Source organism: Thalia democratica, chromosome 9 (genome assembly GCF_965202585.1).
Source record: "Thalia democratica chromosome 9, ktThaDemo2.hap1.1, whole genome shotgun sequence".
NCBI classification, from domain to species: domain Eukaryota; kingdom Metazoa; phylum Chordata; class Thaliacea; order Salpida; family Salpidae; genus Thalia; species Thalia democratica.
Window position 1 is genome coordinate 17,613,398 of NC_139173.1, and position 55,162 is coordinate 17,668,559.

Genomic DNA, 55,162 nt, shown 5'->3' on the forward strand with positions numbered 1-55,162 from the left:
GTTATTTAATATAAGTCATTTAAGATAAAGTCCCCAAGTTTACGACATGTTTTTAAAACTTGACCAGAGACATGTTGATTAACAAATATCACGAAATTGTGCAATTATTCATATAAGATTTTATATATAATTAAACTTTAATATTTTTCTTTTAAACAAATTATTAAAATCATATTGTAGTATTAAACATAGACTAATAGATTTCTAAGTTATATTAAAAAGGGTTGATCATGCCAATTCGATCATCAGACCACAAGTTTTGGTAAACTGAGACTTGTGGTCTGATGATAGAATTGGAATGATCAACCTCAACCCTTTTGTTAAATTTGAGGTTGTCTCACGGCAAACGAAAGTCCGGACTTCTGTTCTGCAGACTTTGACCGATGTTTTTTGTAAGTTAATACAAGGGTCAGTCATGATAAACATTTTTTTTTAATGCAAATTTTTTGATATTAAAACCAATTTATACTACTTTGTTAGAGATTTTTTTCAGATTTAAACATTCTGATGAAAATTTATACGTTTTTCTATAAAAAGTAATAAAAAAATATTTGAGAATCTAAAAACTAGTTATAATAGTTGTTATTTACCTTTTTGATAAGCTGCTTAATATTTAATCAAGTTAGTTTTATGAATATTTTGAGTTTAAATATGATTTAAATTGTTCTTTTTTTTTTGTTTTGATGTTTACCAACTAGATTAAGGAAAAACAACACATTTGAATTCTGCTAGCAAGAGCGAAGCAGAGGGTAAAGTGAAAATTCTTTTTCAAAGTAGGGAAGAAGAACAAGTGTAATTTAATACATCTTTCATATGCTCTTCCATTGTTTGTTGTTGAGTATTTGAATGCTGACTGTCACAAAACTAGTCAATAAAAACAAAAGTACCTCAGGCAATGTTATCATGGTTATTAGATAGAGTTATTGTATAAGACCTAGAGACTGAAATTTAGACATTTTTTATCTAGTAAAAACTGCATGCAAATTTATTAGTGTATTTTTATGGACAAGTATATGAAGGATCGTTATAACAATACTTATTTGTTTTTAAGTTCTTTAAACATTTCATAGTTCATATTACTTGAAGTTTTAAAGTATTTTCACTTAGAATAAAATTGTTATAAAGTTTTATTTAATTTTTTTATATTTTTAAAAGTATTTTATGTTTTTGAAATGGTGTTGTTAAGATAGTGTTTTATGGTTTTTCATATAAAAGATACGTTGTTGAAACTGTCTTGTCTGATTTATATTGAGTAGACTAAAATAGCATATAGTAATTATAAGGTAATAATTAAACAAGGTAGGATTTGATTATGATGAGTAGTACCAATAAATTAAGTATAACTATATCCATACCTTACATACTTTCTAATTTTTGCTAAAAAATATCTCTTAATAATTCTTTTCCACTCCTAGTTTAACTTATTTTATAGCATTTCACTACATATTCCATTATCATATTAAATTTGCTAAAAAGCAAACTCAAACTACTTTGTATCAGATGTCAATTAAAATTAACACTTTGCGTAAATTCTTTAAAACTATTTTACTCTACAAATGTTTAAACTTATGTCAAGCTACTTGTAGACTATAAATTTATTTGCAGAAAATTTTAGATGTTTTCAATTATATATTTGAAAAATTGGTTTATAATAAAGAATTTTTCTGCGCGCTTATGAGCAGTTTTTTTTCTTATAGTTCATATCATAGTTGATAAATCCGAAACGACATTACTAGAGTGATATTTTAGTGTAATTAAGCATCTAAATCTAAACAAAATCATTGTTGGTCTATTGTTTGAAAAACTTATTAACTACTAATTGTAAAACCACTAAACTTTTTCATAGTAACATTTCAACTTTTATGAAATAGTTTAAAACTTTAACCTAAAATTAAACAAATCAAACAACTATTTTCTATTAGTTAAAATGACGTGAAAAGTTTTTAGTCCCAATGATATTTTAAATTTGAAAATTAAAGCAATTTAACAACTTTAATCAATATTTTTTAATAGTTTACTTTATGTCTAAACTTTATGTCTTAATTGCCAATTAAAGGTTTTTGACAGCAATTTATTTTTACAGATAATATTTATATAGTTATGAATTACTTTACTTATAATAACAAAAAATGTTTGTTTTCCAAATTACGTGTGTCTGCATAACAGATTTGCACATAGTGTAATACTTGGTAATTTATAACTTAGTAAGTTATTAAAAAATATTGTTACTAGATACTAGTAGATCTATATTAAAATCTTCATGTAAGTATATTAAAAAAAGGTCTCTTAAAACTGTTTCAATTCTAAAGCTTTAAACATTCAAATTTATTTTTTCATTAGCTTAGTTTTTAAAACATAAAATTAATAAAATAAATTAAAACAGTTAAATAATATAATTTATTTTTTTTCAAAGATGATTATAAATGAAAAAAAAGTTGCTAGACTTTTTTTAAATGAATAACAAAGTTTTAAATAATGAAAAAGATTGTTTAAAAGTTGCTAAATACAAGCGTTTAAAAACAGGTATTTTTAAAACTATTTATATTATAAACAGAAAAAAGTTAACACAAAAATTTGTGTGATGAATTTTTATTTAGTACTTTAGTTTTAAAAATAGACTTCTAATAAATAAAAATAATTAAATATAAACTATTTTTTTATTATAATAAAAAAAAACAGAAGTTGCTTTTTATAAAGTACTTCAGCTCATATCTAATACGTTTTCTTTTAAAATTAATGGAATAACCTTTTTGTTTACAATGTAAAAAATAATAAGACTATCTTATAAAACTTGTTTAAGAAATAAGTTTCTAAAAATATCATACAGTTTTTCTTGAAATTTAGATAAAGTAAAAACAAAAGATTGATTTTAAAGTTATTCAAGCGCACAGATGGAATAACAATTTTATTTTTTTTAATATGCATAACTTGCTTATAACAAATCATTGAAGAATATATCAAAATAGAAGCTACTTGTTTTGATTAATTACAAATGCAATAATTTTTTGTTATTAAGCTTGAAATTTCTTTCTTTTAAATGAAAGCACTATAAAAGCTGAATAAAACTTTAACAATCGTTTTAATATTAATCAACAAAAAATCTACCGAATATTTCGTTAAAAAATTTCAAAATGATGTATAACTTTAAAAAAAAACAATATCATACTACGTTTTCTTAGACAAAATTTTGTTAAACTTACCCAGAAAATAAAACAACAAGGTTTTTGACTAAATTTTCATTTGTTAAACAAACACCTTTACTTTCTAAGTTGAAAAATAAATTCCAGTTTTTAAAACCTACAGAACACAGTGCTAAAGCTACTCCAAGAATATGTCAACAAAATTACGTCGCCGAATTGAAAAAAAATTTCCAACGTATAGAAAACACCAATGATCCAAACGGATGAAAAGGTGTATACAGAAAAAAAACCTTTAAGAGCGTCAACACTATCAAATGGTTTTACAAGCCAATTTTTGGCACAAAATACTCATTTAAAGACTTGTTAAAATTCTTCCGCCTTGACGCAGCTTTTAAGCAAGTAGAAAAAACCTACAAGGAGCTCAAACCGGTTCGGTTCAAAAGGCAATTGACGACAAGATACGATCAATATCAGGGCTGACAAGTGCCACAATGCAGAGATTTGAGCATTTCAAAGCGAGCTCGGAGGTCGAATGCGTAGTGTGTCTTGAAGATGTTGAGGAGGGGAGAAAAATGACCCGGCTCGACTGCAAAGGAAGACATTTGTTTTGTCAAGACTGCATTAAATGCTGGTTTTTCGATCACAAAACGTGCCCGAATTTCAATCATGTTCTAATTAAATAATCTGATAAAATAAACTCGTTATTTAGTTCTCATTGATGGAAACATTATTTTATGAAAGAACTTTTGTAACTATTTTTATTTAAATTTGTCATTTAAAATTTTGTAAAAACAGCCTTTTCTTGTTAAGATTAGGCGTATAAATACTTTCCTTTTACTAAACATAAAAAAAAATTCAATTGTAATTTAAAAATTTGTAGTTTTTATGTTTTCTAAGCTTATATCATAATGTAAAATAATTTTATTAAGATTTTTTTTTAACGTAAAATGTATTCTGATTTAGACAATTAACTCGTTAAAGATCAAAAGGTAACTATGTTTTTTTCTCAATATGAACTAAATGCAAAAATAAAACAAATAAATAACTTTTATTTTTTATTCAGTTCATCATACAAAAATAGAAATTAGTTAAAACTTATTTACTAAAACACAAAACTTAGTGTCGTTATGTTTTCAATAATTATTTGTTTTGAGCGGAAACAAGTAAAAGCGTTATAGAACCTGATGTTGAGTTTACAAGGTGATGAAAAATACATTAATAAATGAAACTTGTTCAAAAGAGTTTTCTATGAAATAAAAACAAAAATAATTGCTACAGATTTTTATAGGTTAATGGTTAATAATAGATAAAATATTTAATGTTAAATCCGAATGAACATTAAGTATTTTATCTATTTTTAAGTACTAACGTATAAAAATCTATAGTAATTATTTTTATTTTTAATGGACACACGTATATACCTACTTTAGCTTCTATTCTTTCCTTACAGTATTTATTTTTTTACAGAGCTCCGTTGAAGTGTGTTAATCCATTAACACACAGAAACATGTGTTATTTTAATAAAAGAAGGATACTATATAATTTGTTATTATTATATGTTCCAGTGAACTTGTTTCGCTAGGATCTTTTGTTAACAAACGCCTAAATTTATATTTTGAATAGTTATAAACAAAAAAATATATATATTATATAAAAAAAACAGTGTTGTATTACCTGCAGTATTGCTTAACCTGCAAAAATAAAATCTATATAAAGAATATTTATAAATATAGTTTTGAAATAAATATTTTGAACATGAATTAAAGTTAAGTAATATTTTAAATAAAAACTAAATCTCAACTTAAATATAAAGATTGTAAAGTATAAAAAAATAAAATAGCAGAGACTTAGTTTAATTGTTTTATTGTTGACTTAAGATTATCAAAGTTTATTAGCTAGTTGAACACAAGGTTTCAAGTAGATTTAAAAGATGACACTACGACAGGACAGGTAAAAAAATTTTACATGTTGTTTGTAAAAATGTGTCGTAAAAGTAAACGAAATGAAAACAACTACAACTTTATTTAAATAAAAATATTTTTGACAGGTATATAACAGGTCATAATTTTGTTAAGTAGTACTCTTTACTTCGTCTACTAACTCTGCTCTTTCAAAGTTGCATGTTTGCAGATTCTGTTCACATCACTGTTCTCAACAAATTAATTTTAGATAAAAATGTTTCGTTTTAGTTTTTACTTTAAATACTTAATTAAAGGAGTCAGCTTGGCACCTTTTATAAGTCACGGGCTAATTTTTCTACAAAAAGCTGCCTTTGAGCTCTATTTTATAGAAAAAATCTTTCGTATATCGCTGTTATTTAAAAACGATAACCAATGTAAAAATACTTTTTAAATCAAAAATGATATAAAATAAGTAATAAACAGAGCACGAGTAAACAGTAACTATTAATTCATTACCCTAGTTGTAAGAATATTTTTACATTTTTTTCAAAAAGTATGTTTTTAACTAAAAGGTAGCTCACAGGGCTGCAGATTTTTGCTTTGCGGGGTGCAGTTTGCCGACCCTTGACCTAGTTTATTAATATACATTAGACGTTTTCATGCTTTTTTTAGAGAATTGCAACATTTAAAAACTTCGTAGAGTTGTTAAAATTTTGTAGGTAGAAAAAGACTGTTTGTCGAACATAGTATTTGCGTAATAAGATAATCATTAAAAACTCTGTATATTGTTCAATTATCATAAACATTGATAGATGATAAAAAAATCAAATTCTTTTATAAGCAAAAAAAATATCAACTTATATAATCATCATTATCTGTAGATAACTTTAACTAAAAAAAAACCTACTAAGTGTAATTTAAGATCTATAAACTAGTAAATTTACAAATAAAAAACAAGTATAACAAATTTTTACAATTCTCAAGCTGTAAACTTTAACGTTTTTATAAATTCTATCATTAGTAGCTATAAGTTTTTAGATATTAATCAAAAACTTTTTTCTATCAAGTTAAGCAATATATCTTTTTGTATATTTTAATTTAAGTAGCCTTTGATAATAAATAAGCGTAACGTTTTTTATTACCATCTAGGCAGAATACTGTTATATTGTTTTCATTATAACTAATTTTTTTATATAATAGTCCTAGATAAGACGTTAAACTGTGTCCGTGGTTTATGACTCAATAGTCGAAAGGTTTTCGTACACCCGGTCCTTAAACTTTTATTTTTAAATTTTCCTTCGTCGCATAATAAACAATAACAGTAGGTTATCACGACAGTTTTTAAACTAGCGTAGATATAATAAAAGTTTTTTTTCAATCAATAAGTTACTAAAAACAATATATAAATGTTGTTGATAGATTATGTTAAGAAATAAGTCAAAAATAAAGTACTACTATAACGGTTACAAATATTTACTGTATTTGACAGTAGTTTGTTCATAAACTAGCAACAAATAATTGTAGGTTATAAATTCATAAATAAAGAGAATAGAGCATATAAATTTCGCAAAAGTCTACTTCAATGTTTGTTACATGCGTAGTTGACAGCTGCTAAAAATCGAAACAATACTTTCACTCTAATTTATTAGTAGGAATGATGTTGTCAGTTAAAATGTATTTAAACCTAGCAAAATTGTTTTAGTTTCTTAAAATGTCTGCGGATATATTTCAAAACATACTTTTTTCTCAAAAAAAAAAAAACAAGTACAACATTAGGAACAAAATACTAATAGATGCTAAGTTTGTTTTTTAATTCGTTTGTGTTTATCGTTTACAATGATTTATAGTAACTATTAGGTTAGTAAAAAAGAAGGGAGCTATTCAAATTGTTCGGAAGAAAGTTGTTGACTAATTTATAATGTACGCACGAAAAGCTATACTTATAAATGCAAGAGTTTTAGATAACATCGTTATATAGTATCTTTAGGTTCTAAAACGAACAATATAAGTGTTCAAGTTATAGAGGTATAAAGATAATGTAAATTACAACTTATTACAACAGAGCCTTTCTGGGCGAAACAACGTTTCATATTTAGAATTTTTTACGAAATGTCAATACTAATGTATATATAAAATTAATAGCAGGTTAGCCACTCTTAAAAAAAAGCCAGCCTGTGTAATCAAAATTTAGCCCGATTGCATAAGAATATTGAAAAAATGTAAGAAATAAAAACTAAAAAAAAAACACTAGTAATAAAGATTATATAGTTAAAAAGTCTAATAAAAAGCTTATTATATATGAAAGAAAAAACCAAAGTTTTATCAAAAAAAGTTTTATCAAAAAAAGTTTTTGTTATTATAAAAACTTACCTGCAACTCGAAATAAGATTTTAGTTGTTCAAATTTACAAAAAAAAGCTTGAGCTTTTAAAACAATATATAGAAATGTTTGATTTATTTTGAGTTTTTATTTATTTCATAACTTAAAAACTACTCTGAAATCACAATTAAAAACCTCCTACTAATTAAAGGTATATAACTAATTAGCGCCAAAAATTATAAATCCTTGTTTTATATCTATCTATGTCTATATTTTAGTGGACACTATCAACGTGTTTAATTAGCTGATAAACTCAATTCAATAAGCTTTGACAGACTTGCCTGGATAGCAAAACCCATAATATATTTATAACGGATGATATCTCTAATTTTTAGCCTGTGAGTAAGTAGGTTAGATGGCAATTTTGCAAACAAAAGGTTTGTAGGTACTTGTGAGACCCACAACTGCTTATTTTAAGTTTTTTAAATACATATTGTTTTTTCAGTTGTAGTCCTTTAATCTTTTTTGTAAGAGTTTTGATAGTCGTGCACAGCATTTTGACAAAGTTCAAAATAAATTTAAAAAAGTATGTAAGTTATAGTTGTGAGCTATGCAATAAAAAAATCTGCGTATAGTAAAACATAGAAATTAAACATTTATCAATAATTTATTGTTTTTTAAATAGTTACACTATTTTTTTAGAAACTGTACAAAACTTAAATAAAATAGCACAACAGAATAAAAAAATCTAAACTCAATCATAAAATAAGAGTTTTATATATTTTTAAAAGCACAATCTAAAAAGTAATAAGATTTTTTTTACATAATAGAAAAGTTTTAATTATAAAAAAAGATTTAAAAAAAGCAATGTATCAAAACGACATATATAGTAAACAAAGATATTTTACTCTTCTTTATTGTCGTTTTCAATGCTAGTAGGAATAGGATTCGGCTGCAACTTTATAATTTGGTTGGGAGAAGCGAATTGCGGATTTGGTAACATGTTGATGTTGTTCAACTAAAAAAAAAACTATAATCTACGAGACTAAAATTAAAAAAAAAAAATTAATAAACTTTACTTTTACTAGTAACCCATAAAAAATTAAAAAGTATATGTATATAACAACAAAATTGTACTAAAGTTATTAATCCATAGTGCTAATAATTAACTAAACAACAGTTTTTTAATTTATACAGACTTTATATTAAAAAAAGTTATCCTACCGGCGACTGAATTTGATAAGTTTTGGGTTGATGCTGGGTGACCTGAATGGATTGCTGCAAGTTCTTACTGCTCTGTTGTGAGTGGCTGCTTACTCGCTGTATCATTTGCTGCGGTGGCAAAACCACGTGACTCGGCTGGCTCATCTGGTGTCTCTGTATCATTATGATTTGAACATTGTGCTTTGGTCATTAAGTTTCAATTTTGATGTTAGTGTTCAGTGTGTGTAAACATATGCAAAAATATGTATGCAGAATACAGGTCATGCAGTTTTATAACTACAGCAATTTAAATACAATATAAAAAGGTAATCACAAAAAACTAGATAAAGTCTAACTAAAACATTCTAATCAAAACTTTAAGCCAGGAATAACTTACTATTTTATTTTGTTGGTTGATGTTAATATTGCTCGAAGTTGCCGGTCGACGCTGTCTGATGACCGCCTGATTTATCGAAGACGGAACGCCAGAAGTCTGAATTATTTGTGAAGCCGAACTTCCTATTATATGCGGGTTGTACTGCAAAGTTTTTCCTTTTGAAGATACCACCTGTTTTACAATATTATATTTTGTATGCTTTTAATTTATTTTGAGAGTAACAATCAAAGTTCTCAACTTGCAATATTACAGTTTATACAAAAAGAAACTATTAAAAAAGGAAAAAAGTAAAAAAAATATTTGGCTATAACAACTTGTTAAAAAAAACTCTTAAAATATATATTAACCTGCTGTCTGCCACCCTGCTGAGCGAAAACTCTTTGTTTGATGTTTTGTGGTTGTTGCAAAACCATTCCTCCGCTGTTCAACTGAATTTAAAAACACTATTGAAAGCAAATGAAATTTCTTTAACTTAAAATGTTATAGAATGAAATTAATTGTACCTTTAAATCATCGCTTAAGTATCAAAATTAATTTTGTTTAATCGATCATTTTTATGGATAACTTGAATAGCATTAAATTTGTTTACAAAAATGTTTACTACTAAAATAAGTTTTTATTGAGCAGGAAAACTAACAGAATTTTCAAATTTTGAAATACAACTTGAACTTACTTGTGCTAATAACACTTTTTGTTGATTTGCATTCGCTACATTTAGTGTCACAGCTGAAAAAAAATATATAATAACTTAGAAAACTATGTACAAAATATTAAAAATAAGACTAATATGTACTTGATACTGGATTATTTCCAAACTGTTTTCCAGTGGATATTTGGCTTAAACTTCGAACTTGCTTTTGCTGTTGTCCCTAAAACAAATAGTAATGTTTTAGTATTAAACTTTTAACTAAAATTTTAGTAAACTAGTTATTAATATTTCAAAACCTTACTTTGTTAACAGCAATAACAGGATTGCCACCCTTATAAAAATATTTATGTGTTTATATTACACAAGTCTGAAATAAACTCAAATATTGCTACTAAAAGATCAAAATCGATCATCTAAAAAAATTTGGAGCTATACAGACTAACTATTACTTCAAGAGCATTTAAACTAGCGTCATTCAGCCTGAGTTTTCAAAATAAAAGTTTCAAAACAGAATGAGTTTCACAAAAAATAGCCTAAGTGAGTGGCAACCCTGTAATAAAGCTTGACGTAGACAAAATAAGTTGGAATAACATAATCACCAACTTTTTCCATAACTTTTGAGTTTCTTCTGCTAGAACCGGGCTCGTTTTTTATTTTTATGCCGGCTTTTTGAACCATCATTGCTTTCTGAATTATAATAGTTCTTAAAAGTTGGTTAAACAAGAAAAATTTGTTACCAACTGTAATTCAAAGAACTCTTTTTTTTTAATATTTTTAGCGATAAAAGCAACGGATAATGTTCGACTTTAGTTACATACCTGTAACTTAAAAGTTATTTAAATTAACCTATATACTTGACTTTTTAAAGTATTTTTGCATAACAGCTTATATATAAAAAAGTTAAGCTTTAAGTTATTTAAAAGGCATCCGATAAGATTGTTTGATAGCTTTGTAACAGAAATAAAACAAATAATTTTATTACATTAGTTTATACATCAATTAGAATTTAAAAAAAAATTCAATAGTTAGACGTATCGAGAAAATCAATACAACTTTAGTTAAGATATTGTTGTAAGCTAAAAAAGTATTATCATATGTTTAACATCTTAATAAGTTTACTATATGTAAATCAAGGTTTTGTTTAGTTTTGTAGTAATGAAAGTTACAAAGTAAATTTTAACCTTTTTAAAGATTTGTTTTTAGTTAAAGTAATTATTAAAAAAATCACATGTTTTTTTTTTCTTAGAAAATTGCAGCTTTTCAACAAGTCAAAAACTAAATAAAAATTAAAACAAAATTCAAATAGCCTTAAAATAATAACTTTATTTAAAAAAAGTTATATCAAATTTAATAAAACTTTGTTTTATGACCACAAGAGAACATAGAACATTTTTCACAATAAAAGGTTTAAAACACATAAACAATAAACTTTTATATTTTAGAAACAGAACTAAATACTCAGCAAACTAAATATTTTGCCATTATATTTACTAAAAGTCCTACCTGTGGTTGATTTGGAAGTTGTTTCATGTTGGGCGTTCTACCAAACAAGGATGTAATTTGATATGTTTGCCCTTTGTTCAGCTGGAAATTTCAAAAAATTTTAATACTTGCTGGTCAAATTAAAAAAAAAAAGTTATAAGTATCAACGGTTGAAACTATTTATACAAGCTTTGCTGTTTTACCTATTTATAAAAAAAAACTATTTCAAAGGAACATAATATAAAAGGGATTTGTTATACTTATATATATATATATATATATATATACATAAGAAAATAAACAAAGTTATTTTCAATACTATTAAAACACATCATTTATAAGTAGCTCAATAAATAAAAAAGATTAAAAAACTAACTATTAAGCGTAAATATAATACGGATACTATCATTTTATCAATCTAAAATTTATTATTTAAAATACTTAGTAAGATTTTTGAATTTAAAAACAACAAGAAACATATAAAAGTATAAACTGTTATAAAAATTTGTTTTTAAATAAATTAAATCAATGATAAATTTTGAAACCAGATGATATCGACACTTTGTTTTAGAAACAATTAAATTAAAAAAGAGTATTTAACTATTGCATAAGCTTTTTGTAACATGTTGAAATACTAAACTTACAATTTTTGACTTTGCAAGCTGTTGTTGTCCTATTATATTTTTTGATTGAAATTGTTGAAGTCCCTGTGATGTCTGAATTCGCTTTACCTAAAATTATGTACAAAATTTACCAACAAATTTTATATATTTTACAGTACATGAGAAAAATCATATTAATAAAAAAAAGTACAAACATTTTAAGGATAGATAAAAAAAAATTATGTGTTTCTCAGTACGTTTCATTAATAAAATGTTAGTAAAGAGAAAACAAACTTGTTGTTGTTTTTGTAGACCAACTTGCTGTTTATTTCCCTGCCTGGCAATTTGCACATTAGCTGTGCTCAACCTTTGAAAGTTGGCCGCGCTCACTTAAAATAAAATTATTCATTTATTTCCAGTTAAAGTAGTATTTTTGCAAAAAAAAAAAAGTATCGAAGTAGAGCGCTTAAAGTAACAACAGAACTTGGTTGAACCTTAAGAATAATAAGCGGACAACTGATTGAAGCAAATCGTTAAAAATAAATAAAATATATAAAACAAGAAAAGTATAAGTAATAGAATCACAAATCTTAAAAGCCGCAAATGCCAATATTTTACACAAACTAACATCTGTGCGGGAACTTGTTGACACCGGTTTGAGTGACAGGCACAAGGTGGTGCTGAGGAGTGAGTATGGTTTGTATCTGCTGGTTGCTGCCTGATTGCACCTGCTGCAGTCCTCCTACTATCGTAGCACCTCCCTGCTGCTGTGAGTTGCCCGGCATTCTGATCAGAACCTGAAACAAATTAACAATTACTTAGTTTAACTATGAGCTTTTACTTATTTTAATCTTTTTAATATAAAAACAGTCTTTTCATATGTTGAGTATTTCATATTACCTTAATCGCTGTTTTATTTGTGTTAGAAAAAATTTAAAAATTTGTTTTGAACCTTGTTAGGTTGAATTTTTGACTGTGGGTGAATTTGAACCCTAGCTTGCGGTAGTTGAACCCGCCTGTTTCCATGGGCACCTACAAAGTTTTTGTAAAAGTTACAAACAGAAAATGTTAACTTTTCAGCAAAATTATTAAACAATGTCACAAAACCCACAAAGCAAAACTGATTCAGCTTAGCTTTGCCTGTTTCCTTTCAAAAAAAGCTCTTAGCAGTAATAAAGTATTGAAGTCTAATATCGATTAAAAAAACATGAATTAACACTTACCCATTCCAATGCTTCCGCTGGGCATCTGCGCCTGCTGCATGATGTGACTGCCGACCTGCTGGCCGCCTTGCATCACCTGCATGCTCCTCTGCTGGCCGCCTTGCTGCGCCGCGTCCGACATCTGACGCTTGGCGGCCAACGCGGACGACGGGGTCTGTTGCGGCAACTTCCTCTTGCTCTGTTGCAAATGATTCTGTTGAATACAAACATTCATTTATTTGCTGTAGTTTGTCGGTTTTTTATAATTTTAACAGACACTTTGTTAATAAATACGCACGATCGTGATTCGATTGTACTTATTTATATTGTTAGATGGAACACGATATAAATTTTATATAAACATATTTTTTTATATAATCACTTGGAGTTTTTAAAAGTTATACGATGATGAGTGAAAACCAATCTATAATTCTTTATTTCAAAAGTATCAAATAATAAAAGTATCTTAATTAATTTCACACATCTGCTAAAACAAATGGAAAAAACTTAATAACAATATAATTGAAACTAATTTTTCCTGAGTTTTAATGGTGTGTTTTTTAAAACAGTTAAAATATCTTATATCTTTGTTCGATATTTTGAAAAAAGAAAAAAAAAAACAGGTCATACAGCTTGATACACAACAACAAAATATAATTTATACAAATACCAATAAAAGTACTCACAACCATGTTTTGGAAGAGCGACAGGCTGCCGATGGGATTCTGATAATCGATTTCGCTTTCGTCCTTCAGTATTCTGATGTCGTTCGACTTCTTCTCCATGGGCGACTGCGCGGTCGAGTTGGGCTTCTGCATGGTCATCATCAACGCGGTGTCGGTCGAGTCGATCGTCGGAAACTGCTCTCTGGTTTGGTCCGCCGCGTTGAACCTGAAATAAGAAAGAGTTTGTCTGTTTTTATGTAAATAGTAGGTAAATTTAGCACGTTACAACTTATGTACTAGTAAGAGTTTATTAACAAAAATAACTTCAAAAGTTGTGTTTCTATAAAAAGTTTAATTTTTGTTAGTTATTATGAGTATATCAAAAAAGAGCGCGAAGACACTTCAAGTATTGATGTTTTCAGTTTAACTTAAACTCTAATTCAACTAGTTGATTCGACCCACCACTTGTTAATAGATTGAGTCAGATGGTGATTTTTATCGTCGTCCAGTTTCTTTCTGGTCATTGCCAATGCGGCATCGCCGCTGCCCGAGGACATCTTGTTCTTGTTTTGAAGTTTCGTTGAAACTGTAAAATATTCATTTTATTAATATATTTACTACAAGAAAGAAGTATACAATTAGACTATATTGAAATTAAGTTCAGTCATTTTTATAAAAGTTATGTTACTCTCGTTTCATTGAAATTTGGTTTTAAGAAAAAAAAAAAAACTGTAGACCATGATTAAAGCTTCAAATTATCAACTTTTTTCATATTTTAAATAATAATAAAAAGTATTATTGTATGATCAACTACTTAAAGTATCATAATCTGCAATCCGACTTATGATTTACATTGTATACACTATTTTGCAAAACAAATTTATCAACATGTTTATGAATTAAACAAACGAAACCACAAAAAATTTTGTAAACAAACTATCATCATAAAAAACACTTGCAACTGTTCACTACACTCACCCTTTGCTTTTTTCTTCAACGGCTCGCCGAGCAGCTTGGCGTCCGAGGGCTGAGCGTTGACGTCCCTGTCCTCCGGGAAGCTGGTGACCAAATTTTCCAGCTTGCTCCTGCAATCGTCCGCACTGCGGAACTTCATGTGGTGGGGCCGGGTGGCGTTGGAAACCACGTCCCAGTCCACGACGTGCCCCGGCAGGGTGACCGACCAGCTGTGGTCCAGCGTGTCTGACAAGCTCTGCAAAGACGTGGAAAGGTTAGCGCTTCGAAAAGTTGATAAAAATTTGCAATGATAAAGTGTGAAGTTTTTAGTTCATTTGCCAGTTCATCAACAACTTTGGAATAAGATATACACGAACTCACCTGAATAACTGAAAACTCTTCGTTGATGTTCCAATTTTCATTCCAAAAATGCTCGTGGCTGTTGGAGTCGGAGTTTGGCGAAGCTGCAAAAAAATAATCATAAATAAACTAAAAGTTCTATCAACTAAAAGTGTTAAATTTTAAACTTTTTTACGCTGAAATAACTACAAACTTAGAAAATTTAAAGCCTACCAGCAGTCGAGTCGTTTTTCATGTGGCTCATCAGTGCAGACGTGGATTGCGACGAAAACTTTTTTGTTTTTTCCTGCTGCCGCATTTTGTTGGCGGCCTTGTCTTTTTTCTTGAGGTAGGCGCCACTGTTCTTGAACAGACAAGTCGTTATGTTCAAGTCGTTTTTCATGACGCGTTTCACTATTTCCGAGTCCACTAAAATATTTAGAGATTGTAAAAGTTGAAAAATTAAAGTTTTGCATTGTTTAAACTATGAATTTCTTCTTTAGAGAATTTATTTTACAAACTAAGTATCGGTCAAAGACCTCGTCAGTGCTTAAATAAACCTTTTTCAAATAGAAATAATTAGGTTTTAAAAGTAGTTGAGATCTCTCTATTTGTTTTCTTAAAACCAAAACATATAATATTGTTTAAACTATAGTTTATTGTTCAAAATGAACTACAATACACAGTCAGTAAAGCTGTTTATCTGTTCCATGCAATGTTTTGTTAGTTGTGGTTTAAAAAATAGTTTTTTAAGTAAAAAACATGAAAAAATGTTTGCTATCAGATTTATTTTTGATTAAAGTAAATATGTAAAGTCGAAATACTTAAAAATAGACATCTATAACTGTAAAGACAGCAACAAAATTAAAAAAAAAACTATAAACTAAACCACTATTTATAAAAAAAAAGTTTTAGCATCACCTCTCTTAAGGTTTATGATGGGTGGCAGATCTTCCAGCTTCATATTTGTCGATTTGTAAAGTTTCAACAAACTCCTGTCTATGTAAACATCGTTGTCGTCTTTTGGCGGTGTAGGTGGGCCCCATATCTGTATTGGATAACATTTTAACAACAAGAAAATAATGAACTTTAAAAAAAAAATTATCAATAAGTTTGCTGGAAAAACATTTTTTTTAATGAATAAATTTTGTAAGGATATTTATAATTTTTAAAAAGTTTTACAACATAATGTTGGAGAACTTGTTATTTGAGTTTTATCACAAAATTTCAACTAACAGGCATGTATTCTCCGGTGTGAACTTCTCTGAAATCCTGTTAAAAACGATACATTAGATTATATTTAAACTAACTAACAATTAAAAAAAATCCGAACTGATAATAATTTTAAACTTTACGTGTTAATAGAAATATTATATTCTGTAAAATTGAACTATAAATCTTATTTTTATGTTGAACTAAGTAGAATTAAAAATACTAATTACATTAAAAAAAAATCTATTCTAAATCAATAATAATTAACGAATATCGAGTAATGTGAAAAAACACTGGTCAAGATTGCGGTAAAGCTTGTCAAAATAAAATATGTATTTAAAAACACAAGCCAACTTGAGAAAGTGATAGGTCTAAATCAAGCTTATTAAACTATTAAATTGCTGTATCTTAACAATTTATTTTTTTACCTAAAGTTTGTTTATTTATCAAGCCGGTTTGCACTGGTGACACTTTTACTGGACAACCCAGACCCCTAACTTTAACCTTCTTGTCTTATAAACCATTATACATACTCTTTCTCATTTATCTATTAAAAATTTAATATAAAACACTCTTACTTAAAAAAAAAGGGTTAAACCAGTGCAAGTTAAAAAATGACCGACACCCTGAGAAATTCTGATGCATTTAATTGTTTAGACATATACAAACATATGAAAGTAAAATAAAAATTTTAGAAAGCAAGTTTTTTAAAATTCGAATAGTTTTTTTTTATCCACCCACATTTAAGCAGTATTCTCACTTTTTACAACTACAAGTTAGTACTTTGAAACAATACCAAGTTATTTCAGAAACATTTGTTACAAATTGATTATATTTTTGAAACAAATTTTATATTGTTGTTGAACACATACTTGTCTTATCTGTGTAATTTATAAATATAAATAAATACTTGCAATTTTTTGTTTTACAAATCAATTGAAAACACTCGTATAACTTTAATTAATACTTATTAAAACAGAAATTTTGTTGCTAATTGCATCATTTAAGAAAATTTTTAAGCAAAACTATCTATAAAATAATCTTTATCTCGAAAGGTTTATTGTGAACTATGACAAGAGAATAGGTATTACGCATTTAAAACTAAATATAAGATAACCAAGCACCCTTCAGTACCGATGTCTTCTATTTTCAATTTCCGTTTAAATTATAAATATTTATTATTACTAGATAATAATTTGTTTATATAGATCTAAAGAAAGAAGTTCGTTGGAATAAACAATAATAGCAACAGTTTGCACAGTACTTTCTTAAACTGATATAGATTTCTCTGTATTAAATAAATAGTTCGACGGAGTTATGTAAAAAATAAGTACTTCAAAAAAGAATAGAAGACAAAGAATATGAATATGCTTATCAAATAAAGTAAAAGCCAATCTATTATAGATTAAGGGCATAAGGGTGTAGGCACTTTTTTTTACATGTTGATCTTATTTTAAACATCTTCAACTAAGCTAGCAGTTGCTTTTTACCGTTATGTAAAATCAAATTAGTATTAAGACATGAAGGTACAAAGCTGGAGAGCTCAATAGGTTCATTACGGAAGGACCAAAGTAAAAAGGCAAAAAAAGACTATCTCATTAAAAATCTATCTTTTCCTATAGTTTCTAAGCAATCTTTCTGAAACTTTATCAGTTTATTCACTACTAAATAATAAACGTTTCTATTGTAGTCATATTTTTAAATTTTGAGTAAAAAAACAATTATTAAAAAATTGATTATTTTTAATTTTGCTTCTAAATTCTTAAACTTAAATTTTCTTAACATTATTTTTTGTATTAATGCAAGGAACATTTCCTAAAAGTCTGAGATTGATTGATCAAAAAATGAAGGAGGAGATAGTGATGATGTTTTGAAAGAATTCGGCAATAACTTTTTTCCCTCAATAGGTTAGTGTCGGAAACTTTTTTCACAGCGCATGATATGTCAAAATATACAATTTTAGCTTTTATGTATAATGTTGGACCCCAACCCCTATGCCCTTAATAAATAATATTATATACAGTATATGTTAAATACTCAAATTGTAAAATGAAGTATTTCAATAAGCATAAATCAATAAATTTAAACTATAGTATGTACTTCTATTTTCAGTACTTATTTTATACAGAACTCGTGGAACTGTCTTAATTGTTTAACAAAGAGAAACGTATGTCAGTTAAATAAATAAAAGTACTGTACAATTTGTTGTTATTATTTTTTAAACTATACTTATTTGATTTTGCTTATCACTAAGAACAAAACCTGAATAAAAAAAATTGGAATGTCTAAACAATTTTCTTGATTATGTACACTCATTTTCAAACATTTTTTTATCAAAAAAATTTGGTGCCACTGAGCTAAAAATATTGTTTAGTACATTTGTATAAGTTGAATGAAATAAAAAAAAAAAACGAAAAATATTTTAAGTTAGCTAAAACTCACCATGCGGTCATAAGTAAGATATTAAGACCACAGGTCAAACATTTCTTACAAAAAACAATACTAGCTGTTGTATGAAAGTTTAAATTATAAAAAATAATAGATGTTTTATGTGATATAAAAATTAAGTTTGTAAATACAGTAAATTTTCAATTAAAAAAAACCTAAAGACCGCAATTTTTTTGTCATTTATTTTCTCAAATATTTAAAAATTAACTAAAATGTTATCTACTTTAGTTTTTTAAACTAGACACCTCAAACTTCGAGAAAAAAGATATTTAATAGTTGAAAAATTGACAAATTATTATTTTTTAAATTGAAAATTTTAAGACAAAAATAGTTACTTTTCAATTAATAAAATATATTTTTATTATAAAAAATCATTTGTAAAAAAAGGGTTGGTCATGCCATGGCAATAAACTTTGTTAAACTTGAGCTTGTCTCACGGCAAACGAAAGCCCAGGCTTCTGCTCTGCAGACTTTCGACGATGTTTTTTGTTGAAAACTCATTTGTGTGCATTATTTAAATACCAAAAACGTACTTACTATAAAAGTTTAAAGAAAATTGTTTAATTGGATAAAATATTTTTTTGCAATAGTATTTTTTTGGGGTTGAGTCTGACGTTTCGATAAGAAACTTATTTAGCTTACCAACTTTGATTCCTTACATCTCAAATTTTTTTTTGAATCTTGTAAAAAGTGTCTGATAGCAAGGATAAAACTCTACAAAATAAGACCAACATGTAAAAAACAAGGTGAACCCCTTTGGCCTTTATGAAACAATTAAGCTAAAATCAGTATCATTTAATAATGTAATATATTAAGTAGAAATAAAACACTTCTCAGCTCACTATGTATAAACAAGGAGGCGACTCTTGCTAATATCAGATTGTATCAACTAAATAGCTTGGATTTTTAAACAGACTAATTAACATATTTAACAGGGTTGACAAATGTTTTTGGCAAGTTTTCTCCAGGTTTTCAAAATTTCCTCCAGGTTTTAATAGTACACATTTTTGGTTCTATTTTTAGTTTAAAGTAAAAAACCGTGTTAAGGCCATAGGGGGGAAGAGGGAGGGGGGTAAAACACTTTTTTTACAAAAATTAACTTTGGCTTTTATATGAAAGCTTTAAATACAAATTACAAGCCAGTTTTTATAGAAGTCAAAAATATCATTTAAATTTTGATTTTAACTTTTTGAAATATATAATTTTTTGTAAAAATTTTCCAATAAAAATGTATGGACCGCAAATTTTTCGGACTCAATTTTCTCAGAAATTTTAAAATTTACTAAAAATCTATCTCCTCCTTCATTTTTCAAGCAAATTTTCAGGAAATGTTTCTTATATTAAAAGGAAAAAACTTTACCTATGAATTTCATTAATTAAAAAAAAAAAAAAATTTATCACAAAAAAAAGTGTTTTTTTTTTCAAAAAAAATATATTTTTACAAACATTTTTTTAAATTCCAAAGTAACGTTTTTTTTGTTATTGTATAAAGATTAGACTGTGAAAGTTTGAAGAAGATTGCTTGAAAAACGTAGGAGGAGATAGATTTCAAATAAAATAGTTTTTTTTAGCTGTTTTAATTTTCCCTTCCCATATGGAACCTATTATTCGGCCCGAATTTGCCTGGTCATATCTCAAAATATAATTTGAATTTTTTAAAACGTTAAAAAGCATCTTGAAGCTTAGAAAAAACTCTATAAAATAAGATCAACTTGTAAAAAACATGGCTTACCCCCCTCCCCCCCTGTGGCCTTAAATAGTATAAAAACTTTGAAATAAAACTATAATGCTACTTTAAATGTGTTTTTTAATAAAAATTTTTGATGATGACAAAATTTTTTATCTATATGAGAATTTTTGTGTCAAATAGAAATTTTACTACTGAACACATTAAAATTGTTCAAAATTCCAGGTTTTTTAGCCTAAATTGTCAAATTCTAGGTTTTCAGGCAACACTGATTAATACAATTCATATTATCAACATTAAAAAAGGTTTATAAAAAAGGATTAGAAAATATTTGCAAAAACGTTTGATACAAAAACGTTTGATATTTACAACTTGATATAATAGTTTTTAAACTTTTGCAAATGAAAGTAAAAGTGTTTATAAGCATCTTCTATGCAACCGTATATTTTCTTACTGCGGACATTATGATAAACTCATAATAAGTTTCTTATTGAACGGGAATTGACAAAACATTTTCTTAATTTGTACTGCTTACACGATGATAAACTTTATGACCCTTAAAATATATTAATTAGGGGTAGTAGTCAAATATGCACGAAGGGTCAATTTTGCACGAAGTTACTTTTGGATGAAGATACTTTCACACAGGTTGAAATTTTTTCATTAACTTTAATTATTTATTTTCACTACCACTGTTACCTCTAACTCTCAGTCGGTAACTTCATTTTTTAAACTAAATTTTTTTATTAATTTTTTTCAAATTCTATCACTGTTACCCCTAACCCTCTGTCGTAAATTATTTTTTCTTTTTTATTAATTTATCCTTTTGTATTTTTCATATAATTTTATTACTCTCGCGCAAAAGTGTCTTTGTGCCTATTTGACTGGTTCCCATTAATTAGAGCAAGTACAAATATAAGAAATTTCTCAAGCTTTGAGTTCTCTGGCTTAATAATCCTAAAAGATATAGTTTTTAAAATTAAAAAGAATTGAATTTAAAAAACTGTATTCTATAGGTTTCTGCATAAAAATTAATAGAAACTTATTAAATCTTAATCGTTAAATGTCTTTTTCATTATTATGAAAAGTAAAAACTAGTTTATGTTATACTAAGAGTTTTTGTATAAAAAGAACTTTTAATTTTATTTAAAAAAAAGTTAAGCAAAACAAAAAATAAATACTTTTTTTAAAATCTCTGGCTATTATTAAGATTATGTATTTAGTATATTAATTTTAGTAGCCAAAAAAAAAATTCAACACAAATGTCAATTCCTTTGAACTTGTTTTGGTTTTTTATTAGCAAATATTTTAAACAATACAATCAAGTTAAACCTTTAAATAATGTATGCTAATATTAATTAACTAAAATTAATAACCCAAAAAAAAAAGTTACTTACATAGATCCTGAATAATTATTTACAACACATTTATTGAACACCTTAACCAACCATTTTAATTTTTCACAAAGTTTGGGCTTACATAAACGCAGAGGTTTTTTTAAACCTTAATTTGTATTTTTTTAAACTCTACTAGTATTATGCATAACAACTTAGTTTCTATACATTTAGTAAATTTCTATTTTAGGGCACTAATTACTCATCTTTTTTAGCTTACTCGTTCTAAAACTACAAACTATTTTTTTAAATTGCAGTAAATGTAACTTTAGCAATAGTAGCTTTAATCCTTTTATTCTAAATAAAAAGAACCCTTAATCTCAAAAGCATCTAAAATATATCCTTACTTAACATTGAACTATTTTAATAATTCTGTACCATCTATAATTTTTTCAATATAACTTTTAATCAAAAATCTTTAATGTAAAGGCCATAGGGGAGATAAAACACTTTTTTTACAAAAATTAACTTTGGCTTTTATATGAAAGCTTTAAATACAAACTACAAGCAAGTTTTTATAGAAGTCAACAATATCATTTAACTATTGAAATATTTTATTTTTTGTAAAAAGTTCCCGATACAAACGTATGGACCGCAAATTTTTCGGAGTCAATTTTCTCGGAAATTTCAAAATTCACTAAAAATTTATCTCCCCTTTCATTTTTCAAGCAATCTTCTTCAAATTTCCAGGAAATGTTCTTTATATTAAAAGGAAAAACGTTACTTATGAATTTTAATTATTTAAAAAAATAAAAAATTTATCACAAAAATTATAAAAAAAGTGTTTTTTTTTTCAAAAATTATTTAAAAAATTTAAATTAACGTTTTTTTTGTTATTGTATAAAGATTAGACAGCGAAAGTTTGATAAAAATTGCTTTAAAAATGTAGGAGGAGAAAGATTTAAATAAAACAGTCTTTCTTCGCTGTTTTAGTTTTCCCATCCCATAGGGAACCTGTTATGCAGCCCGACTTTGACTGGTCATATCTCAAAAAATAATTTAATTTTTTTTTAAACGATAAAAAGCATCTTGAAGCTTAGAAAAAACTCTATAAAATAAGATCAACTTGTAAAAAACATGGCTAACCCCCCTATAGCCTTAAATGACTATTTAAGTGAACATACCAAAAGTTCTATTGTTAAACCTGTAGATCTAAAGTATGACTGCTTTAAATAGGAAGGTTGAAAAGAAAAAATAGAAACTGTAGGAAAAAATAAGTTTAAAATTGAAAGTATAAAGTTAACTAGTAATTAGCTTCCAGTTTATGACTTTTATATCAGAATGTTAATCGGTAACCTTTCATTTTGACACAAAATCTAAATACCTTAAGGGGTCCAAATTATTTTTACAAAAGTTAACATTGGCTCTTATTTGAAAGTTTAGAGTATATATTTACAAGGTAGTTTTTGTCGAACAAAAATATTCATTTAATTTTCATAGCCAATTATATCGTAATTTTGAAATATTCACTAAAAATCTATCTCCTCCTTCATTTTTTAGCTATTGACCTCAAATGTTCAAGAAATGTTCTTTGCAGTACAAGAAAAAATCTTATTGCAACAATCTAAAAAAATATTACAACAAGTTTTTTTATTAAGTTAAGACTAAACTGCGAAAGTTTGAGAATGATTGCTAAAAAACTGTAGGGGAAGATAGATTTTTAAAGAAATAGTTTTTTTTTTACATTTTTAACTTTCCCTTCCATTAGGATACTAATAAGCTTTCGATTTTGTACCCACATATCTCAAGAACTATTTTTAATTATAGAAATTAAACTATTAGATAAATTAAAGATCTTTAAAATAAGGTCAACATGTAAAAAGTGTGTAATCCCCCTATGCCCTTAATGTTATATGCTCAGTTTGAATAAAAAAAACTTAATTCTTCCAACAAAACGAAAGGCCGAAGAAGTTTTTAAATTTTTGTGGCAAAAACGCTCAACATAATCTGTTGTCCAGTTTATCTCATACTGTTTGCATTCCCAAATTACTACGTTTTCTATTTTAATAGAAGTTTTAAACCGTAACAAATTAGAAGATAGCTTTTTAGCTGCAAACAGTTTTAATAGAAATTTAAATCATGCTTTCAATAATTACACCTAGTAAAAATATATTTTTTATTTTATCAAAATAATTAGTTTGTATTTATAACGTCTATTGGACTTAAATAGTTCAAATAAATGTTGAGTACAACATAGCTCTTCAAAAATAAAACTAAATCAGTTTTTCAAAACTTGTTTAACACAAGACATATTTGCATATGAGAGTAATAAATGTTACTGGAAATTGCCACACAATGACTAATAGAAAAAAAATTATAAAATTAAATAAAACTAGGAACATGTAAGAAGTGAAACCCTAGTCGAAATTATAACTTGTGTGGTCCTAATTAGAATAAATCTAACATTTTTAGTAAGTTTTGTTAACTTATTACTGAAATAACTCTTTGTCAAGTGTTTCTAAAACTCAGACACCAAAAACTTTTTAAGGAAAAGTAAAAACTATAAAATACTTCTTTGAAAAAAATAGTCTCGCCGAAACTGTAGATTTAATACCCTAATTTTATATTTTAAAAGCATGCTCTTTGCAAAAAAGTAAAACTTTAATCTATTTAATATATAAAAAAGTACTGGCTCTTTCTGTTATTGAAAGAGACTGTATTAGTTTCCTAACATTTTTTTAAATTTACAACCAACAAAGTTTTGCTTTTTTAATTAAATTATGCCAGTTTGAAGTGGTAGTTTCTTATAAATGCAAACAGGACAAGCCGATACAAAATAAGATATAGCGAGGAGATGGCGTTACAACAAGCTTTGATAAAATTTAGTTTCAAAAACTCAAAACTTAAAAAGGCCAGCATTTCACTTACAAACTTTGAATCAACTTGTCCTTTTGCTAAAAAAAAATCTTTTTATGTAGCTTAAAAGTACAAAAACTACCACTTTTCAAACAACTCTTGTTTTTATTTTATTTTTGAAAGTTACGTTCTAAAATTATGACGTTGAGCAACTAATGGTAACGCCATCAACGCATACACCCCTGTACCGGCTTTTCAACTATTTACACTTTTAAGAAAATACAACACACAAACAAGTTTTATTTTTAAATTTATTGTCAAAAATTATGCAATGAAACAGCAAGTCAATTTAAAAATCAAAGCAATACTTTTTTAGTCGTTAAAACAAGTTTTTAAACAAAATACTTTTTAAATTTAGGACTAATTTAAGTTTTCTGATTTTAAATAGCCTAAAAACACAAAAAATGACTTGTCTACAAAAATAAATAAGAAACATGATGATCATTAAATTAAACTCGGTTGCGATTTCCTACAGTTTTCAGAGGTCACTCCAAACCTGCGAACGAGCCTAAAAAGTCGTCAACCAAATCGTCTTCTAAAGAATTATCATCGTAGTTAACGGGCTCTAGAGATACGAAGCCGGGCTCGGCAGTCTCATTCTTCATAACGTCGAAAATGTTTTGACGTTGTTGGATCGGTTGCGGCTTCGGGAAGTTTTGGCTTTTGAAGCTCAGATTCGGAAGAGTTATAAGCGTTTGCCTAGGCTCTTTCTGCTTTATCGGTGTAGGTTTTTTAGGTGGAGGTAAAACTGTAGATTTTTTTAAATTAGAAAAGGGATTTTGCGCACTAATTATCTTAGGAATAGTTATTGTTTTCAAAGGCAACGGTTTAGGTTTGGATTTATCATAAAAGGCGGGAGTGTTGTTTTGTATTGCCAGCTTTGACGAAATTTTGTTCATTGGCTTAGTTTTTAAAGTAGCGTTTAATCCGAACATCTTGCTTTTGGATTTTTTGTTAGCAGGTTCATCACTGATTATTTCAATGACCTGTTCTTCAGTGACCTGTTCAGAAAAAACCTTTTCAAAAATATTTTCGGTTTTCTTAGGTGCACTGTACATTCGAACGCTTTTGGAGGGACGACGATTGTTGTTGCAAGACTGACCCATGTTGATCACAACTTCGACCTGAGGTTTCTTACTTTTGCGTTTGACTGTTTCGTTCAACTTTGCTTCGGGGATATCGTAAACGAACCTGTCCTGGTCGTACCGGTTATTGGGCTTCCTAAACCGGCCCGATCTGCTGGTGAATTGAGTGACCTGGGGGCTGCTGTAAGCCGGCTCGTGCGTCGGCGACTCCGCGGCGAACTCCAAGTAGTAATCCGCGGTGTTGTAGCCGAGAGAGCCCAGCAGCTCGCTCCCTTCGCCGATCAGCTCATTCCACGGCTCGTGCGGCCTGACCAAGATGTCGGAATCGCTGCTCAAGTAGTCGCAAGAAGGCTGGCGAGGCTTCGCCACCGTTTTCTTCGCCACGTTTCTCGGCTCCTTCGTAGCTTTCTTTTTCCGGGCCGGCTTGACCGCCTTCTTGCTCTTTTTCTTCTTGTTAACCACGAGCGGCTCGTCTTCCTCCTCGTCGAGCATCGTGATCTCGACGGCGACCTCCTCTTCGTCTTCCGGCAGCGCGACCTTGGCGGGCGCGGGACGGCGCGTGTAGCGGTGCTGTCTCGGCGCGGTTACGTCGGCGGCCGATTCGTTATTTGCCGCGTCACTGTCCGACGACGACACGTCGAAGCAAATGTTGTCGATCTTGCGCGCCTTCTTCGTCTTCTTCCCGCTCTTCTTTCTTACCTTGTTGGTCTGGTCGTCGCACACGTAGAATATTTCGTCCTCGTTCTCGTCCTGCATCCTCTCCTGCTCCTCCTTCATGATCAGCAGCTGGTTCAGCTGCCAGTCCTTTTTCGCTCGCTCCAAGTCCTCCTGTTCGAGTTGAAAAAAAGTTCAGTTTCACACAAGTACGGCAGTTGTTAAGTGAAACTATTTTTTTAGTTAGGATTGTTTTTTAATCATTTGTTGCGTAAAAAACTAAATTTACCTCCACGTCACCTTTTAATAGGGATTATGTGAAATGAAACTTGTTTTGAGTATTTGAGTACACTACTAAGTTTTGGGAGTTCTTGAATTAAATTGATACATAATTTAAAAACTTTTGTTGCTTAAATCAATTTAACTGTGTTTAAGAAAATATCGACTTTTGCAAAAACACCAATTACAGTTACAACAAATTTTAAACTAGTTAGAAAAAAAACATGCACGCATACCTCGGCCTGATGGATTTCACCATCGAAATTGAGATCCGTGTCTTGTTCGATGACGGTGACTCCGAAAAGCTGCAGAGGGTTCAGCTGCTCGTACAACGATCTGACTCTCTCCTGCGCCAGAGACATCGCTGCCTCGTCCTCTGTTGCATTTGTTAGTTTAATATTCCAGTTAGTACAATTGTGTCAATTACAACTGCTTTGAGTAGAAAACAAACAAAACTTTTTTTTAATAAAACAAAAAAAAAACAAATTGATAAAAAAGTGCATATAAATGTTTTCTTCCAAACCTTGTTCTTTTTTGTCTCCAGTAAATTCTTCTTGCTCGACAATCTGTTTTGAAAAACAAATGTTAAATTTTCGTTTATTTATTTATTATTACTTTAATCGCAGTTTTTTGACGCTTTACTAAAGAAGCATTTTGGTAAATTAATTAAAAACAACATTAACAATCACATGAAATGTTTAAGGAACAAAAAATACAAACTTGTTCTTCTGCCACCCTGTTGGCGGCCTCCTGGTCTTCTTGATCTTCCAATTTGAGCAATTGTTCGTTTGATATTTGCTCATTGACCTGTTGGTTTTTAAATGTAATCAGTTATTTGCAGATAACTATTGTTTAATGTTGAGATGCTTTAAACTTGAGAAAATTCTACTTTTATGTTTGTTTGGACAATTTTAGTTATTGCGTACCTTCAGTTTTTTGTAAAACAAGAAGTTAATATGATTTTAACGTTTTAAAAATAAATAAATCTTAACTACAAGTTAAGTTATCTGTGGGAAAAAACTCATCACTGCTATATGAAATAGCGTCTGATAACTAACATCATTACTGCTACTTTATATGAAAAAACTAACATGTTCAGGGGATTTCTCAGGACTTTTGGCAGTTTCATCAGTTTCCATATCTTCAATTTGACATGTGTCATCGAAAATGTCCTTCAACCCTTGCTAAAATCACAAACAATTGTTTAATCAAAAAATTAAACAGTATTGAATACAGAGTTTAAAATAAACAATAACTAAAATTCCTTGGATGCGGAGTGTGGGTAATAATTACTTTAACCTCTCAAGATATTTATATATTTTCAGTGTTGATACCAAAATTATTTGTTAATACAACACTGCGACTCAAACATAACTTAAATTGTATTTATTAATAAAACGTAAGCTAAATGTAATAAAATGCTAACTGGCTGCATACAGCAAAAGTATTTGTATTCGATAATTAGATAAAGTGGAGATTTCAAAAAAACAATAATAACTGCTATAATAAAACTAAAATTAAACTGGTACTTCAAAAATAACTAATTTATTACTTTCGAGAAGAATTTTGTGGTGAACTCTCCTCCTTCAATAGCCAGATTGTTCAGCAATCGTTTCTGGTTGGCTTTGCGAAGTATGTTTTGTTCCACAGTGTTCCTGCTGATCAGTCTGTATATCGACACGTCCCTTGTTTGCCCGATACGATGGCATCTATATACAAACAATGATACTTGAAACAAAATAGATTCAAAAAAATAATTATATAAAGTGAAAAACGATATTAATGTTCAGCTGAGATTTTCGGTATTAAAATGTTTTATTGCTAAAAGCAGATAATCAGGTAAAATTTTTTGTTTTTAGGTGATGATCTGCTTTTAGCAGTGAATTACTGTCGTACCATACAAACTCATAATCAATATTCATTTTATTTCTCTTTATTTCAAGGTTAGAGCATTTTGAAAAGTCCAATCAGTAACTTAGTCTAATAAAACAAATACAAAATATTGCGTTCCACATTTAATACTGGTTGAGTTTGTCAACCTATCTTGTGCCTGGGCGTCCATGGTAGGGTTCCAGTCGCTGTCGTAAAATATTACTGTGTTGGCGCCGGTCAAGTTCACACCGATGCCACCGCTCCTAGTTGAAAGTATGAAGCAGAATATTCGCTTGTCGTTGTTGAAACGCTCCATGCGAATCTGTTCATCGTAAATTTATTTAATTTTATCAAGTTTAAAAATACACTTTAAACAAACTACATGAAAACTGAGATTATATTAATATTGATAAAACAGCATCACCTTGTTTTTTTTATTTGCTTAGGTTTTTATAGTTTTAATAAATTACTGAACTACTTTTTATACTTGCAGATATTTAAAGGTTTCATTTAATGTAAATAAAATTAAAAAAATAATATAAATATTAGCATTAAAAAACTAACACTTGGTTTTCACACATCTACACGATCTTTTTACCTACATAAAAAACTAAAAAATCTAACCATTCTGTCTTCTATGTTGGTGGAACCATCCAGTCTTAGATAATGATATCCGTGATAGCTGAGGAAAACTTCTAGAATATCTAAAACTTTTGTCATTTGTGTGAAAATCAGTGCTCTGCTTCCATCTTTTTGTAGTTTTCGAAGCAAAATACTTAAAGTTTGAAGTTTTCCTAAAAATTTACGTTATTTAAATATAATTACAAAGTTATTCTACATATCAAAATTAGATGCTTTTAAAAACAAATATTACTAAAGCAGTTTGAAATTACGTAAAAAAGTATTGTGCAAAAAGCACTGATATACTTTTCTGTGTAGTATGATAACTCGGAATTTATAATGATTTAAGTTAGTTAAAAAACATTTCTTATATGTTTATTAGTTTAATCATTATAGCATAAACAAAAAAGTAGTTTCATTATATCTAAGAATAAATTTATGAAAAAGAATGCACTTGTCAATAACAACAGACGCTAGCGAGATAAACCATTAAAAAACGCTAACCGCAATCGTACTCAATGAGCTGGGTTTCGGGGAAGAGGAGCTTCCTGTTGTTGATCCTGAGGTCGGGATGCACGTTGCGGAAGTAGCGATCCAGCAAGCTGTTCTTCTTCTTCAGCGCGTACTCCCGCCACACGACCACGTGCGGCGTGCGCATTTCAACCGCTCCCCGAACCTCCACCTTCCCCACGTACATGTCGATCCTGTGACACGTTTGATTGATCATTCGGTGGTTGGTATGAAAATTTATTTAAATTTTTGAACTTTTTAAATACTGTTAACAAAGATAAAACTGCAGTAAAGATAAAATTTAAATTCTGTTTCTTAACTCAGTGAGTTTAATTTTTTAATTAGTTTTAACACTTAAATGATTGAGTTGTTGTTTTTTTAAAATCATTAAACGTGATTTAAATTTAACATAAATATTACTTTGAAAAAGTTTTGTCTTGAATCCAACTCTGGTGCATGTTGTTCACCACATTTCTGAGGTCACTCGAATCCAAATTTCTGTGAAAAATACACAATATTCAATTGTATAAAGTATATATTTTCTAGAAAAAATACTATGTAAAAAATAGCTACCTTATAAAGTTTAATAACAATAAAAAAAGCTTACATATAAAAGATGACAAAATACTTTTTTTTTATGTAAAATACTATAAAAGTATATTTCTGAAGGTTTAGATTATCCAATAAATCATATATAAAAGTTACTAAATATAAAATTTTTAAACCTTTCAACCATAAAAAATGAAAATTTTAACACAAAAAATCTAAAAACAAAAAAACCTGCTATTTTTTACATTGATATTTTGTAACAGGTGTACAAGATTAGAACCGTAACATTGAAGTTTCGTCTTACAACACCTCACATTGTTAAGGTGAGCCATGCTTGCATAAGACTGTTCTTTTGAAACCCCATCGTATTTGGATAGCCATTTCTTAAAAAAAACATTAATAACTATCAACAACAAATTCATGTATATTAACAATAAACGTTATTGTTTTATAAGGGCATACATTTCCGAGCAGCTAAATTACCATTATCAATTACCATGAGCATTGAACTTAGTTAAATAATAAATAGCAGCAATCTTAATAAGATGCAAACAGGGGTTCAGCAGCCTTTTATCAGGAACAAGTAGAACTTACAACCAATAAGGCAAAGCTAAACTAACATTTAAAATATGTAACTATCCTATAAACAAAAAAACGATATAAAAACTCACTCGATACAAATCAGAGTTCTGCCTTTTACTTGATACTGGATGAATCCGTCCTAAGAATAAATTAAGTATATTGTTATCTATAACTGAAAACAACAATTCAGCAAGCACATAAATAAAACAAAAAGTTTAATTTCAAACAACATACTATATTAATTGTAGACAAAAAAAACCTAATTTTATATTAAAAGCAATAAATTTACCAGCATCGTGATTTATGTTGTACTGATGCGATTCGCCTATACTCCACAAACCTGAAGTTGACTCTGATGAGTTTTGTTTCTTCAACTGAAAATGTTTTTAATATGACATTAAAACAAATGAACATGCATGCTTAAACTTATTATTTTAACTACACTTAAATTATTATTACGTAAACAGAACATTAAAAATTAAGAAATGAAAAAATTGTTAGTTAAGCCAATTAGTTATGCAGTAAGTATTAGATCTTGTCAAAATGACTTTGATAAGTTAAATATTATAAAATATCAGTGCAAGTTATATACTAAACTGCTATTTTTTTCAATAAAAGATCTACTACACATACTATTTTTTACAAAGTTTAAAAAAAATGCACTTATCTATAAGAAAGTATGACATTGGCTTAGTAATAATTTTTTTGTAGTGTAACCTATTTAGGAAAAATTTTAGTGTAACCTCCTAAAATATAACTAAATCTTCAGACTTTTAACAAACTTTAAAAATTAGATAAAAATACAAACCATTTCAGTGTATTTTACTCGGCCAAGTTTCTTGATTTTGTTAATGATTAAGGTCTTTATTCCAGGATACAAAAATTTCTCCTTCCTATAATATTGAAACAAAATTAACTCACAGTATTATAAAAATATAGAAAACTAATGAAACACGACGTATTAAATTAATAAATATATTACTTGGCTGTCACATTTTGCATAAATTTGCTATCAGTAACATATTTCTCCACATTCTTTAATGTTGGCTTGAGATGCCCAATAAGATCACATTCCGTCGATCCAATGTTAGACGTAATATCCAGTTGCAGATCTGGTCTCTGAACATAAAAATTAAAATTTTGTTAACTGGTTTATTCAAAAAATTATAATTTGATGATCAACTACAAGGACGTTAATTACAAGTTTTTTTTCTATACTTTTAGTGGGTTAAACTTATAGAGCATTTAAATAAACAAATAGCAAATAACTAATTCTAACCTTATAAATTAAAACAGATTGAAATATATTTCACTTAAAAGGTTTTATAAATTATAAGCCGATGAAAAAAGAACTTACAGTGAAAAAGTCATCGTTGACGGTTGCCGAAGAAACAATGGAAGCTGTGTGGTAGGTGAGCGGTTGGCAGATGAATGAGCTGATGATCGGCCGCGGTTCGAACAGGTTGGGGTGGTTGCAAACTTTTCGCAGCTGCATCAGTATGTTCATCTGGCTCATGAAGTCTCCTCTCTGCAGCGTCTCTTTTGTCCTGTGGTTAGATTGATTTAGTTAGATATATGTTATATTTGTATACAACGATGTAGACAAGGTTGCCACATTGGTTTTTGAGAAATTTCTTCCAGGTTTTTGAAAGTACAGGTTTTTGGGTCTAGTTTTAGTTCAAGGTTAAAAACTGTGTTAAGTAGTATTGCAACATTGAAAAGATACTGTAAAGCTACTTCAAATGTGTTTTTTAATTAAAAAAAAATTGATGATAGCAATTTTTTTTTTTCTATATGATAAAATTTTTGTGTTCAATCAAAATTTTACTACTTAACATGTAAAAATTGTTTAAAATTCCATGTTTTGTAGCATAAATTGTCAAATTCCAGGTTTTTTATAGGATTCCAGGCAACCCTGTGTAGATAACTAGTACAAACATGGTTGTTCTAAAAATGTTTAGAGTTATAAAGTCGTTAATCTGAATAATCATTTTTTTAAAATAGATAGTACAATTTAGTAAAACATATAAGGTAGAGAATAATTTGAATAATTTTGATAGATACACTGACATAATACTGAATAACGCATTTTACATATGTTTCTTTTATTTTTCCTTTTGTTTATTATTTTTATTTTATCATAGAGAGAGCTGTCAAACTTTTATGTACAAATAGCCAAATGACACCATGAACTTAGTTTAAACTAATTAAAGGGCGTAGGGAGGTCTAACACTTTTTTTTATAATATAAAAAGTTTACACTGGCTCTTATTTCAAAGCTTACAGTATATAATATACGATATTTTTAAAGAACAAAAAAGTTTCAATTAACTTTTGAGATATACAAGTTTTGTAAAATATTCCGAATACAAAGGTATGAAATCAAAAATTTTCAAGGATAACTTTCTCGAAATTTTGAAAAATTTACTAAAAACCTATCTTTTTCTTCATTTTTAAAGAAATTTAATTCAAATTTTCAGGAAACGTACATTTTAAAACTATAAATAACTTTAAGGAAGCGGGTTTTTGAAAAAAAAAAAGCTTTTGAAAAGTATACGACCAAAATCAAAGAAAAACATTTCTTTACAAATTCTTTTTTCTTACAAAAAATAAAACAATTGTTTCCTACAAGTTGTTTAAAATTTAACAAAGAATAATCTGAATAATTAAAACAACTGCTTAATAACTGGAAGAAAAGATAGTTTTTAGTGAAATAGTCTATTTTTGCCCTTTTACTTTCCGCCTACTATAAAGAACCTTTTGAACACTCTAACTTTGAGCGCTTATAATCAAAAGGTACTTTGAATTTTAACAACAAGGTAAAAAGAAACAAATAACTCATCTAATTACGTAAAAAATAAGACTAAATTTGAAAAAAAAAGTGTTTTACCCCTCTCTTTGCTCTTAAACTATTACAAAAAATATGAGCAAAAGCTGAAACTAATAGTAAAAAATGAAATATAGCACGTAAAAGCAAAAATGTTAACAAAAAAAGTAATTTAAAACAACTTATAACATTTTCTTTTTATATTAATGCTTAAACATTCAAATTGAATCAGAAAATTAAAATGCACCTTCAATAGAAAAAAAGAAATAAATGGAAATCATAGACAACAATTTAATATTATTCGTACTAAAATAAATTAATAAAAGTGCTTAAACTAAAACAACTTTCTTTAAACGTGTACACTCATAAACAAAATAAGTATGTTATTTTACATTTTTTTTTAATATACTACTAACAATACATTTTAAAGCAGTTTCTATTAAAACTAATTCAAAAAATTGTAAGCACTTTAAAAACAAAACAATGAAAGACTACTTTTTAGTTTTCAGAAAAATTACCTGCGCTAAATATTACAACCAGTATTTGATATAAAACACTAAAATATTCTAAAAATAGAAATAAAAAAGGTATTTTTTTTAAAGTTAACAATATTAGTTTAATAATTTTCAATATAACTTTTAACAGATTAATTTACTTTTGATTTAACAACAAAACAACTTACGCTGCTCTGGACATGAAATCCTCGTACAAGTACCGCTGCCTCTTTGAAAGGTGGCAGGGGACGATGTGCTCCGTTTTGTTGGGCATCTGCTTCTCCACCTCCCTCTTCAGCCTGCGCAGCAGGAAGGGCCGGAGAACCTTGTGCAGCCGCCTGATGATGGACTGGTTGTACGAGGACTCGCCGTCGATCATGCTGTCCATCGGCTTGCTGAACCATTCCTGAAATAAAACAGATTCACAGAGTGTTGTTTTAATTTAAATTGATTTAGTTACTTGCGGTTATCATACTCACACATTGCATTTTCGATCGCTTTTATAAACATAAAAAGAGTAAAGATAAAAGGCTATGTTTTGTTTATGAAAAATATTTTATTTGAAAATATGCTCAAACCAGGTTTTTCAAAACAATGAGTATAACACTGTAAAAATCTCATAAATAAGGCAAAATAAAGCACAAAAATAAAACGTAGTTAAGTATAAGACTACTTTATTGGAATGAATATGATTAGGCAAACTAAATTCTTATATACAGGGTTTCCACTGGTTTTAAAGAAATTTCTTCCAGATTTTTGAAAGTACACGTTTTCGGGTATATTTTAAGTTTAAAATTAAGTTTAAGATAAAAAACTGTGTTAAATAATATAACAACATATAAAAGATACTGTGAAGATACTTTAAATGTGTCTTTTTATAAAAAAACTTGATGACGACAGAAAATTTTATCTATATTATAGATATTTTGTGTCAAATCAAAATTTTATTTCTAAACATGTAGAATTGCTTAAAATTCCAGGTTTTTTAGCCTAAACTGTCAAATTCCAGGTTTTTTCAGGTTTTGTGACAAATCTGAATATAAATATAAATTGGAAACTTAAAATACTTATAAATAATATTTAACCAAATTTATCTTTTATAGGACAACTAATCGAAACCTAAAAGTTACAAAATTGTAAATTTTACCCTATAGCGAAAAAAATACAGTTAGATTGTATAAACAATGTCAAAACCACACTGTAAATTTTTTACACTAATTTATTTTTTAAATTATTTGTATTTCTATTTATGACTCTGTTTTCTTCATACTAATGCACAGCTTTTTTTGTAAAAAAAAAAACACGAAAAGTATCAGAATAAACATATATTGAGCAAAGTTTGTCAAATAATTTTCTTAAACATGAAATATATAAAAGCACAACAATTAAAACACCATCACTAAAAACAATTATATATTAGAACAATTATTAAATAAAAACTTTTGAAAATCATTAATACTTACACCTCAAAACAAATACTTTTTATGTATATTTTTATTCAATGAAAAATTTTTTTTTGTTTATCAAGCAAAAATAATAACATTAACAAACTAAAAGCTACTAAAACAATTAACAGCAAACCGTCGTTAAGTATCCTTAATTATTACTTTACAAGCATGTTGGATAAAAATACCTGGAAATCGCTTCGAGATTGGAATATGGCGGGCATGAGAAAGTTGAGCAGAGCCCAAAGCTCCATCAAGTTGTTCTGCAGCGGAGTTCCGGTGAGAAGCAGCCTTCTTTGCGAGTTGAAATTGCGCAGTGACTGCCAGCGTTGAGATTGGAAGTTCTTGATGTTGTGTGCCTGTGGGTGAAAAAATTATAAGTTTATAAGGTACTCCATTAATTTAATAAAAACATAACATATAAACATTGTATAAAAACATTCTAATTTAGGTTTTTAAAGATTTTTGAAGATTACAATAATCATATATACATTAATTTTTAATTCAATAGTTGATGTTAAATTAATAAAAAAACATAACTGATCAAAAAAGTTTGGTATAAAGCAATTATATTGCGAATATAGCTCATCGAAAATGATATTTTTTTTTGAGTAATCGGTAACACAACTTCTTTAAATTTAATACTTTTTTAAGACACTTGAAAAAAAGTTTTTTGGAATTTTGAAAAATACCTTCAATTTTAGTAAAAACTATTTGAAGTAAAAATAAACCATAACTATACATCCCAATCTAAATAATAAACAATTTCTAACTTCATCAAGAATCAGATATCTCCACTTTCTCCTGCGAAAGCACGCATGATCTTGCACTACCAATTTATATGACGTGATGCAAACGTGAAACGCGTTACTCTTGCTCCATCCCGTTCTTTTCTCCTGTTTTTGAGAGAAAATTGAAAATTTAGTACTATTATAAATTATGTATAATTTTCCAAAACATTTATGGGAAAATTTAAACAAGGGATGATTCGTACGTAATTCAAAAAAGAGCCATAAGTATAAATTAAATAGACGTTTAGACAATAACATAAATTTTTATACTGACCTAAATGCACTTTTACTTAAGCCTTTATACTCTTTTACAATTCAATAAATGTTTTTTCAAAAAGAAAAAACAAACCTTTCGCTCCTTCTGATTACCATAATAGGTGAGAATTTTAAATCCGGGGCACCATTTTTTAAACTCCATTTCCCAATTCAGAATAACACTAGTTGGTACCACAACTAAATGAGGACCCCATACACCTGAAAAATTATATATTTACAAAATATGCTACAAATTGAACACCACCAGCTATTTTAACTACTTTTACAAAAATAAGCTAACAGTTAATACACAACAAATCAAAAAAAATTAAAACTGTAATTAAGTTTATATTTATAATGACCGAAACGACATTTTTTTGTTTCAAAGGGTGTGAATTTTTTTTTAAGTTGAAATTATCTTACAGTCAATGATTGAGGATAGAGGACATGATAAAAAAATATGACTGGTACTACCTTTTTCGCAAGCCAAATGAGCGAGCAGAGAAATGGTTTGAATGGTTTTGCCGAGGCCCATCTCGTCGGCGAGAATTCCGTTCAACTTTTCATTGTACAGAGTCACCAGCCAGTTGAGACCCACATGCTGATATTCCCTTAACGTTCCTCTCAGCAAAGAAGGAATCGGTGTTTTGACCTGAATGTTAATTAAATACAATTTAGTTCAAAGTCAAAACTAGTTTATTCTAATTAAAAGGAACAAAAAACTAAAACTAGTTCATGGTAATTCAAAATATGTTAAATTTCAGTGGAGCTAGGCTTAGACTCGTCTTAATATTTTTTGACAAACCTATTTGACAGCATTAAATAAAACAACAAAACACAGAGACTATATAAAATTTCATTTAGTGCAAAAAAAACATTTACATTAAGATGCTGATTTGAAAACAAAAATAAAAACAAAACTGTTAATTAATAAAGTCTTATTACATATTTCAATGTATAACTTTGTGTTTAGATAAACTTTCGAAAGAACACTTGCAAAATATTTCTAATGATATTAATTGTATTAAATTGAATATAAAAAAGCAAATAAACATTTGGTTATATAATTGATTTATATTTTAGCTATTTTCTGATGAAATATAAGGTCTAACTTTTTTAGTTAAATATGTTCATATTTTGTAAATTTTCAAACACACTAATTAACATTACATTTTTTTTCTTTATCTATCTTTGACGTGATAAAGTATTATAATTAAGAAAAAAGTTTTTGTTTGCAACAATCATAAACTTATCTATAAAACTTACTAAAGTAAAGAAAATGTGTTTTAGTACTATAAACTATACATGTAATAGCAATTATTCCATTTTACAAAAGAAAAACTTAAATATATACTGATAAAAATTACAATAACAAAACGTTTAAATTAAAAAATAATAATCATAAATTGTATACAGACAAGTAATGAACAAAACGCCAACTTTGTACAAGAAAATTTGAAAAACTAATAATGGAGGCATTTCAAAAGAAACCTTAAATATTCTATAAAATTTTATCTTAAACTATGATTAAATAAAAAGCAGCAAATTAAAGCAAACATAAATCAATAGTTGTTTTTGAAATGAAATTTAACATCGTGTTATTTAAAAACTAAGCAAAAATATTTATAAACGTAAAAGTTTTTAATTAATTTATAATACTGAAACAAACAACCTGTGTGGTAGCAAGGGTGTGTCCAGTTGGATGCAGATCCATGGCTTGTTTTGATGTTTTGTCCAACATTTCATCGTCGCTAGAATCATTCTGTTTAATTGGTAGCGTTAAATTTATTATTACATTGATACAAAATTATTAAAAAAACATAATTAAAATAATTACTTGAAAAAAAGTGATAGTTATAAACAAGTTATTGCTTTTTTATACAACATACAAACTTAGTTTGATTTACTGAAAGCATCAAAAAATAAAATAGAAAAGAATTTATAATTTTTAGCTAAAAAACAATATATATAATTTTCAAAACATTTTATCTCACTTCTTTACCAATTAAAATTTGGTTTCATCTGAGGAGATAAAATGTTAGAGTTTGTAATCTTAACCATATCTGATGTATAATTTAACAATAATTTAAAAATGAAGTATGCTAATTGCTAAACTGTATAGATTAAGGCCATAGGGGGGTCCACTTTGTTTTTTACAACTTGATCTTATTTTGTAGAATTTAATCTGAGCTATCAGACATTTCAACCGCTTAAAAAAACTCAAAGTAACTTTTGAGATATAAGCGATCAAAGAAAGGGCGTTCAATAGGTTCCTTATGGAAGGCAAAAACTAAAAATGCGAAAAAAGACTATTTCACTAAAAATCTATCTCCTCCTTCATTTTTTGAGTAATCTTTCTCAATTTTTTACAGAATGTGTATCATTAAATTTTAAAGAGATCTGTTGTAGAAATTTTTTTAATTTTGAGTAAAAAAAAAATTATTGTCAAAAAACTACCCTTTTTTTTAGTTTTTTGTGGATAAAATCATTATTTTTCAAAATTTTAAAAATTCCAACATTCAGATTCTTCAAAATATTAAAAGGAACATTTCCTGAAAATTTGAAGTCTCTAGGTCAAAAAATGAAGGAGGAGATAGGTTTTTAGTGAATTTTAAAATTTCCGAGAAAATTGACCCCAAAAAATTTGCGGTCCATACGTTTATATTGGAAAATTTTTACAAAAAATTTAATATCTCAAAAGATAATTGATATTTTTGAATTCTATAAAAACTGGCTTATAGTTTGTACTTTAAGCTTTCATATAAAAGCCAAAGTTAATTTTAGTAAAAAAATGTTGGACCCCCCCCCCCCCCTATGGCCTTAATTGTTATTTAAAAAACTCTATGTTGAACTATTTAAAATTAAAAAACATATACTGTTCAGATTTATATACTTAAAAACATGTGCTATAATCAGTGAATATTTACAATCAATGTTTCATTAAAACTTCAGATTTCTCTATAATACATGGAGGACATACCAATATAAAATTAAAATAACCAAATATCACCAATCGAAAACATTTAATTTTATAACAGCAAACCTTCTTCTTGTCTTTATTGTTGCCTTGTAGCAAACAAGCTGTTCCAAATTCTTCTTCTACATTTTCTTTGTTGTCATCCTGATCTATAAAATAAAACTAAATTTTAATGAAAATGTGAGGGTAAAATTTTTAAGAATTCAAAATATTTAACTTATTGTAAACTAAATGTCTTTAGTCGCAATATTTATCAACTTCGTTTTTGAGTAGAGTTTTTTTAACTAGTAAAGAACTAACAAACATTGTATCAATTAAACACTACTTCTTTTTATATTTGATGGCTTTTAAATTTTATTTAAAGATATATTTAAAGCTAAAATTTAGTTTAAATTTTTATGTTCTAATGTTCTTTCTTCTAATTTATTATTTTAATTATTAAAATATACAAAACTTTTTAAGAGACTAACCTGAGTCAACATTGCTTGTTTTATCTTCGTTTACTGAAGTATTAGCTAAACCTCCGAACCCATAAAGCTTTTTTAATTCTTCTATTGACATTTCATTTTCTTTCTGTTATAAAATTTAATTAATTTGTGAAGAAAAGTATTACAAAAAGTTTTTTTTTGTAAAACAAAAACTATAAATAAACAAAAATTTAGTTGATTATAATATTTCAGTTTTACCAAGAACTTAAATAAAAATTATCAAAACTGAAACATGTTTATTACAAGAAGTATTTCATTATATAAATTACTAAAAGCGAACAATTCAGTTCTAGAATTAAATATTTCATAAAATAAAACTGTTCAATTACATTTAGCTGTTCAATTTCAGACTTGTGGTCGACTTTTTCATTTTTTTCTTCTTCGTTCAGTGTTTCTTCATCGTCGTTGTCATCTTCTTCAGGTATGAATTCTTCGCCCAACTTCTCCTAAAAATCACATTACACAACGTTTGTTGCTATTTTGGAAAATGTTATTGCCTCAAACACTGCATTTGATAATTACTATAACTCTTAAAGTTTTAAGTTTTTTTATGTCAAACAATGAAGATGACAACGTTTTCTTAGAAAATCAAAATGGGTATCAAAATTAATTTCACGAAAAAACACATTGATATTAAGATAAGACGTTGAAATAATTACTAATATAAAGCAAAGCTGAAATTTTATTAACCGGCAAGTTGTGTGTAACAATATAACAAACAATAAATATACCTAGATTTGTATTATTTTGTCTTCACGATAACTTTACACTTTTAATTTAAAACGTAAAATAAACTTAATCGTCTTTAATTGTTTTAGAGCAGTTCAAAGCAAAACTCAATTCAACTTTGTTCCGCTTACCTTTTTCAACGGTGGTTCTTCGTTTGGTTGCGTGGAGTCATCAAAAGCACTTCTTTTACGCGACGATCGGCGAACGGGAGTAGCAGAGGCTGGCTGCTCCTAAGATTATAAAAGTTTAACTTGTTTATAAACTTGAAGTCATCAAAAGAAATTGTGGTCATAGTTTTCATGAAACTTTGAGTAGCAAGCACATAAACTTAAAAATTATGTTATAAGCATTAAATTTCCTATTTTAACCAAATTGCTAGTCTTAAAAATCATTTTACGTGTACTTGTTATTTATGATTTAAAATATATTTTGGATTATTTGAATCTAACTTATAAGTAAAAAACTTTAAAAAATAGACTTATAAATTTTAATTTTTATTAGTAACTTACATAGATTAGCATTGTATAAATGCTACAATTAAAACTAACTTCATTTTAATGGTCGATTTTAAGTGCTTTGAAATAAGTTTGAGTTATAGTTTAAAAGTTATTATTTTCTTTATAAAATAAAACTTTATTGTTAATTTTTATTCAGGATTTATCACTTTTTCAAACGTGTAGCCTAAATTGTCTTAACATTTTTTTTCAAACATATCTTATCTAAATTCCAGCTAGTTTTAACATCAAAGTTTAGATAAAAACTTACAAAACATATAAAGTAAATTAAAAAACTATAAAACTTCTAGTCAAATTTATCTTTAAACTAATGTCAAAAAAAAAATTATCTTACGGGCTTAATTAAATATATATATTTTTGTTTTTTGCGGAACTGCTGAATGAAGCTTACGGTGCAGCAGCTTATGTAATTAGAATCATCCTGTTTTTAACCTATATTATATCAGTTTATAAATGTAAGTTATATTTTCTATTCAATTACCTCTTCTTTAACTGGTTTCTCTTCCTCTACCTCTTTTTTTACTTCCGCATCTTTATTCAAATCTTCCATATTTTCTTTTTTGTCTAATAAAATTACAAAAATAAATAACACGACGTAATAATTTGTTCAGATATTTAATTTTTAAGTTATAAGAATATTGTACTAAGAATATTTATTTTAAGGACTATATGTAATCTACACCAAAGATTTGGAACCAGTTGGAATTAAAAAGGAAATGTAAGTATTTCTAGATATTAAACTGATAATGCAACGGTTCACTTTAACGAGCTGTATAAATTTTTTGATTTTCTTGCACTTGACATAATATGTGCAAAAATTTTATAGATTAAAATAATTCCTTTATAAACTAACCATCGTTTGTTTTGTCATCTTTTGGGCCGTGAAACCGCTTTGTTAAATGGCTGCAATATATTTCAGTGTGTCCCAGTATAAAATTCAATTGCTCATCAACCATTTTCTGCTTCTTCTCATTCAAAAGTTGCTGTTGCTTGAACTGAACTATCTGTTTAAATTATGTCTAATTAAATCAGATGACAATAAAAGTAAGTGGTAAATAATGTTATTTGTTTTTACTTGGACTAGTTAAAAATTTTCACAACTTTAAAAGTATTCCCACAGCTTTCAGAAAAATTTATTAGTTTATTAAACACAACTTTTACAAATATGCAATGTACATAAACTTACTTATTTAGTCACACATAAATTTACAAGATCTTTTACAGATTAGTTTGTGATAAGTATTTTTTACTATATAAGTATAAACAAACAAAAATAGAAGACGAAACCGTATGCCTTAACAAAAAATCAACTCAAAATTACTTTGTTCATTGAACTCCAAAAATTGTCTTTAACTATTTTAGCAATTTTAGATGCAAGCTTTCTTTTGGCTACATAAGCGTTTCGTTCTTCCCTCTTTTTCATTTCGGCCTTCTTTTGATGGTATTTTAAAACTGCTCTTGAAATCTAAAAAAAAATCATTACTTTTATATTTGAATAAGATTTAATTAAGCACAGACCAGGTCTTTGACCGAAACTTAGTTTGTAAAATAAATTCTTGAAAGAATAAATTCATTATTTCTCCTCTAGTAGTTGAGATCTCTTTATTTTTTTCTTAAAACCAAAACATTTTAAAAAATTAATACTTTATTAATAACCAAACTTGAAGCATTTACTTAAATATAGATTTGAATTAATTAATTTTTTTTTCTTAAAAAAGAGAAAGTACATTAGTTTATTTACTACATTTAAAATTAATTTTACTTTGATTTATGAAAAGCTGAATGATTGGTATTTTGTGTTCCCACCGAACTTGAAATAAAACTGATTGGAAACAAATTTGAATTGATTTTTTATCAAGTTTGAAAATATGTTTTTATATTGTTAAACAACTTTTAAAAACTTTCTATAATTTGTTGTTTATAAGTACTTTAATGTTATTCATAATACACTTATTACAATTTTTTAATGTATAATTTTATTTTTCAATTATGCTATACAAGTTAAAATTTATTTTTAAAAATCATCTAAAACACTATTTATAGTAATAATTGCGCCTAAAGCAAACACAATATCAAAACTTACTATTAACTTATAATAAATTTTTATTTGTATAACACATTTTACCATTCTAATTTTCAAACTTTCATAAAAATGATCATGAATGAATTTAAGAAAATACTGATTTGTTCTACTACTACCTTTCAAATGCTGGCAGTTTCAAGCTGTTGTTAGCATTCTCAAAAACATAAAACCAACAAATAACTATAACTACTTCAATCGTTTATCCAGGGTATATTTTCTAGCTAATAAAACGAAGAATCTAATAATTATTCTAAAAAACATAAAACAACTTTTTATGAAATACAACAACAATTTTTTAACTATTAATAGTTCTAATAAATAATCAAAATAACAAATAAAAAACCTTTTTAGCATTAGCTATTTTCCATTTTCGTTCTTGTTGAAAATCCGTAGCAAGCCATTTAATTTCACCCATCATGTAATCCCAGTGAGTTTTTTTCTTGGGAAAATTTTGCTGAGAAAAAAAACCGAATTAAGCTTAATAAAAAATTGTAGAATAATAAATTACTTTTGGGAAAAAATCCTATTATGCACAACAATATTTGTTTTAAACTATTGTAAATTTACAACTAAGACTAAAGTCAAAATTAATATATACTAACCATTGGCAAGCGCTTGTCGGACCACATGCCTTTCATTTTCAAGGAATTGACTTGCTGGTACACAAGGTTCGTCTTTTCTGAAGCACTCATTGATGTAGACATAAGCTGAGCTTCTAAGGACGTCAGCTGGAGTACTTTTGGAGAAGACTTTCTTTTGAAAAAAATTCCGTATACAATGAACGTTTTTAACTAATTGCAATAGATTATACAAAAAACTTAGTACATTTTATACCTTATTTGAAGCTTAAAATAAATACGTTTTAAATATATGAACTTTTTCTAATATTTTAGTAAAGAAAATGAGAGAAATTAGTAAAGACACAATATACATAAAAAATATACAAAATTTTCAATTTACTTCTCATGAAACTTAATTATTAAAAGATTAAAAATTCTTAAAAACGTATTTGTATAAAGTACCTTAGTAAAACTATCAATATTCAATTCAAGATTATTGAAAAGCTTACTTTTTTTGTTCTTTGGGTGTCTCTTTTAGTTTTGGAGAAGTCAATTTTCTGTATAAATTTGTGTTGAGAACTTTTATAATAAGTAATAAAAAAGTAAAACGTTACAATTAAAATTTAATTTTTTATTTAAAGTTTGAAAAAGTTTAGAACTAAAGCTTTTAGGTTTTTAATTATAAAAATATTTCAAAATACTGTGCATCCTAATAATTAAGTAGTATACTTAAAAAAAATAAAGTTGTATACATATATTTAGTACTTACTCATTTTTATGGTCCTTTTCTTCTGGCTTTTCAGAAGGCTGTGCAAAATAAATTTAGTGCGATGATTAATTTTAAAAAAATAGTAAAACAATTTTTTAACTTGTCAACAACAAATTTTTCAAAAACATTATGAAAAATTGTTTAAATGCTTCAATTGAGTAATCAAGTTTTACAGAAATCAATATATCAATAATTTTAAAAGTAACTGTATAACAATACATTTTATTATTTTATCAAGTTATAAACACCATTGACATTCTATAGTAAATTTTTTAATTAGAATCTTTAAAACAAACTGTATGACCCTAAAAAAATTAAGATGCTTTAAAAATATCTTTTTAATTACAAATAATATAAGCATTTTAAACTATTTCATTAAAATATGCAAAAATTAAATTTAAGTAACTTATTATTTTGAAATTATTATTACTTTTAATGTTTAACTTAATATTTAAAAAAAAATATTTATATAGTATCTTATATTACTATGTGCTAAAGTTGTATAATTATTTAAACTTGTAGAAATGTTGAACTATAAATTGATTACTCGTAAAAAAGTTTTATATTAATTTATAAAGTGCTACAAAATCTCTTTGTTAAATTAAAATACATCATGATTTAATTCTTATTTTAACATAGTTTAATAAACTTTTTAATTTCAACTGACTTTTATCATAAAATCTAAAAAATAACTATACAAATCTTTTGATTTGTTTTAAATAAAAGTTAAACTACAAACCGCTGGAGCTTCATCTGTTTCCATTTTATCTGTAGTAGCTTCTGCATCTCCTTCAATTGTCTCACCATTTTGATCAGGATTAGCTGAAGCTTTTTTCACAGCACAATTAGACGGGTGATCTTGAAATGACTTGACTTTAGAATAGTTTCCATCTTTTTCAAGAAAATGAAGTTCATAAGTGTTCTTTTTTAATTGAGTTTCACCATCTTGTATTTCAGTTTCTAATATGTTTAGGACATCATCACATGCTTTAGTTTCAACTTCACTCATATTACATTCGATTTTTTCTAATTTTACCTTTTTAAAATTAAGTTATTGATATCAAGTTTAATGCTTGAAAGTTAAATTTAAATTGATAACCAAAGTAAAGTATAAAGTACATTGTTAAATTTATACAAAACTTATCAAAACACATACAGGGCTGAAATAAAAACTACAAGGATCTATCAAAAATATTTTGACACTTAAAAAAATCTAAATAACAAATACTTTTTTTAATTTACCAGCTCTATTAGCAATTTATGTCATCATAAAAGTATCTATAGAGAGTCAGTTTTCTAAATACTTATAAGAAAGTATAGAGTTGAAAACTCTAAATTTCTTACACATACCAGGAACACTTCCTAAAAATCTGAGGTACCAATTAAAAAAAGGCTTAAACATATGCTTTAAGTTTTTTTTTTTTTTGAAAATCAACCATGAAACAATTTTTACTCATTTGTTTCTATTAAAAAGATTTTTTTTTAAATATTATATATAAATTTTTAAATAAATGTCTTAACACCCAAATTAAAAAAAAAAAATAGTTTTTAAGATAAAATAAAAACAATGTTAGGAAGCTAAAGTAAACTTTAGCTACATTAACTTTAAAATATTCTAGAAATAAAAAATTAGTGACAAAATAGAGTTGAATATCAATATTTTTACTGGTTGGTAAATGACCAATGTTTAAGAGTAGATATTAAAACTTAGAAAGTTGTCTTTTTAGAAAAGTAAATACTTGATTATCAAAAACATCTTCATTTCAGTAAAGAGAATAAATAGTCTTCAAAAATAAATTAAATTCATTTATTTATAAAATATTTTGAATAAGAGTAATTTAATGAATTTTTCAATTTTGCTGGTTATTAAATTCTAGAACATCAAAGACAGTCTGAGTTAGATCAGGTTAGCCTGAGTTTAAAAAAAAAATATATATATAGTATGCACCAAAATTTTTTAAATAGTTTTTTTATTAGCATAAGATAAAATAAAAATATCCAAACTAGCCTGAGCTTTGCAAAAAATATAAAATTAAACTAGCCTGAACCAGCCTGAGTTTCATAACAACATTCAAACTAGCCTGAGTTATACTGAGTTTGTGGCAACCCTGTTAAGGGCATAGGGGGGGGAGGAAAGTCAATTTTTTTTTACAAAAAATAACATTGACTCTTATATGAAAGCTTGAAGTACAAACTACAAGCCAGTTTTTTATAGTTTAAAAATATAATTTAACTTATGAGATATTGTGTTTTTTGTAAAAAGTTTTCAATACAAACATATGGACTGCAAATTTTTCATGGTCAATTTTCTTGAAAATTTTAAAAATTACAAAAAGACCTCAAACTTTCAGGAAATCTTCTAAAAATAGTTTAACATGAATTTGTTTAAAGGTAGTTTGCCTTTTTTATAGTATAGATTGGACCGCTTTGAATATTGTGATCTACATGTATTAAAATTAATATATATATAAACCATACATAAAAACTGTTTCAAATGTTTTACAAAAGCAAAAAAACAAAAGATAGAGATCTATTGTTTATAATATAAACATTTTCAAATCTTGTTTAAAAAGATTCTATTAGCATTAAATTCATTCAAAATTTAGTAATAGACCATATGTAAAAAATTGAAGAAAATTGGTTAAAAAATGAAGGAAAAGATAGATTTTTAATGAAACTTTTTTTTTGTGCTTTTGAATTCTGCTTTTCATAAGGACATTCCCTATTGAGCACACTGAAATTTATGGCTTATATCTCAAAAACTATTTTGAATTTTTTAAAGTGGTTTAAAGATAAAATTTTACAAAATAAAATAAACTTGTAAAAATGAAGTTTTTGAACAGAATTGGTTATAAAAAAACCAAAACATTGAAACTGGAACAACTAAACCTCATTCAAGATCTTAAAAAAAAAAAACTGAACTGAGATTTTGAAAAAATCTTAAAACTAAACTGAGTTTTTTTAAACCAAACTAGCCTACACTGAGTCATCCTGAGTTAAAAAACTAGTTAACGCTTTTAAGTTTAGAAAATTTATGAAACTAGATTAACTAAATCTCATTCTAGATCTAGAAAAGTATTTTCCCTGAGATTTTTTAAAAAACCTTAAAATTTTCCTGAATTCCCTGAGTGTGTGGCAACCCTGTAGCTTCGACTTTGACGGTTATATTTAAGATATTATTTTGAGTTTTTTTAAATCTGCAAAAAGCATCTAGTAGCTTAGTTAAATCTCTATAAAATAAGATCAAATTATGAAAAAGGTGGTCATACCCCCTATTACTTTAAAACTAGTTTCAAGATGCTATTGAACAACGTAGAACAGTTCAAAATAGGTCTTTCAAGAAAATACCCAGTTAAAGCCTGTATTATCAAAAATATATCTTCACCATAAGTTTATAGCAATCCTTCTAACACGTCTAAATCTTTTCATAATAGTATTTTAGGGGTTTTTATAATAAAAAATTGTTTGTATTTATTTTGGTGATAAAATACTAATTTTATGTTTGTTTTAAAAGTATGTTAAATGTTTTTACCCTGAAACTTTTAGGTTAATTTTTTTTAAAGTGAATTAGAAGATACATTTTTAATTAAATATCAAATACCTGAGAAAATCAACAATAAAAAATTGCAATTCATAAACTTTTGTCAAATGTTTTTAATAAAGATGGTTAGATTTCAAAAGTTAAATTTTTTATATCTCAAAACAATTATAGTCAAATCAAAAATACTTCAGAAAAGTCAGTGTAAAACTTTGTAATAAAAAAAATATAACTCTTCTTCTTCTTCTCTTTGTGTCAAAAAATCTTCCCTGAGTAACCTTAAACTTCCCTGAGTTATTTTCAAATCCTGAAAAATTTTACTAGTTATTGAAAAATTACAATGTTAATTTTAAGAATATTGAAGAACTACCCGCAAGGCTAAAAAATTTATAAATAAGCACTTAGAAAAAAATAAAATTAACTTTTTTGAACAAAATATTAAAACTGGATTAACTAAATCTCTTTCTAGATTTAGAAAAAAAATCCCTGAGATTTTTTAAAAAATCTTAAAATTTCACTGAAATTTAAAAAAACTAAAACTGCTCTGAGTTCCCCTGAATTAAAAAAAAAGAATCACATTTCCCTGAGATATTTTATAAATTAAAAATTCCCTGAATTTTCCTGAAATCCTAAGTGTGTGGCAACCCTGGTCAAATCAAAATTTTACTACTGAACATGTGAAAATTAATAAAATTCCAGTTTCCAGGTTTTTAAGTGGTTTTTGTTTAAAATTCCACTTTTTTTTTCTCAAATTCCAGGTTTTTTTGCCTAAATTGTCAAATTCCAGGTTTTTCCAGGTAAAGTGGCAACCCTGTGTTTTTTAAGTATATTTTAAGTTAAAAACTAAAAGCATTAAAATTGTTAAATATTATGTTAATAAATTATCACTCTTGTGGTTGGTTAGAAATTAACAGAACAAAATAACTAGTTTTTAGTGAGTTTTTTAATTAAAACTTGTAATGTTTAAAAGTATCAAAATAAAACACATTAATGAATGTGTAAAAGCTTGCTTAATTATAACCATAAAATTGTGGCTGTGATTTTTCAAAAATTTTACTTAGTTATGGTTAAGTATAGGTGATCAAGTTTAGGTGGTTGAAACTATTTTTAAGTCAGATATTTTCAGATATATAGCTATTTACAAAAAGCACTTAAATTTTGTGAGCTTTAGAAATGTTGGAAAAAATTGTAATATTGTTTCATATGCATGCAGTTATTTTATAGCTATGATTGAGTTTTGGTAAAGTTATTAGAGTTAGAGTTGGACTATGGGTTAGGGTTAGATTACCTGTTTGGGTAAAGATTAGAAAATATTTATAGTATAACAAAAAATAATTAAACAAACTCACTCAAGTATCTATCAGTAATAAAATGCATGTAAATGAAGCAATTCTACAAGTTTGTCCAACACTTTGAAGCTGCCTAAAGTGAAGCTGACAAGTTCCCAAAAGAGGGAGGGTTGTTGTTTAGTTTAGGAGCACATATTTTACTTATTAAATTTATTACTTTCAGAGGTACTTTCAGGGTTACCACTTGTTTTTTCAAAAATTTTCCAGGTTTTTTAAAAGTACACATTTTTGGGTCTATTTTTAGTTTTAAGTTAAGTTGGTAAAATACTGTGTTAAATAGTATAATAATATTGAAAAGGTATGTAAAGCTACTTTAAATACTTTTAGAATATAAAAGTTTTTAATGATGATCAAAAAAATTATCCATATGATAAATTTATTGTGTCATATTGAAATTTTTACTTGACATGTAAAAACTATTTAATATTCCAGGTTTTTATAGCTTAAATAGTCAAATTCCAGGATTTTCCAGTTAAATGGCAACCCAGTACTTTTTCACATCATATTCAATTTTTTCTATTAGCATAGCTATGCCCTGTCAATATTTACAATTATTATCAAAGTTGCTAAAGTACTAAACTATTTACATAATTAGAATTAATTGATGAATTTTTCTTTTTTTATTAATTTATTTTTAATATTTTATCATCACTGTTACTGCTGACCCTTACCCTCAGTAGATAACTTTTTTTTGTTAATTATTTTTTATATAATATTTTTTTACTATAACTATCACTATTAGGCTTTACCCTTGGTTGTTTTTTTTTTTATTAATTTACTTTTATTTAATCATTTTTCTTGTTAATTTTAATAATAATTTTTATTAGCTATTTATTATTTTTACTACCAATTTTACCCCTAGCCCTTGGTCAGTAACTTTTTTTTTCAATAATTTATGTAAAAGATTAATTAAAATATAGGACTAGCCCTGCTATTACAAAAAATTAGATATAATGTGAAAAAAGTACCTCTGAAAAAAAAATTTTATGAGTAAAATAAGTGCAATCAACCAGAGGGAGATCTTATGGAGGATTTTTTAGGTTATCAGGGGGCTATAACTAGCAAGATAGCAAAAAAGTGTCAATAAAAATATCTAATAAAAAGGTTTTTTTTTTCCTAAGAGGAAACTATGAAAATAAGTTTTGGAAACCTTGCCATAGATACTACCACTACATGTTTAAGACTATTTTTTTAACATTTAATTTTATATATGAGCTTTTCCTACTATTCAATTTTTTTCAAATATTTTTTTACTCCAAAATGGCAACACAATTACTCAAGCATGACAATTCAAGTTAAAATTAACAATGTTCATTCAATATTTAGAACTCTTTATATTTAGAATTCCAGCTACTATATTTGAGGCACTTTACATAACAGAGTTACTAAAGTTAAAACTTGAATAAGCGTGTTGGGTAAAACTTCTAGAACTTATTGTCATGGTTGCCAAAATTCATTCTTTTAGTATGTATGTTGACTGACTGGGTTTTGATCTTTTAAAGTTTGACTGAGAAAGTTTATAAAACCTGTCATTAAAACCCTTAGAATATCAGGCTATATTTGCTTTTATTAAGCACTCTAAGTTTTAGACAACTAGGTAGTGAAAAAAGTTTGATACATTATGTAACATATTTTACTTGAAAAATTTCAATCTAAAAACTTGTAGATGTTTTTATATTTAAAAAACACATACATATAATGTATTATAGAAAAAATATACTAGTTAAATGAGGTTAGGTATGTTTTATTACAAAGTTTGTTTAAAATAGTGTGGTTAAGTAGACCGGTATTTAGATTTGTACATAGATGAAATTTGAGTTACAAAAAATTTAATTTTTAACTAAAATTCTACTAAACCAAATTTAAAACATTATAATCAAAAGAGCATATGCAGAATTACTATAATATTATGATGTTTTTTATATTAAAAAATGTATATAAAAGTTTCCTTATTTACTTCTTGCAGATGCCTACAAACTATTCTGGTACATTACTGTGTTGCCATTTGTAAAAAAATAAGCTTTGCGCCAAAATTTTCACTTTTAAAAGGCTTAAAAACATTACATGTTTAGTATTATTTAAGCTTTAAAAATAAGTACAAAAAATATATTTACTAATTATTTAACAAAAAAATATCAATAAAAATTTGAAAACAAAACAAAAATAGTTGTTAATAAGAAATACAATTATACACAAGCTATTTGAAATTAAAAACACAATTTCTAAGAGAAAAGTTTTTTCTCATGACTGAAACGAGTAAGCGAATAAAAAAACATTAATGCTTAAAAAAAAATTTCAGTATCAAGTAGTCTTGAAAAATTTGTTAAACAATTGACTTAAGTTGATTAAGTTGATATTTAGCAACAGCATCATGATTAACAACAATTTTTGTTTAGTTGAAGTCGAGATTTTAACTTTGTCTGTGAGTGTTTGCCAAACGACGTTTCACCATGGAATCTAAAGTATCTAAATGAAAATTTATAGCATTCATTCCATTAAACTAAAATTATTAAAAGTTTTAAAATATATCATGTTATTTACGACATTGACTTTTTTTAAATATGTACAAAAGTACACCAAAATATAATAAAAATGTTTTAGTTTTTGGTTTATTAAGCATGGAAACAGAGGAGAAAAAAATTAACTTTGTCAAAATATTAAACAAAAAACATTCTTCAGCGTAGTTTATATTGTTAAAATAGGTTACATTATAAAAAAGGAGCAGTAATATGATTATTTTTATCAAAATGATAAAAACTTTAAATTTTGATACTGATTTTTAAGCTACGTTTACTATTTAGCTAATCAAACATTTGTGAAAAACTTTCCCATTATTTCTGGCTAAATTTAATCTAAAACCTAATAACGTTTAAGTAGTTTAAGTGTTTAATTTTTATTGTTTATATATCTATTCTATATCTATTTAAATTAAAAATAAATTGAAAGAAAACTATTATTTTTAATATATTCTTTAAATAAGAAATTCGGTAACAAGTTTTTAAGTTAACCTGTAATTAAATCTTTAAAAATATATGAGATTGATTACCTGTTTTACAAAAAAAAACTGTTACTTATTTGTTTATGCTTGAAAAATAAATTAATTACAGATTTAATTTATTGAACGAGAAAAAAGAAGCTCAAAATATTTGGTCCTAGAACCTGGTGTACGAAGAACCTTTTGGCTATCGAGTCGCACGCCACGGATACCTTTTAACGTCTTGTCCAGGATAAATAATATAAAACCTGCAAGGTTTATATCCGTACAGTAGTTAAAATTAGACAAAATATTGACTGAATGAAAAAAAAAGTGAGAATTAAAAAAAATTAAATTAATGTCAACAACGCTGCAGCTTTTTACTATATATTTTAAGTTTACAAGATTCATAAATGTAAAAAAAATCTTTCCCATTTATTAAACAATGTTTTTCAATGTTATTGAGTCTAATAACCTTTTAGAGCAGAATTTTACTTGTTTTTAACATATATTTCTAAGCTCTGAGTTGTTTATTGGTTTAGAATTGTGAGTAATTACAGCAGAAGACAGTGTCATAGAGTTACCCAACGTATAACATACACAAGACTTATTTCGCCAAAGATTCGTCTAATACTATTACTAGTTGCAACTTTGAACTTCACGTTAAACGATTTTTGTTCTCAGGCGCAGCGAGTGTGTCAGGGTAACCAGTTAAATTTTAGCAAATAAAATAACTCAAACAAAATCAGTATAACGAGTAAACTCTGCAACCAAAACGACTTTTCAATATTAATTTGTGGAAAAGAAACAGTTTATTTGAGTGATGCTGCAGGGGTGTGTACGCATTTGACGCATCTAACTATTTTGCTGTCACGAATGTGTTGTCACATTACTCTTAAAATGCCGGTATTTGTGGAGAGTGAAACTTTAATAATACTTTTGCAACATTTGCTTTATTAGCCGTGTCATCATTTAAAGAGAATATAAAGGAAAAACAGCGAAAGCTTTCGTACTGAGTTTGAAACAAAACATCTTGTTTTTAGGTGATTTGATTGCACAAAATAAAGATCTATTGCAGCCTGCGCGATATTGGAAGACAGAGTTGTCGTTTGTAGTAAAATGAGTATAAGATTTTCGAACACTTTTGAGGCGGTCAAGTAGAATATGCCTGGTTTTACATGCCGAACTCGAATGAGGGAAGAAACTTAAACAGTCTAGTTGTTTCGCGAAACACACAGTTTGTTATTGGTAGACATTTGATGTCAAATGAAGTTTAAGATTCGATTTGGAGAAATGTTCTGCTAGAAGATCCTACAATGGTAGTTTAGAAAATTTGCTATATGTTGTTAAGGGTATTTCTATTGGGAGCAAACTCCTTTTCTTTTTAGACTTTGTAAATGTATTAAAATCTTTACTTTACAACCGGTTCATGATAACATTGTGGAGTTTTACAAAAATTATTGGTTTTTCGTGTATCAAATAACCTCTGTTTTATGAAACCATTTCAACAGAATAAAATGTAATAATCGACTATAGTTAAAATAAAAAACTTTAAAATTTAAGTTCTCTAAAATATCCTTTTAAAAACATATTGTACATGTACTGTTACTGTACATTTTAAGTATATGTTAAAACAAAGATTTTGTCTAATTAAGCATTGAGTAAATACTAAATAGATTTACGTATATGTGACCTAACAAAAATATAATTAAAGTTGTTTAAATACATAAATTGGTTGGTTTTGGGTTCCATTTAAGTCGGTTGATTTTTTATTTATAAAAGCTATAAATAAATACTATCATTAATGTTTATAATTTGGTAAACATTTTTTACTATATATAATATAATTTTTACAGTATACTATCGATTTTCAACGAATCATTACCATCAAAATCGATTAATACCCGATCAATTTCTTTTTGAAACGATTCCAAACTATTCAATTCTTTCTCGCTTAATTTCAACCCAATGATTTTCAACTCAACAGGTTCAAATATGATTAGTCCTCACTTAAGTTGTTTCCCACTCGATGAAACTAAACTATTTGTAATTGAACAATAACTAATCGAATTAATTTAATTCAAAACTTTTTCTGTTTAACTATCAAACTAAACTAGTTTTTTGTCGGCTATTATTAAAACTAATTTTAATCAAAACATTTGCTTTTTATTTTAATCCCTTCCGTTACTAATTAATTCCTACTTAAGTATTTTTACCCTTATCGCTGGATTTTAGGGATCGCCGGAAAAATTAAAAAAATCACTGTTTGCCGCAGTTGAAGTTTTAGCTAAAACGTAAATTTTAATCCGCATAAAAGACCCCGGAATATCTAGTATACGTTTCGACAATTTCAGACCTCAGAATACCTAGTATAAAATTTTGTTCTCCCGTGAGCTTTATCTAAGACATTTTTTACTCTCTATTTCAAAACCTAGAGTAGCTAGTGTGAGTTTCAAAAGTTTCTTTAACGGGCCGAGTTTGAATACCATTTTTATTATTATTCTAAGTCAAATATCATATTGTGTTTAGTTTTTCTATTAATTTATGCATGTTTTCTTTCTATTTAATTTACTTTATAAAAGTACTGATTTTTAATGTTAAATAATACACTATTCTATTGATTAATAAAACAAAGTAGTTATGGCAAATAGTTGGTATGTAGCTCGATGACCGTAGAGTCTTTTTATATTCCAGATTTCTAATCAAAAATTTTGAACGTTGACTTCTTTACTACTATATAAAAAAAAATTTCAAATATAGAGCAGTA

At 27.0% G+C, this 55,162-nt stretch overlaps 1 protein-coding gene across 3 annotated transcripts; it reads right to left on the reverse strand.

The window, feature by feature from the left end:
- Positions 1-8,015: 8,015 nt before the first annotated feature.
- On the reverse strand, positions 8,016-45,564 carry LOC145843788 (chromatin remodeling protein domino-like). Of its 3 annotated transcripts, none has more exons than XM_082951016.1 (54): positions 45,274-45,564; positions 44,535-44,572; positions 44,275-44,322; positions 43,808-43,958; positions 43,549-43,659; positions 42,444-42,587; positions 41,976-42,126; positions 41,604-41,686; positions 40,739-40,837; positions 40,208-40,324; positions 39,861-39,963; positions 39,457-39,539; positions 38,086-38,175; positions 36,888-37,065; positions 36,508-36,632; positions 36,141-36,263; positions 35,556-35,726; positions 34,111-34,328; positions 31,960-32,149; positions 31,585-31,721; positions 31,411-31,495; positions 30,892-30,976; positions 30,692-30,741; positions 30,252-30,403; positions 29,892-29,969; positions 29,466-29,665; positions 28,965-29,134; positions 28,508-28,662; positions 28,021-28,177; positions 27,560-27,652; positions 27,189-27,275; positions 26,992-27,034; positions 26,705-26,844; positions 26,235-26,363; positions 16,090-16,125; positions 15,775-15,901; positions 15,088-15,282; positions 14,896-14,978; positions 14,539-14,770; positions 14,023-14,146; positions 13,582-13,786; positions 12,917-13,094; positions 12,646-12,725; positions 12,322-12,490; positions 11,988-12,082; positions 11,736-11,822; positions 11,113-11,193; positions 10,213-10,296; positions 9,754-9,829; positions 9,634-9,686; positions 9,308-9,388; positions 8,961-9,131; positions 8,585-8,737; positions 8,016-8,378 (listed from the first exon to the last, which is right to left on the reverse strand). In XM_082951016.1, exons 1-54 carry the CDS (start codon positions 45,541-45,543, stop codon positions 8,265-8,267), a joined length of 6,678 nt encoding a protein of 2,225 aa, XP_082807142.1. In that variant the 5' UTR covers positions 45,544-45,564; the 3' UTR covers positions 8,016-8,264. The 3 variants fall into 3 exon arrangements, with proteins under 3 accessions (XP_082807142.1, XP_082807141.1, XP_082807143.1); XM_082951015.1 differs by having other exon boundaries at positions 12,917-13,109; XM_082951017.1 differs by lacking the exon at positions 10,213-10,296 and having other exon boundaries at positions 12,917-13,109.
- Positions 45,565-55,162: the final 9,598 nt, after the last annotated feature.

Coding starts and splice junctions, on each gene's coding strand:
- LOC145843788 (XM_082951015.1), bottom strand. CDS start 45,543: ATGAGTGAAGTTGAAACTAAAGCATGTGATGATGTCCTAAACATATTA. Junction 27,035..27,188: donor ACAGGGTGGCAGAAGAACAA/GTTTGTATTTTT, acceptor TTTTCAAAACAG/ATTGTCGAGCAAGAAGAATT. Junction 9,830..10,212: donor ACTCAAAAGTTATGGAAAAA/GTTGGTGATTAT, acceptor TATTTGTTTTAG/GGACAACAGCAAAAGCAAGT.